Here is a 72,089-nt window from a genome sequence, read left to right as displayed (position 1 = left end):
GAGAAAGCGCACGAGCGCGCACTCGACCGCTATCATTTCCAGACAATTTATGTGAAGGAGCTTTTCCTGAACTGACCATAGGCCGAAAACCGGAGAGCTCTCGCGAGACCGCGCCCCAACCCGTGTTGGACGCTGCCTGTCGAGATGACTTTTCGGCGAGATACAGCTCCCATTGTCACTCCCCGCTGATACCATTCGGCCACTGTCCAGGGCTGCAGAGCTGAAATACAGGTCTGAGTCACCTTGATGGGCTGGCGCCTGTGGCCCAAGCCCGGCGAGACGCCGGGTGTTTAGCCAATGCTGAAGCGGGCGATGTGCAGTAAACCCAGCTGAAGTACTGCTGCGGCTGAGGCCATGTAACCTAGCACTCTCTGGAATTTCTTCAGAGGCGTGAGGCTGTTCATCTGAAAAGATGCGGCTAGTCGCTGAACACGGCGCCGCTGTGTAGATAAGCAAGCCGTCATTGCCACGGAGTATAGTTCTATTCCAAGGAAGGAAATTGTCTGACTGGGCTGTAGTGAGCTCTTGGTCCAATTGACTGCAAGACCCAAACTGTTCAGATGGCTGAGGAGAACTGACTCTGTGAGACAGAAGCTCCATATGTGACTGTGCCATAATCAGCCAGTCGTCCAAATAGTTCAAAATTCACAAACCCTGACTCACGAGGGGTGCGAGCGCCGCGATCCATGCACTTCGTGAAAGTACGGGTGCTAAGGACAGGCCGAACGGAAGGACGGTGTATTGATAAACCTGGCCGCCGGCTAATCTCAAGAATGGCCTGTGACGGGATTTATCTGAATCTGAAAGTATGCATCTTTCAGATCGAGAGAAATAAACCAGTCCCCTGGCGCACATGCGCGAGGAGTTTCCTGATTGTAAGCATTTTGAACGGTCTTTTGCAAGCACCTTGTTCAAAACCCTGAGATCTAATATGGGTCTGAGGCTGCCGCCTTTCTTGGGAACAAGAAAATAACGGCTGTAAAGCCCCGACTCGCTCAGAGAGGGTGGCACTTCTCTATGGCCCTTTGCACAGAAGGCTTGCTATTTCTGAACGAAGCATGCACGCTAAGCTTCCGTGTTCACAGTGGTTTCGAGTCACGCTCTGAAGCAAGGAGGGCGGCGATCGAACTGTAGCAAATAGCCCTGTTGTATTGTGCTTAACACCCACTTGGATATCCCTGAATAGCTTCCCACGCTTTGAAGCTGTAACGCTAGAGGGTGAATGGCCAATTCGCTCTGATTGCCGCACACAGAGCGCTGAACAAAATGTGTGAGCGCGCTTAGTGTGTTTATGCATGATTGCTCGCAGACAGCATGAACAGGCTGTTTTGTGAGTGACTTCCCGATTGGAATGAATGGGGAAAGAGTCACATCTGTTACGTGATGCGCAAGCATAGTCATGGGCACGGGACTTACACACAGAGGAATGTTTGCTGGCCGTGTAACAGAGCGGGCAGAGAATGGGCCTTTATTGACTCTAGCGCTCGAGCGGTTCGTAACCGCTTTATGTGAGCGTGCTCTGGTGGGGACACGAGACATGCAGTGCTTGTGTGTAGAGGTGAACACTGGATTGTGGGCACATTTTCTACACATAGGGCTGGTCGTGTGACAGAGTGGCCAGAGAATGGGCGCGTGCACGCATTTGTGGGCGCCTTCATTGACTCTGACACTCGAGCGGTTCGTAACCGCTTTATGAGAGCGTGCTCTGATAGGGGCACGGGATGTGTTATGCTTGTGTGTAGGGGTGAACACTGGGTTGTGGGCACATTTTCTACACATAAGACATGTTTGCTCTTTACAAGATTTATTTGGGTCTCCGTGAAAACGGCGTTTGAGTGCAGGCAAGCCGGCAGTGTCACCGCCTGTTGGCTGCTAAATTCACCACTGCAGTAGCCTGAGAGAAGGGGACTGACAGGGGCTAAGCTTTGACGGTGGTCCGCCGCGGCGGACTGAGCCGCCGCTTGTTCAACACAGTTAGGAAGACTTCGGCTGCTTGGTTTCAGCGCTACCTTAGATCGAGGCCCGCTGGGGCGGCGGTCTCGCGGTGGCTGTCTGAGCACGATCGAGGGCGGCTGCCCTGTCGACGCTGAGAAGTCTGGAGTTTGTTGAACTGGGCGCTGTGAAGAGGCTCGTGCAGGAGGCTGATCACGTGAGCTGCCTGCAGAGGAGCTAGCGCGACGCAGCAGGAAGAGGTTCATGGCTTGGGTGGCTTTCTGGACTTCTGAGAAGCGGTCAACAATGCCACTCACTGCGGAGCCGAAGAGACCGGTCGGAGAGAGCGGTGCGTTGAGGACCGTGGAGCTTCTGCTTCTCCCATGTCGGCTAGTGTTAGCCACAAGTGTCTCTCGGTCACAGTCAGCGAGGCCATGCACTTCCCTAGAGCTTGGGCTGCAGCTTTGGTAGCGCGAAGGGCGAGGTCTGTCGTGCTTCAGAGATCAGTAACAGCCTCTGGGTGCCTGCCTTTCTCATTCCACTCCCGAAGAAGGTCTGCTTGTAGGATCTGTAAAACGGCCATTGAGTGCAGAGCAGATGCGCTTGGCCGGGCGGCGGAATAGGCGCGCCAACATAGGCGGAAGTCGCTCTGCAGGCCTTAGACGGGAGCACAGGCTTGGAACGCCATCTCGCGGAGGGCGGCCAAAGGTGTGCTGCTACCGAGTCCTCGACCGGGGATGGAGGAGTAGCCTCTCTCAGTGGCGCTGTCCACCGATCGCGAGAGGTGGAGACGTGGGAACGGGACCTGGCTGAAAAGGAGCGCTCCACGCACTTTGCAAGCTCCGTGTGTAATTCCGCAGGAAGGGAGCGCCCGGCCGCGGGTGTAGAGCGGCGATGGCTTTGAAGAAAGCAGCCATCGAGTCTGTTGGGTGCCTGCTCAGGGGCGGTGACCACTGAGCCCGAGGGGGTCGACGGCCTGTGTGAGGAGACGTGTTAACTCCCTTCGACTCGGGCGCGGGTCCTGCTGGATTCCTGGGCCGAGGAGGAGGCTTGGGAGCCTGACCACTCCTGCTGTCCGAGCCATGATGGAACAGCGGCCCTTATCCTCCGCCTCGCCATCCGAGATGGCAGCAGTGCGGCCGCCGGCGGCAATTGCACGTCCCGGGGGTGGGGAGGGTGAAAGCGATGCTCGAGGGAGAGGCTCCGGCGAGGCAGTCGCTTCAACCACAGTTTCCGGCAGCCTTTGTGAGCTGGCGCTTCTTCCTGCGCGGCTGAAGGTAAGGCGGCGCGGCGGTTTCTGCTTTGAGCGCTTCGAGTCGAGCCCGCAGGGTCGACATCGGTAGCTCCTCGCAGAATCGCATCCGCCCTCAGTGAGGGCGAGCTCTGCGTGCCCCAGTCCCAGGCAGAGAGCGCAGATGATGTGGCGGTCTCCTGTGCTGAGAAGGGCGCGACATTAGGCGCAAGTGGAGCGAGGCATCTTGAAAAAGACGCCAGTACTTTTTGTGAATAGTTCGTGAGAACTAGCTTGCTGAATAAAAGGATACGTCGTCGGATGGCGTAGCTCGCAGGATGGCTGAAGGTGGCTGAGACGGCCGGCTTCTTCTAGCGCTGTCCACGCTTGCTTGATGCCCCTCGAACGGCGACGCAGCTTCCAGGTCAGCGATGCGAAGAGCTTCGCTGAAGAGATGAAAATCAGGGTTCCAGCCTACGAACTACGCTTATATGCACTCAAGTCACGCCCATTTTGGCGGGCTTTGATGCAGTGAGCGTGCGGACGCCTCTCATTGGATGCGAGTTCGCCCAGGCTGCAGCAGTTGCCGCAGAGCAACCTATGAGCTCGCTAGCTAGCCCGCTCAAGGTCTGCAGCTGCCGCACTGCTTTGACAATGGATACAAAAATTAAGGATAATTTTTTGGCTTCAATATCTCAGAAAAGATGAATCTTTCCCGTAGCGTAAGCTAGCTTACGCAATACGAGAGAACCTCTCGTAAGAGAACTATTTTTGTTTAAATAATCTGTTTTATTAAATGTACTGTTTCAAGGTTATTTGCCAATGCTGTTTTAAGATGCTGTAAACATATTTTGATATATGTACTCACTTTGAAGGTTAACTCAGGTATTTTAGTAATAGGGAGTTATAACTGACCAGCTGATATTTTTCCTAATTGTGTAGTTTCTTAGAGGGACATTATTATGTTGTGAAAAAGGAAAATTACATGTTTAATTGTGATACTGTGTAAACATGTTATTATGCTGTTCATGGTAAATACATTACAACATTGGACTTGACTGAAGCTACATCGTGTCCGTGTTATACTTTCTATTCCCCCTTTTACAGGGACGTAACACATGCACACACACAAATATAACTTTAACTAATGTTTGAAGCAACTGAAATTCCCTGATTTCCCAGACCAGTCCCTGGGCTCTCCTACCAAGCCTTCTCTCTATGCAGTGAGATGAGTCATTGTACTGTTTAAAATACAAGAAACAGCAGTTTCTAACCCCAAAATGTTTTCCAAAATGTTGCTCACCCACACTGAACGTAAGAGAAACGTAGAGAGAAAAAAGCTTTTTCAAACTAAAATGTATTAGTGTGGACATAGACTAAAAACAATATGCTTGTTGTATTCCATTCATTCATTTACGTTAGCGTCTATCTATGCATACATTTAATATTTGTTACCCTCTTTGCTATACACTAATTATCTGGTTACTGTCTGAATGTTTTTACTACGAGTGTGATGAAATGTTATTTTGTGGGCATGTGAGGAGTTGCATTCGACAGCGATCTAGAGATTGTTAGAATGATAATGATTTGAACAGAATATTTAAAATGCTGGCATAATACTCTGGAATGGAATGGAATAGATAGGAGGAGATGGGGAGGAATGCCGGAAACTCTCAATGCTACATAGAGGTAAGCAGCTGTTTATATATTCTTATTCTGGCTGTGTGATTGGTCAGATTAAATTAACTTGATCCTCCCAAACATTGTTAATAAAACACCATTTCAGTAGTTTTCAAGTTAATGTAATCTTGCAGTGAGGATAGTGAAAACATATGTGGCTTGCTGTCCCTGGTGGAGGGATTGAGACTTGCGACTTCACCTGAGCTTGAATGCCCTCCAAAACAAGCCAAGAAACGGATGCCACGGTTGTGGTGCTTGGACGGTGTGTTGCGTTGTTTTCAGTTTAGTGGGAGTATGTCGCATGACTCGAAATATGCCACATTTGCGGGGCTTGGACAGGGCATTTGCACTGTTTGCAATGTAGTTGGAGGTTTATTCGCATGGCCCAAAGTCGCCATGGTTGCGGTATCTGGATAGCACATTGTGCTCTTTAGAGATGTATGCCAATAGTAAACATGGCAATGTGGTAAACGTAGCATCTGCAGAAGATAACTTCTTGCTAGATTAAGTGTCCGAGAACATATGAGATGCAATGTTGGGAAACAAAATTGCATTTGTATATGTACAATGTAATTTAAGTTGGTTTGTCGTGAAATTAGAAGGCACCTAAAACTACATACCATAGTCTGGTGTTTATTTAATTTAGACGTATGGTTGGAGTTTTGTCAACTGTTTTCCAACGTAATGCAAGTCATTTTGTTAACTCTTAAAAATTTGACGTGGGGTGACTTGTCTTGTTTGACGAGGACGTATGAATCATTTGGAATTTGTACCTGAGGTATGGATTTAATAGATGCTATCTGGGTTCCGTTTGCAGTAGTGCAGTAGGTGAATAAAACAACTTGAACTGAAATAATTTCTACAGAAAACCGAAATTCGAGTCGAATCATCCAGTGTCGATTTAAGCCTGTTATTTTAAACTTGGGTAGATCATAAGATTGAGGAATGCTTCTTAAAATCATGCATCCATTAGGTTCTATGGTTGAGCTTGTGAAGAGTTTGTAATCCGATGATTTGGGCAAAAGTAGAAGACTCTCTGTAAATGAAATGATAGTTGTAGAAGTGCTTGCTTCGTGTATCAGGCTGTGAGGCGAGCTTGAATGCTGTGAGGTGAGATGCGTTGTGGAATGTTTTATGAATGTGTGTGACATGACGTGCGATCCACCTCTTGCTGGCTGAAATCGGTTTGTGACTGTTCGGACATAGGCTGTGTATAGTTATAGTGATCTGTAGAGTGGTCAGAGCGGGAGTTGCTGCAGCAGCGAAATCATGCTAAAATGTCTGTGTTGATTTGAGAAGTTGTTGTAATTAGAGTTATTGTAATTAGAGACTGTTACTGCTTAAAAATGAAGTGAATGACAGCATAGAAAAGTCATTCGAATAGAAGGGCTTTGGCTCTGCACTGCCTAAGGAATGTGGGAGGAATGGACTTGCGATCAATCATTATTGAAGGATTCGCTTATGGCCATTCATTCCTTAGGAGAATTACTGCCACCTGCTGTAATGATGTACATCTTGCATATGTGAAGCGTCGCATGTGAGGAGGGAATTCTCCACTCGACCCTGGAGAATCTGAACCCAGGATACAGCTGGCACTGCATATTCAGCTCCTCCATCATTCACTCTGTGCCCTTCAACCTCCGGTGGGTGAGGAGTTTACTCAGACGAGCTCGGGTGCTGCGAGAAGGTGAAACCTATGTCGGAGCAGGTGCTGCTGTGGCAGTCAGCTTGTGCTAAAAATATCTGCGTTGATTAGAGAAGTTGTAATTAGTGTAGCATAATTTGGAAAGTGTTTGTTTGTTGCATGATTCCCCCTGAGTTTGGATTTGGATAAATCAAAGCTTAAAGGATGCGTTGAAGGGAGAACTCTTGTGATATTTGTGTTGAAGAGGACTTCAAAATGGAATCAATGAATGGCTCACGCCCTAAGCGAGCTGCGTGGCAAGTGAATCACCTGTGCGGGAGAACCAGATTGAAACGCTGGGGAGAGTTGGCATGATGGTTGAATTAAATAGTTCATCTTTGTTTCACTCATTCGAATGGAGCTGTAGTAGAGCTCAGATAGCGTAAAGTTGTAGCAGGTTTAGATAAGAGAACATATGAACAGTCGTAGAGAGCGGTTTCATGTGTACGAGTCACCGAAGTAGATGGTTTGTGGAAGCAGCTTCACGCAAACAGACCACTCCGGGTGGAAAGAATAGATTAGGAGTAAAGACTCCTAATCTAGGAGTAAGACTCCTAGATTAGGGTGGAAAGAATAGATTAGGAGTAAGACTCCTAATCTAGGACTCCTAATATAGGAGTAAAGACTCCTAATCTACTAAAAAGTAGCACTTAAGTGGTAACAGTCGATGCTGCGAAATGAATGAGCTGCTGTGGCAGCTTCTGTAGAAATTTGATGATTTAGTTGGAAGAGCTGTTCTAATGAAGGTGAATGCTTTGCAGAGGAGTTGCATTCCGAAGATCTGAGTCACTTGCATGGGTCTGTTCGTGGGCAATTGAAAATCGAAATGCCGGAAACTCTCAATGCTATGTAAAGGTAAGCAGCTGTTATTCTTACTCTGGCTGTGTGATTGATCATATTAAATGAACTTGCTCCTCCAAATTTTGTTAATAAAACACAATTTAAAGAAATGCTCCAGAACTTTGACAAGCAGTGTGAATTGCCAGGAAAATCATACATTTCCAAAACTACATTCCCCAGTTCATACAGCAAAGTTATGGATAACTTTCTCAAGGACTTGAAAGAAATAGATTTTTATTCAGCAACTACAGACATGTGGTCAAGTGCAAATATGAACCCGTACATAAGCTTAACAATTATTACCTCACATCTGACTGGACTCTAGAGTCAAAATGTTTAGAAACAAGATACACCAGAGAACCACACAGCTGATACACTTGCAGAATGTCTTATGTGCATTTTAACAGACTGGGTGCAATAGGCAAACTTGAAAGGCCATGACTGAATTTCTTTGGCCATAATCTCCATTTGGCAGTCACAAATGCCATAGCAAGTGAGAAGAAACACAGAGCTTTAGCTGTTAGCTATAGGGCTGTGTAAGAAATTGGTAAACACTTTCGATATGAGCTGGACAAAGAAGAGAGTCCTCAAAAAGGCAAAGACTGAAGCCAACATCTCCCAACATAGTTTAGTTCTGGTGAGTGAATAATTTTATTGATGTATTCATATTGTATATATTATAGATAACTTATAAATGTAATTTGATTATTAAAAATAACTTAAACCTTTTACTTCCTTTCTACTTGAAATTAAAATACAATCTCAAATTTGTATCTGTGACAGGATGTCTCTACACGATGGAGAAACCAAGAAAAAACTGATTGACAGAGTTTAAGAACAACTACCTGCAATCAGATGTGACCTGATTGATGATAGAAGTCATAGACACCTAAACCCAGTCTGGCAGGATATATCTGTCCTTGAGTACATCAATGCTGCACTGAAACCCATGGCTGATTTCAAAGATATTTTATCATGGGTTAAAGTATTTAACAGTGTCTTCAGTGAAGCCTGTGCTGGACCTGAAGTAGAATTATTATCCCCTGACCGCAAGGATAAAATTCTTTCAGCAAATAATACATTATTCTGCATTATTCACAAGTAGTTCTCAATGAGGATATATTTCTTTAGTAATAATCAAATACCTACCAAGGAACTACCTTTGTACTAAATTACCTATTACTTACTGCTTAGTTAATATTGCTTCCATATTAGTTAATAGTATTAAGTTCGGTGTTAATGCAGTACTACCTATTACTTCCTGCATAGCTACTTGTTAACTACGGACCATTATTCTAAAGTGTTACCTATAAAAGTTTTAGGCACTTGTGAATAATGTTTTATAGTGAGGATGTCTTCAGAAATAATTACATAAATAGTTTTTATCACTTAATGTCATACAAAGTCCAGTAAACAAAAAAGCTAAATCAATATTCGGTGTGGTGGTCTTAATTTGCTTTCAAAACAGCACCAATTCTCCTAGGTACACCTGGACACATTTTTTCTTGATTGTTGGTGGATTAGATGTTTCAAGCTTCTTGGAGAATGTGCCACAGTTCTTCTATCTGTTTAAGCTGTCTCAATTGCTTCTGTCTCTTTATATAATCTCAGACTGGCACAATGTTCAGTGGGGGGCTTTGGAGGGGCCATGACATCTGTTGCAAGGCTCCCTATTCTTCTGTTATAACCTTTTCTATTTGCAAAAGTAATGTTTGGGAGTCTAACATTTATGTTTCCTATTGACACACTAAAGCTGAAGATATAAATGACTACCAAACTATTATAACATCTTATGTGCTTAAGACTTTTGCACAGTAATGTATGAAAGCCTTAAAATTGATGATTTTCAATCGCTAAAATAGACAGTTAATCATCATTATTGCAATTATTATTTTGACAATTAATTGTCAGCCACATTTGATAATAGTGATTGCATCCACTGTCTCTACGACTGATGATTACATCTGTATGTATGCATATGTGTTTTGGTGTGCAGCGTGTTTGACCAGCCGACACATTAAGTATAAATTATGTAAATAAGTGGATTCTAACTATGAATCACAGGACCATACAAATGATGAAAAAAAAAACTTATTTTTCAGAAAATACATTCTGAATGTCTGTGCAGAATTTGGAAGATGTAGCTCAAAAGGAGGAGTTACAGTACATTTGGTAATTTTAGTCTTGCTTTAAGGATTTCGTAAAAACCTCAAACCAAGTCTGTGTATTTACAGTATGTTGACTTTGTCAAGCCAACATAATAATAAACTTAAATAGTAGAACAGTGTCAACACAATTCCAGTTTTGAACCAACAAAGAAAAAGCACTCTTTAATGCAACAAATATTGCTCTACCACACCAGTGTACAAGCCAATCTGTGTGTCCATTCCTCCTTTCTTCCCTCTTTTTCTTTCTTTCTCCTTGTCCTCTCTACCCTGTTCAAAGTCAGTGCAGGCAGGAACACTGGGGACGGCTCTGTCATCTGTAACATGGCTCAGGATCTGACTGCCCCTGTTACAGAATCAATTTTCCACCGACTAGCATCTCGCTTCAATTTCTGTGCGCATGTTTGTTTTTGTGCGTAGGCGAGTGCGTAAGGTGGTTTTTGTGTGCCCTAATGAACCTCTGGTATGCCACAGAAACGTGTGTACACAAAAGAATGCGTATCCATTATTGTGTGTATGTGGATTCATGCACATAAATTTAGTGCTTTTTCATTTCTTCTCAATGACTTTCCCTTCATAGAATAAATTCCTACAGCAGAAGTGAGGTGGCACCGTGGCTGAGAGAGGAATGCAATTGGTGGGCAGAGCATGTACATTCATTTAGAGAAGAGCGACCAAAAGGGATGGAAGAAAGAAATTAGGTTTGGAGGGGAGGAGGACAGAAATAAGTGATATCCCATAATCTCTCTCTCTTTCCCTGACTCTGAAACAGAGCCCCATTATCCTAAGTGCAAAAACAAATCCAGCAATTATTCAGAATTAGTTATGTTCTCCAACCACAGAGAGAGAGAGAACAAAGAGTGAGTTCAGAAAATGATGAAGGACAGAAAAAAGAAGGAAGAGCAAAAGTACAAACAATGCCACTGGTAAAGATTATAAGGATAAAGAATAGCTGCTTTTCTATTTAAAAAAAAACAGCATGGAATAAGCGTGTTATAAAAAAAAAAAAAAAAAGAGGGCAAAGCAAAAAGCTAAACTGCACTTTTCCACGAATCTTTACATTCACAAAGAAATATTAAAATAACAAAAATTGTTATGTTAGGTCATATAATTTCTTTCTCTTTATTTTTATTACTATTTTCCTCCAATTTTACACAGCACAGAAGCGTTTTGCTGCTGACGTGAAGTAAAATTTGTGGAGCATTTCTCTATAACTGGAGATGAACATAAGTCTGGTGTCATTCTGTAACGATGTGCTGACACTGGCAATGATGAAGACGATGACGTGAAGATGAAGAAGTGCAGTTTATTGAAATACGTGAAATATACATAAACATGAACTAGACTTAACTTTGACTATGATTGGCTTGACTATGACTTGGCAAATAAGGTTACATCAATGATACTTGACAAGAGACAATGGCAAACATGAGGGCTTAAATACACAGACATTGGGTAAAACAATAACAAGATAACCAATAAACAGACAGAACTATAAACAAGATAACAAGTCTAATAATCTTAAACCAATGACAAACTAGAACTGATAAGACAATAAACCAATGAAAACAAGACACATGAATATGGAGGGAAACATGAAATCACATGACATGAAACGGGAACTAGAATTCCAAATTAAAATACATGAAAAAAAAAAAACATGAACAAAAACACATCTTTTGCCAGTGTGTGGGATACAACCCACTGTAGTTGTGGATTAGGACTTTGCAAGCAGTTGGGAAAGTGTAAGCACTGTCATCATTGGGATGCCGTCACGCTGTACAATTGTGGCATTAAATAAAGGGACTACTTATGCTTCGTGACAACTCTATGCACACGGTGTCCGGCTTTTTATTTTTGTTTGTCTGACATTGGGATATTTAGTAGTCAAAACATGGAATTTACCAGCTAATGGAAACTCTCTGATGCACATAAAAAAGGCAAATGCTTTCAAGGATTGCTAGTTTCAATCTGATTGACTAGCTTCTATTTAGATTCCAGGAGTCAGGGTGCAAACATTTTTTTTATTTTGCTTGAACACAGAGTTGTATTTATCAAAAAAGGCTGCTTCCGAAGACGAATTAGTCACTGGACTTGCCAAAGTTTGCCAGGCTGGCTCTTAGTACAAGGGTTTTCTTTTCTTTTTTTGAGGCAAATTAGAAACCCGTAAAAGGTATATCCTCAACCACAAACATACATTTTCTGTTTAGAGTTATATCTGTGAAATTACTATGAAACTTAGGTTGGGTGGAAATTCTGACTTATTTGGTTTTGTGTTTACAATCATTCCCTGAGACTTCTGCACCATTATTTGAATGAGCAACCAATGTGTTGCATGCCACTTATTACAATTACATTTATTCATTTGGCAGACACTTTTATCCAAACTGACTTAGAAAAGATGAATAATACAACATAAGCAATTCATCTAAAGGAGACATTAGTGCAAAAAGTGCTCCATTCTAAAGTTTCAATTGCATCAGAAAAATACTATCCAACACAGAGCAGAGTGCAACAAGATTTAAATATATACAGTATATATATATTTTTTGGAGGGGGGGCTTGTGCTCATGGAAAATATGTGTCTTTAGCAGTTTTTTGAAGACAGAGATGGAATCCGCTTAATCAAAAATGGCTTGTTAACGACAGAGGTCAGAGGAGAATAGCCATACTGGTCCAAGCTGTCAGGAAGGTGACAGTAACCTAAATAACCACATGTTACAACAGTGCTATGCAGAAAAGAATTTCTGAACATACAACATGTCAAAGATTGAAGCGGATGGGATACAGCTGCAGAGGACCCCTCCGGGTACCACTACTGTCAGCTAGGAACAAAAAAGCTGAGGCTGCAGTGGGCACAGGCACACAAAAACTTAACAGTTAAAGACTGGAAAAACATCACCCGATCTGACAAATCTGGATTTCTGATGGTAGGCCAACTGCAGTCTTTTCTGTTCCTGGTTGACAGAATTGAAACCCGACGTGGTCTTCTGCTGCTGTAGACCATTCGCCGCAAGGTTCAACATGTTGTGCATTTTTTCATACCATTCTCTATACACTCTAGAGATTGTTGTGTGTGAAAATACTCAAACCAGCCCGTTTTTCCCCATTCTGATGGTTGATGTGAACATTAACTGAAGCTGCAGTCACTCTGCAGGCTGATCATTACATTAGACCAATCAATAGTGTCAGCTATCATAATAACTTATAAAGCAATAAGTGTGAGTAAACAACACACAACTACTAAATAAATAGCATGGTGACCAGATCACAGACAAGACTTAGAGGTTTATTAAGGACATACTGTAGATTCAATCAGTATAGCATTATTTTATTAAGCGGGATTACTCTCAATGAGAACAATGGGAAGGTGTGTGGCAGCCAACCCACTATTTCTTAGCTATACTCTCTTATTAGACCTCTGTTGGTTTATGGAAAGTGATGGTTGTGTTAGTGTCATGTAACCAGATCAATAACTGATCAGCACAAGGTTGCATTTTATTCTGGTGAAGAACTGTCCACTAAAACAGGAAAAGCCATCTGACTGACACACAACATAGTCAGTCACTGTTTGTTTACATGAGGTTTAGGGGTGGGTTTATCTAAGATAGAATATACTACAATAATATACCCTCTTAATCCACAACCGTCTCCATCACAAATAGTACAAAAAACACTGAAAATGTGTAGGGATTCAAAAATTACAGACAACAAGTATAGATTATTTCACAGACATAACTAGGAACTCAAAGCAGCATATACAGTTCTGCTCATGGATATTTAGTTTATTTGCGACTTAGTGCCTCAAGCGAACCTCTGAATCGATTTGATGTCACTAACCAAGCAATCTTTGGCAAATCCAGTGATTATTCTTGAATAAACACTCGTTTTATCAACTCGATATCTTATAATCACAACTTTGTTTCCAGGTTGACTGATGAAAAAGCTTATGCGCCCCAACTCTCAGAAGTTTCATAAAGCAAGCCAATCAGATTAGATTTTACTAGGTTGAGAAAGTGCCTTCCAGTTTTGTGTGCATTATACTGTATATCCAGACTGATCTCACATTGAAATCGTAAAGAGTAGGTTGACTTTTCTTTAGTTAAAATCGGTCTGTGCTTACCAAAATGCAAAACACTGACCCCAGTAGCTTAAGTGAGCTCCATTTTCAGGGTGCAATATTCACAGAGGGGTGCCAAAAACAAGTTGTGAAACGAGTTGTTTCTGCTGTACAGGCTGTAATACAGGAATTAAAGGAGGAATGCATATTATATAAACTGCACACTGCAACCCAAACCCCAAACCTAACCATCAGTGGAGTAGAGGAATCATATTTTCAGGTCACAATGCCCACATTCCAGTATAAGTATGTCCAGCAATGTAGTCATACTACTGATCATCATACCTAAAGAACACATTTTTTTAACAGCTTCATCAAATGCATTACATACTCTGACATTATGTGAATTTGGACACAGAATTGGTCTTGTCTACAACAAGGGAATAACAACCCTAGTGCCCTGAGGCTTGATTTGTGAAGAGAAATTCAGTAAAACACATTTTATAAGTCAAAACCTGCCCTTGCAACTGACTATTTGAGTTTGAAAGGAATTTTAATTGCAATTAATTTAGATGCCAGTGTCATTCTTTCTGCACAGAGCCAACCTACATTTAGTGCTATACTTCACTGCCTGAGGTCTCTAACAATATGAGAATGAATGTCTGGAAAATGCAGTGCTGTGGTTTACCAACTAATGCAGCATGAAACCTCTTATTTGTAAACACAAAAAGTGTATTTGATGCCCGCAGGGAGCTAGTGTGGTTAGCATTACCATTAGCGTATAGATTGTAACATTATCACGTTTAGTCTTTTAGCAGCTGCTGGTGCAACTGGATTTGCTGGTTCTTAAGCTTTTTCACAGACATGATTAGAAAATAATGACAACTTTCAAAGACTCAAGATGGTGAGACAATAATCCCTGAAGTATCAATGCAAATACTGTTTCTCAGAAGGACAGCGCTTAAATAAATCATCTGAGTGTGTGTATGTGTTATGGTGAGTATGGAACAGTATTCCCTTGTTTTTATCTAGATAGCATAATGCGAATGGTGTGCGTGCATGGTGTGTATTCTCTGTGACTCAGGGGATGAGAGCAACAGAAGGCAGAGGCTAATGCTTCACAGCTGTAACAGCACCTCCTCCTAATGACGTTTTAGGGTGCTTCCACACTAGCACTTTTGGTGCGCACCCGTGTTCGAATGACATCAAAGTTTGGTTCATTTGGATGGTGTGAACGCTGTTTTCCGAACTCGGGTGCGCGCCTGCAAAACCACACCGAGTCCTCTTGAAAAGGAGGTATTATGGTACTGTTCATGTGAACTGCAGTGCAGTTCGCTGCTGATATGAATGCAATTGTACCAAATTGCAGAAGTGAACCCTTATTTATGACGTATAATTTGCATCTTTGCTGGCTCCCGATCACAATTATTATGGTTTAATGAATTTCTCATACCAGCTTGAGTCCAAATAAATCACCTTCAGAGCACAGCTGACAGTCTTCACATCTCTTGCAATGCGTCCGCTGGCTTGCGGCAGACAAACGCTAATATTCTTTACATCATTGCACATTCAATGCATCATCCGTGGCAGACAAGCATAATTGTCATTTTGTGCATGTAAAGTTTTAGTGGTAAATCCAAGGAGATGAATACATCAATAACTTGAGCTGTTGCCTACAGTAGTAAACAGCTGCCGCTTGTACTCACATTGATGACGTAATCAGACCGCGGTTCGGACCCCAAAAAAATTATGTGAACAGAGACAAGCGGGGGGCAGGGAGAGGGGGCAGGAAACGAACATGGTTTCGGTCCAAGCAATTGAACCAAGTGTGAAAGCACCCTTAAACTCACACTAAAACATGCATACTAATGAGCAGTACAGACACACAGCTCTCCTCTGCCCAAAACTTTACATTCATCCCATCATGCCCAAATTCTCTTCAGGGCATCTGTAAATAGATCACAAAGTCCTCTGATAGTCAGTGGCCTTGGTTGAATTTGGTTTGTATGCAAAAATATGTTAATAAAACCCCATGATTCATTATGTTAATGCCACAGATTGTGCTTTGTTAATAAACTTAGTTGTGGGTCTTTATTTTAGTCTCTGGCTTTTGAAGATAATATCTATCATAGCAATATATATAACTAGATACAGTATAAAGCACTAAATGACACAGCTTTATTAACCCTTTGACTCATACGATCACACTGGTTTGATTATTCCAGATTGGTCCCTGGAGCATACAACCACACCGGTGTGATCAGAAAGTTTGTGTATGATGTCATCAACTGGCAAATGTTTTAGTTCAAAGCTGCTATCGTGCTGTTTAGCTGCCGCTGCTACAGAGAGGGATTGGCTAAGCGCTTGTCATTAAGATGTTAAAACAGCTGCTGGAACTGTTTTTTTAACCATACAATATGTTTGTTTTATGTTACGAGCATCAAACAAAAACAGAAGAATACAAGTTTACTGTCCATATCCACACACTGTGTATAATAGTGCCAAAAACAACTGAGAAACTCACCAAATCAGCTGTTGTTCTGCCACTGCTATGTAGAGGGGGACTGGCTGAGCACTCATCATTTATGACTAACACAGTCTTTTCAACCATAGGATGTGTTTATTTTATGTTACGAGTATTCAAACAAACATAGAAGAATACAAGTTTACTGTCCATATACAAACACTGTGTATAATAGGGGAAATCTGCTGTCATGCTGCCACTGCTATTGAGAGAGAGACTGGCTAAGTGCTTGTCATTTGTCTAAAATATCAACAAAAGCCTACATACAGTCATAAAGCCTGACTAAGGCCTGTAGGAACACTCAAAGCCTGATAACACAAAAATGGAGAAAACACAAACATAGGGAGTCCAAACAGACTACTGATTCCATCAAGCCTTGCTCACTTTACACCTAGGTGTGAAATTCTTAAGGATCAAACTCTCAACTCCTATTGGATGAAACGCATGAGAAAACGCATCCCTAAACCATAATGATTAACAGATTATCCATATCTACTGTTTTCTTACTATGTATTCTGCTAATACACTGCATATATCTACATTATTCTGCTACTATTTCAAATGTCACTGCTACTACATTGCACATATATGTACATGTTGTTCATACATTGCTCATATTACATAGCCATATTTATTCTGCTCTTATAACACTGCAATATATTTCTGTACCTGCCTATGCACCACCTGTCTATACTTGATTATCACATTGCACATTTCTGCTTTTTTGCACTTCTGGTTGGATGCTAACTGCATTTCGTTGTCTTTGTAATTGTACTCTGCACAATGACAATAAAGTTGAATCTAATCTAATCTAATCTAATCTAATGGCATCGAGAGTATTACCTGGAGATTCCTCCTAAGCCTTGCTTCCAGCAATAGTATTTGCCAAGTCTAGTTGCAGCCCTGCTGCTCCCAGTTGTAGCCTCGCTGCCCTAGGAAGTAGCGTACATACTCAGAACTTTGGCCATACAATCTCAATCTCGTTGGATGAGCCAAGATTCTCCACGTTCCACCGAGAGTGCTGATGGATCCATAGGAGACCTCTGAGCAATCCGTGTCTCACCCTTTTGCCTACAGAAGTGAAGAAAGTGGTAAATAAGATTTTTTGTATAAAAACAAAGAATAAAAAATAAATGAAATAAAGAATTGACATTAGTAATGCTTCATAGTTTTCGTTCTTTTTTCTTATTTTTTTGTAAAGCTTCTGTTACGTTCCCGTGTTGTCTGCCCCGTGTTTTCTGTTTCACATGTCACTTATCACGCTCCATGTCACGTTTTCCTTGTTGTCCGCCCCGTGTTTCACTGTCTGTGTATAAAACTACATTTCCCATGTTTCCCGGCCCTCACCACCACTGCCACAGCGTTATTGTCCGCACCTGTTTGTGATTTTGTTATTACCGTGTCCGTCTATTTAAACCCGCTTGTTTTCCCTTTCCTTTGTCGTTCGCTGACGTTTCGTGTTTATACCAATGCTCTCTCATTGTTCTCTCTCTCTGTCCCCCTTGTTCGTTCAAGGATTACCCTGCCCTTCGAGGATGTTCGCTGTCTGTCATACCAACCGTGTGTTATTTTGTGTTTGAGTTTGGTTTTCTTCCCATCGTGGACTTTTCTTTTGTTCCTGTGTTTTTTCGTTGTAAATAAAGCCGCACTTAGATCCAACCTCCCATCTGCCTTCTCCTGATTTCCCCACATCCCTAACAGCTTCATTGTCTTCCCTTTCCCCGATCACAAGCGTCACAGAATGTCACTGTTTCCTCAGACTCGCATTGACGCTCATCACAGATTTGACACACACAAATTCTTTAGCTAATTGCATTTATTTACAGTGTTATTTACACAATTACCACAGAAAAAGCTTTTAAAAGAAGACAATTAACAGATGAGGAGTTCAGAATTGTTTTTTTTTTATTCTGAAGATGTCTCAGACACTGCTTCATCACCTGCATATACAACACCAAAGGAGGTGGAGGAGGTAAACTCTTCCTGCTGGAGGGCTACAGCAATTTTACCCCTCCTGGAAATCAGGTTTTTTTTTAACCCTCAAAAGTCAGACCCCACCTACATCTCCTACAGAGGTCTGTCAGAGGAAAATTTTTGTAACAGAGGAGCTTGTTGATAAGATCAGGAAAGTGGGTTCTGACTAATATAATTTAGTTTATATTGTAGTTTTATGTGATGTACTCACTGGTTACACTGACATCCACCACTACGAGGGACTTGGGACCTCTTGGTCCGTTGTCATGTCCTTACTGGCCCCTTACTATTGATAGGGCACACCACTGATTCCCTGCAATTCAGAAACATCCTAATCAGTGCAATCGTGTCTCTGCCTTTGACAATCCTCTACGTCTGACAGCCAGGCATTTCCCCTCTGAAGTTCCTCAAATCACTTCCCAGGGCAGCAGGACCAGGCGGCACTGCAAGGTCTGTCTCTCCAGCACACGTAAGACAAAGGAGAGGCCCCTTAAAAAATACATGTCATTCATTATACCTCTTGATAAAGCAGAGCCAAGTGACATAGTACTTCACATCATGCAGACTCAGGATATTTACAACTTGTAAGTAAATAACACTCCTTTCAGCTTGTTTTTGTTCCATAAAAATAACCCTCCATGGATGAATCAGTGATAAAGTGGAAGGGTAAGCTGGCATTTTATCAATTTACACCTGCAAAAAGAAACAGATTTCACAGTATTTTGTGTGTGTGTGTGCGTGTGTGTGTGTGTGTGTGTGTGTGTGTGTGTGTGTGTGTGTGCGTGTGTGCGTGTATTTATCACTTTGTGGGTACCAAATGTCCCCATAAGGATAGTAAAACCCGAAATTTTTGACCTTGTGGGGACATTTTGTCGGTCCCCATGAGGAAAACAGCTTATAAATCATACTAAATTATGTTTTTTGAAAATGGAAAAATGCAGAAAGTTTTCTGTGAGGGTTAGGTTTAGGGGTAGGGTTAGGATTAGGGGATAGAATATAAAGTTTGTACAGTATAAAAACCATTATGTCTATGGAAAGTCCCCATAAAACATGGAAACACAACATGTGTGTGTGTGTGTGTGTGTGTGTGTGTGTGTGTGTGTGTGTGTGTGTAGACTTAGTATTTGTAGTATTTAGTATTTCGGATCCACCATTGACATTGACCATTATGAGAGGCTTGAGATCTCTGTCTATTGTAATGACCTTATGTGAGGAAGGATACAGTCCCACATTCTCACAGCAATGTTACATGGCTGGTGGTACTGTGGGGGCAAATAGGATGAGAATGACCATGATCACCTGCGAAATGACCAAAGATATAGTAGAGCAGTAAAGTAGTAAGCTACTCACCAAATTCATGAGAGCTGTGCAACACTCCCCTTTGTGTTAGCCCATATGTTTTTGTGGAGTTCCACATCCTGAAGCCTTATTGAGACTGCAAAAGAGAAGACCATATTATTATTTATTCATATTATTTACTTACCAACATAATATTTTATTGTTATTAATACATTTTATTTAAAAAAATGTCATTTAATATACTTCAATTGTTTCTAAAAAATTATTTCCCATTATTTTAATGACACTGAATTGAAACATGTCTCTAACAAAGCAATGCTGTATGATAACACTGAATATGCCTTTGTCTCTAACAAAGAAGCACTGGAGTTTGCGCTTCATGGTTCATGCTATGATATGAGCAGCTAATCCTGAATAAAGGCAAAGTCTGGCTTCATTGCTGTAATATTATGTTCAATACTATTATCAATACCAATGCAATCCTACCATAACTTTAGCTGAAATATATTTCCTTTTAAAAAATCCTAAAACAATAACTTTTCATCAAAGTAAGCATGAGTGTACATAACAAAATAAACAGTAAGAAATGTGCTGAACAGAGCATTGTCAAATAGTTTACAAAGGCAGTGAAAGGGCATGATGGCATTGTAACATACGACAAAACAAATGTCATAACGAATTAAAAGATTGTATATGTAGTGCAAACATCTTAAGTCATGTGTCAATTATAGTCTATGCATGTTTTTGAAGGTTTTGAAGAGAAAATGAAGATTAACATTTACTCAACTATGTGTAGACCTGTGTGTGTCGACGGTAAAACCCAATGAACAAGCGAAATGCAAGGCTCAGTAAAGTGAAAATAATGGCAACATAAAGGGTTAATATGATTATTATAGCTTATAGATATTTAAAATTGTTAGAGGTTTGGAATTTAAAATAAAACTAAATATGTCCTAGTTTACTCACCTACACTCTGTCCTCCTGGTGCGCCAGCTGTGAAGTGTCATGTGACTACAAAATGCCTTGTGATTGTCATGTGACTACAAAATGCCTTGATGTGCCAGAATGGAATTTAGACATTTACATGTTGTTCCATTTAATTTCAAGTGCAAAAAAACTCATACCGGGGGGTGACAATGAAACGTATGAGCAAAATGGATAATGGCAACTCACAGATTGACTAATGGAATATGCGGAGGAAGATACTGAAAACTCTGGAGAGCTGTAGTCAGTCAGTACTGGCTAGATACAGATAAGACAAGGTATCAGTTTATTCAGCAACTGAGTAAATGGACTTAGCAACTACAGATGGACTGACAGTGATAATGATCAAAATGACCAAGCAGTAGAAAAACATGTAAAATGTAATTCAAATAAGTCCTGTTAAGAAAGCGACAGGGCAAAAGCAAGCAATCACTAAGACAAATGATGACAAGAGAGAGAGAGAGAGAGAGAGAGAGAGAGAGAGAGAGAGGGTCCACAGCACACCCAAGAACAGAGAAAGATGGGGCAATGGCACGATCAATAAACTTAAATTGCATTCTTTGGAAGAAATGATCCATGTCACTTTGTACATCACTGATGCCTTCCATCCTTTTCTTATCTTATCTCCATCACATGACCTCTGACCACCAATCAGGGCACACAGTGACTAAGTAAAAATTAATTGAAGAATATAAAAGATGCAAAAGTTTTTCACATTGTAAATAAACACAAACACACACACATAAAGTGTGATAGTATAACAAGGGTGCAAAAAAAGGTAAAGATCCAGAAACAAGACACACTCACAAACACACAAACACACACACACACATAAAAAAGTAATACTTGCACAATATTCCATGGGGAGCCTGGCTGTAAGACAGTGATAAATATCACCTACAACCTTCCTTTAAAAAATAAATAAACACATAAAAAATTCAGATTTGCTAAACCACACATCCCACAAAATATAAGGACATTTCTGAAATTATGTTTACAAATTCAAGCAGAGAACCACTGATTTCACTGAGAGAAAGCAGGAGCAAGTGAGGTGAGACAGCTTAATAAGGCTATGAGGGGAAAATAAGAAAAAATTATAGTAGGAATTAGAAAGTGGGAGGAAAGCCTTTCAGCCTGGTTATGTCTCTCAGTTTGATAGTAAACAGAGAGAGAGAGAGAGAGAGAGAGAGAGAGAGAGAGCAATGAACAATCTCTCTTCCCCTCAGATCTTCACTATTAATACATGTGCATCTCTAATGGAGATTAATGTTCACTAGTAAAAGAGCAGGGGGGTAATACAGAGAGAGAGACAGTGAGAAAAAGAGATAGAGGGAGGGAGAGAGAGTGGTACTAGAAAAGTGGCTGGATATACAGAAGGATGAAAGATAGATGGAGGGAATTAGCAAAAATTGTTGTGGGAGTGAAAGAGAGGGAACATTGCTGCGGAGGATGAAAAGCACAAGTATTTCTATCTAACGTGATGAAAGACAAACGACAAACCAGCACCAAAAATGGATGCACTCTATATCATACAAGACATTTTGAAGGGCAGGTGCTCTAAACCTTTTTGAGGGGCAGTCACTTCAAAAATGTGTGTGTGTGTCTGTTGGGGTGGTTTTTTTACAACATCTGGTTTACATTCACTGGTTCAAAGAACTTAATTGTGGGTAAGAAATAAACCCGTAATACAGTTGTGCATTCTTCTGTTCAACACAATACTGTCATGCTTCCAATGGGCTCTTCCTTTCCATCCACATTCAAATCGCTCTTCCCGATGTTCTAAACACCTGCACAAAATTTCACCAGCAATCAAGGACAGGTTAAATGCTCGCCACAGCCACACAGTCGGTGTCTATTCTCCATTAGGATTACACAGACTGCTCCTCTAAAGTGGTGTTATATTATCCTCATGCTCTCACCACCCATGTAAATCTTTCATAAGCGATTGTCTTCAACTAACTTCATTACTCTGTGCCAGTTAAGTTCGTATTCTACTCACCTGTTTAATTACCTGTATTTCAGTAAAGTTCCTGCATCTGGGTTTCACCATCCATCTGTGTGTGTTGCCTTCCTATCAGAAGTCTAGACCGCTATCATGGACCAAGAGGGAGCAGATTTTCATCTCACCTCTGATGATACAGATATGCTGGTTAATCAGTTTTGTCGAGCCCTCACCACAACTTCATCTGCATCCACTTCAATCTCCCATACTACTAACCCACGAGACTCTGCTGGTGCACAGCCTTCAGCCACTGCTCCGCTTCCTACTTCCTCTTTTCAGCTGGTCCCTTGGTCTCTCCAGCGACCTACTCTGGTTTGGAGGAGGAATGCAATGGCTTTCAACTCCAGTGCGCACTCATGATGGAGATGCAGCCCCACAGATTCCCTACTGAGAGAAATAAAATAGCGTTTATCATCTCCCTCCTCACCGGGCGATCTTTGCAATGGGCCACCAGCATATGGGAGCAGGATGGATCTGTCACTCAATCCCTCAAAGCATTCATCACGTATTTCAAAGAGGTCTTTGGACATGCCAATGGAGATTCCCATGCCAACAAACAGCTCTATCGCCTTCGACAGTGTAAGTGGTCAATATCCGATTATGCCAACTAGTTCAGAACCTTAGCGGCAGCTAGTGAGTGGAATGAACCAGCCCTCCTTACCACTTATCATCTGGGACTCGAACCGTCTTTGAGGCTGCAACTCTCGGCTTATGACGACACAATGGGGTTAGAATGATTTATTCAAATTTCCATAAGAGTGGCCAATCTCATGAAATGTCCATCAGACCCACCATCCTGAATCCTCAGAGGAACCCATGCAGATCGACTTGTTCAGTTTAACTACTTCAGAATGCCAATGCCGCATTCAATCCATCTTTGCCTGTACTGTGGAGCTGCTGGTCATGCTATCCCTGAGTGTCCAGTATGTCTGCCACATTTAACCGTGAGCTCCATAACATGTTCCCCAGTCATCCACTCACCATTGAGCATTGAGATATCTTCTACCTCTGTTTCCCTCATAGTTAATGCCCTCATCGGGAACTTTGTCTCAAGGGCATTCTGTCGTCAACACCACCTCCACGCAATTGTTTGCCTGTCTCTCTCCTGTTCCACCCAGTGGTGGGCCAAACATTGGGTAAAGGTCTCATCACTCACTAAACTGCCCTAGTAACAATCCGCATTGGCTTCAGCCATTATGAAGGCATCACTTTTCTGGTGTTGGATGGATCCACTTCAAATATAATCCTCAGCAGGCCATGGTTGATGCAACATTCTCCTGTGATGTTCTGGGCCTCTGGAGAGGTCCTGTCCTGGGGTGAGTCCTGCTTCCGGAGCAGCCTGGCTCAGATCCACCATATCCTGCATTTCTCTTCGCCACCTCCATAGAAACCCCCTGAGTGATTGCAAACTTGGTATCCCTCCAGTCTATCTGAACTACAGAGAAGTCTTCGGCCCTCATAGAGCTTCACAGCTACCACCTCATCGACCATGGGACTGTGCCATTGACCTGCTGCCGGGAGCTCCGTTACCACAAGGCTGCATTTATCCCCTATCACTTCCTGAACAGAAGGCCATGAAGGAGTATGTGGAGGAATATCAGTATATGGATATAGCCAAACATGGATATATCCATCCCTCAACATCACTTCCACTTCATGTTTTTTCTTTGTGACCAAGAGTAACGGAGGTTTGCGGCCCTGCATAGACTGTCGTGCTCTGAATGAGGTCAGTGTAGTGTAAAGTATTGATACCCCTTCCCTTGGTTCCTGCTGCTCTAGAAACTCTACAGGGAGCAACGGTGTTCACCAATCTCGACCTTCGCAGTGTTTACAACTGCATCCGAATACACAAGGGAGACGAATGGAAGACCCCCTTTATTACACCTACTGGCTACTTCAAGTACTGGGTGATGCCATATGGACTGGCCAATGCACCCTCCATATTCCAAATGAGATCTTCCAGGAATACCTTCATCGGTTTTCCTTGTTTACATTGACGACATCCTCATCTTCTCCCGAACCCTATCCAAATATACCCAATGTAGGCGGCAAACTGAAGCTCAATTTTTGCAGCTGAGAGGCTGAGTAGGGGAATAACTTGCCAGACACGCTTAATGATCACGGATTCCAGATTTATTTGCACTAATACAAAAAAGGTCCAATACATCGCATAATTGTGTTGCTGGCATACGAAAGTGTATCAAAAGGCATAAAAAGCATTTAGAAAAGAGTAAAACAAGCGTGAAAAACAGCGGTCAGCGGTCACTTCCCCCTTTCACCCCCTCTCTCAGTACCCAAACCAGAACAGGTGAACAGATTATATTACTTGCTTCCTCCGCCCCCACCAGGTGCCTTGATTACCGTAAATGTCCTTTCAAAATAACAGAACTACACCTGGCTCTTACACCCAACATGTCACATTTGTCCTGGAAAAGCTCCATGAACATCAGTTGTTCCTCAAGCAGAGAAGTGCACATTCCATCAGCTCTTGTCCAATTCCTGGGACATCACATTAGTCCTGTGAGTGTGCAGATGGACCCAGGGAAGATCCAAGCAGTACAGACATGACCAAAACCTACAACAGTGAAAGACTTACAATGCTTCCTCAGATTTTCAAACTTTCATCGCCGATTTATCAGGAACTAAATTACCATTTTTAGTACCACCTTTCACTTCCCTCCTTCATGCCAAACCCAAATCTCTGTCCTGATCACCCAAGTCTGTTGCTTCTTCCAGCTACTCAAAGAGTATTTTACAACTGCTCCACTCCTCCAACATCCTGATCCTGCAAGACCTTTCATTGTCGAATTGGATGCCTCCACCACCAGTGTCGGAGCCATCCTTTCTCACCGGCAGGGGAATCTTCCCAAGCTTCACCCATGTGCCTTCTTATCCAGAGTCCAGTGCTTCGTCCAAGACTTCCCTGAGTGTGCCATGTCGAAGTCTCTTTGTCACCTTCCAGCTGGCAAACTCCTTCCACTGCCCATACCCCATCATCCCTGGTCACACCTAGGAGTGGACTTCAAAACCGATTTACCACCCTCCAATGGTTACACCTGTGATCTGGTGCCAGTCGATCGATTTTCCAAAGCCTGTTGATTGGTACCTCTGAAGGGCCTACCTACAGCTCTAGAGACCGTGGAAGCACAATTCCATCATATTTTCCCAAACTTTGGTCACCCGGAAGACATAGTTTCTGACCGCGGTCCTCCGTTCATTTCCCAGGTCTAGAAGGCATTCTTCTCCCTCCTAGGTGTGTCAGTCAGCCCCTCGTCTGGTTACCACACTCAGACTAATGGATAGGCGGAATGGAAGATTTAGCTTTTAATTATATCATCACCGTTAATACTGAAGAAGAACGCAGAAGAAACATTACCAGTTCTTAAGCAGGTGTTTCCATTTTGTTTAAATTGTGAGTATAATAAGTGGCAATCAGGAGCTGGAATGTGTTATTTTGAAGACGAGTGCACGTTTCGGTTAGATCCCTTTAAAATGTTATATATTTTGATTGGCTGTCAATGTTTTTAGCATTCATAATCTGAAAAAACTAAATCGCTTTGAAAGTGATCCCAATGATATTGTTTCTCTGTGTTGATATCGTTATAGTTGTGGTGTGGACTTCGCTATTCTCTTACAGTTAAAATTATTTTTAAATCTTTATGGTTATAGACCATTTCAAGGGCTATTCGTTGATATAAGAAAGTGATATCTATCTTTATGCCTTGAACATTTCCTTCTACTTTTTCAAAACAACAGTGGGAGGCGCTTCATTCATAGTGACTTTAACATGATTAACTTTATTAACACTAGTTTCATAAAATATCATAATTAAAATGTGGACCATGTTGTTCAGTGGCTGGATTCTCCCTGGTTGACTGGAACTAACGGAAATCAAAGAGGATAGATCTCCGAAAGAACAACCACAAATGGATGCATAAACTGCAGCAGTAAAGCAAGATGGCTGGATATGTACTGAACTAGAATCTTTTTATCAGGTATTATTACATTTTTAGTAAATAATATTTTTTTAATATTGATATATTTCTTTCACACGCCAATCTTTTCGCTTCAGTAGACATTATTTAATCCACTGGAGTCATATGGATTACTTTTATGATGGTTATATGTACGAGTACGAGGGAGACAGGCGTAGGTTCTAAGTAGGCAGGTGGCAAACAAGCGTGGTCGGGCAGGCAGAACTAGGTTCGGTAAACAGGAGATCAAGGTAGGTTATAGTGACTGGAAACGCTCAGAAATGTAGCCGGGGCAAACAAGACTTCGCAGTGTTTCAATGACTGAGCGTGGTATAAATAGAGAGGGACTACATGGAGAACAGCTGTATGCTAATCAAACCAGATAGTAGCACTGCGGGAAATTGTTAGAACTCAGGTGAGTCAGATCTCCGGTGGCCGATCGGGGAGGCGCCTTCACCGGCGTTCGTGACACATGTGTACATACTAATGTTAGTCAATATAATGTTGTAGCAATGTTACAGGAAGGATGGTCAAGGAGGACACAGGAAACGGGGTTCAAATCACTGAAGGTAGGCTTTTTAATTGCTGTCTTACAAATAGCACAGACTCAAACATATGGCACACTGAGTTGCTTTTTGGGCTCTCTCTCTCGACTGGAGGCTCGGAGTCTGCTTTTATGCCGCTCTCCTCGTGCTCACTGGAATTAGAGACAGGTGTTAGGCATAATTTAGCTCAGGTGTAAGCGCCCTTACCACTTTCCTCTCCCCGGACGGGCGCTTGACCACGCCCCCCGCTGCCACATACCCCCACCGCCCGACTCAGGCCGGGGCGCCATCCGGCCTGTCTACCACTCCCCCCATTTCTGGAGAGAAAGTCGGCGACAGCCATCTGCACCCCCGGTCTGTGGACCACCTTGAATTTAAAGGGCTGGAGGGCCAGATACCAACGGGTGATCCGGGCGTTAGTATCTTTCATGCGATGGAGCCACTGCATCCGAGCAGAGGGTGAAGGCCCGCCCCAGCAGGTAGTAACGGAGGGTGAGGACCGCCCACTTGATGGCCAAACACTCCTTTTCCACGGTGCTGTACTTAGTCTCCCTTAAGGAGAGCTTACGGCTAATGTACAGCACCGGGCGCTCCTCCCCCTCCACCACCTGCGAGAGTACGGCCCCCAGCCCTCTGTCTGAAGCGTCCGTCTGTAATACAAAAGGGAGAGAGAAATCAGGTGCATGAAGAAGCGGCCCCCCACAAAGTGCGGCTTTAATCTGCATAAACGCCTGTTGGCACTGCTCCGACCATTGGACCGGATCTGGAGCCCCCTTTTTAGTGAGGTCAGTCAGCGGGCTGGTGACGTCCGAATAATTAGGCACAAACCTCCTATAATAGCCAGCCAGCCCCAGGAATTGCCTCACCCCCTTTTTGGTCTTGGGTCTAGGGCAAGTCGCAATCGCCGCGGTTTTGTCAATTTGGGGACGCAGCTGGCCATGCCCCAAGTGGAACCCCAGATACCGTACCTCCACACGCCCAATCGCGCACTTCTTAGGGTTTGCCTTGAGCCCCGCCCGCCGCAGCGATCTCAGGACGGCCCTCAGATGTTGCATGTGCCACTGCCAATCATTGCTATAAATGATAATATCATCTAAATAGGCAGCGGCGTACGCGGTGTGAGGTCTGAGGATCCGATCCATGAGTCGTTGAAACGTGGCTGGTGTTCCAAACAAACCGAAAGGAAGCGTCACAAATTGGTGTAAATGGTAAATGGTCTGCACTTATATAGCGCTTTTTTATTAAGCGCTATATATACCAAAGCGCTTTACACTGTGTCCCAATCACCCATCCACACTCACATTCACACACCAATGGTGTAATCCAAACGGCGTAGTGAAGGCTGTTTTCTCACGGGACATTGGTGTCAAGGGGATCTGCCAATAACCCTTTGTTAAATCCAAGGTCGAATAAAATCGAGCAGTACCTAACCGATCGAGCAGTTCATCAACACGGGGCATTGGGTACGCGTCAAATTTAGACACCGCGTTGACTTTTCTGTAATCCACACAGAATCAAACAGACCCATCACTCTTGGGAACAAGAAAAACTTTGCTGGACCAATCACTGTGGGATTCCTCTATTACGCCCATATCAAGCATCACATCTAATTCCTCCCGTACTATTTTCTTTTTATGTTCGGGTAAGCGATAGGGGCGGCAACGCACCACCGCGCCTGGCTCGGTCTCGATGTGGTGCTGTATGATGTCTGTACGGCCCGGTAGAGGGGAAAACACATCCGCAAATTCCTTTTGTAATTCGGAAACCTCTGTGAGTTGACGCGGTGAGAGGTGGTCTCCACAAGTAACCGTGAGTGTTAAGATTTCAGTTTTTGTTTACCTCCGGTCCGAGCTCCGCCCTCTCCGGAACTACCGTGCCCAACGTCACAGAGGCCGCCTCCTCCCTCCACAATTTCAGGAGGTTGAGGAGATAAATTTCGGTACGTTTAACTTCATAATCGAGATCCCCCACTCGTCGTGTGACCTCAAAGGGTCCTTGCCACTTGGCGAGTCATTTAGAGCTCGATGTTGGGAGTAATACGAGTACCTTATCTCCCGGTGCAAATTCCCGTAGCTGAGCACCCCTGTCATACAGCCGGCATTGGCGTTCTTGAGCTTGGAGCAAATTCTCCTGTGTTAGTCACCCCAGTGTGTGGAGTTTTGCTCTAAGATCGAGAACGAACTGAATTTCATTTTTGCTATTAGAAGGTCCCTCCTCCCAAGCTTCGTGGATGACGTCAAGGACACCGCATGGGAGTCGACCGTACAGCAGCTCAAACGGGGAGAACCCTGTGGAGGCTTGTGGGACCTCTCGTACTGCAAATAACAGGGGGTCTAGCCACTTATCCCAATTTCTAGCGTCATCGGTAATGCAATTTACTGAATCATGTTCTTGAGCGTTTTATTAAACCGTTCCACTAGGCCATCAGTCTGCGGATGGTAAACGCTAGTGCGAATTGATTTAATGCCCAAGAGCTCGTAAAGTTCGCAAAGTGTTTGTGACATAAAAGTCGTGCCTTGATCGGTGAGGATTTCTTTCGGAATCCCCACCCGGGAGATTATCTTGAAGAGTGCCCCTGCAACACTACGTGCGGAGATGTTGCTCAGAGGCACTGCTTCCGGATATCGCGTCGCCTAATCCACTAGGACTAACGCAAAGCGTTGTCCGCGTGCTGACCGTTCTAATGGCTCGACGAGGTCCATCCCAATTCTTTCGAAGGGGACCTCGATTAATGGTAGAGGGCGCAATGGTGCTTTTGGGGTGGCCGGTGGGTTTACCAGCTGACATTCACGGCACGCCGCACATCACCTGCGGACGTCACCGCCAATGCCCGGCCAATAGAAACGGGCTATTAGACGGAGAAGTGTTTTCCGTTCCCCCAGGTGACCGGCCATAGGATTATAGTGAGCCGCCTGGAAAACCATTTCCCGGCGGCTCCGTGGGATCAATAATTGTGTCACTTCCTCCTTTGTTTGAGCGTCCTGCGTCACTCTATATAACCGATCTCTAATCATGGCAAAATATGGGTATGCAATGGCGATGCCTGGCCGGAGCTGTTGACCATCAATTACTCTCACTTGGTCAAGAGCATGTTTAAGGGTTTCATCCCGCGACTGCTCTAGAGGGAAGTCCCCCTCAGGGAATTCCCTGAGAGGAGGGGTGGCCACCTCGCCCCGTCCCTCGTCATTCCGAGCAGCCGAGGACGGCCCCGGGCTCCGCCTCCCCTGCCAAAGCATCGCACACCGCAAACCTCTTTATGCAGGACCCATCCGCACAAATACCCTCTAAAATATCTTTAAAATTCGGCCAATCAGTACCCAAGATTAGCGGATGGGTGAGGCGGGAACTAACCGCTGCCTCCACACTATGGTTTCTTCCCCTGAATTTAATCGCCAAAGTCACCATGGGATACTTGTGAACATCCCCATGCACACACCTCACCCTCACCAGTTTAGCTAAACCCAAAGCCCCAGGTTGAACCAAGCGTTGGTGGATGGTGGTCTGATTGCAGCCGGTATCCAGCAAAGCTTGGTAAATACCCCCCCTGATCCTTACCGGAATCCGGTATGCTCCAGCCCGATAGGGGCAGCCTGCGGGATGTCGGAGACCCGCACCACCGTCCCAACCTCCATCAGCGGACACTGATCCCGGAAGTGGTCCGGGTCCCCGCACCTCCAACAGACCGGCCCAGGCGTTACGCCCGCACTTGTGCTGGCGGGCACCCCCACCTAAGGAGGAGAGCGGCTGAAGGACGGGGAAGGGGAAGGAGCATTCTCCCAAGGCTGGGAAGAAGGTCGCACATACCCTCCATGCCTGCGCGGGGCAGGAACGGGCCCTGGGGAGAAAACAGAATGAGAAAACACAGGGGAGGGGGAGGAGGGGGGTGGAGACACAAGGGAAGGGGTGAGAGAGAGAGAAGGCGGCGGCTCATCCGCCCTCAGGATCGCCGCCAAATGGTCCTCCGCCAGCCGAACAGCTTCCTCCAGCGACGCCGGGCGGTGGCACTGGACCCACTCTGCCGTTCTCCTGGGCAGCCGTTGCGCAAATTGTTCCAGCACCACCTGATCGATGACGCCCTCAACGTCGCGGTCCCCCGCGAGCAGCCACCGCCGACAGGCGTCCCGGAGCCGTTGAGCAAATGCGAACGGGCGATCGGACTTCTCTAACTTCATGCCCCGGAAGAGCTGGCGATTCTCTTCTGGGCTCCGACCGACCCGTTGCAGAATGGCCCTCTTCAGGTCAGAGTAAGCCAGGAGATTTGTCGCCGGCAGTTGTTGTGCCACGAGTTGAGCTTCCCCGGACAGGAGAGGAATTAGGCGGGCTGCCCACTGTTCGGGCGGCCAGCCCCAGATTTCTGCCGTCCACTCAAACAAGTCGAGGAAGGCCTTAGGATCATCTGCTGCCCCCATCTTCTGTAACGTGGGCGGAGGTAGCGTAGCGCGGATGTCCGGGGTCGCGGCTGTGGCCGGCTCCGTCTCCTGGCTGAGGAGGCTCCAGATGGCGAGCCGGTCCTCTGCCTGAGCCAGCATGATCTCGAAAAACCGGCGATCTTGGTCCTGCCGGAGCTCAAGCAGGGATTGCTGGTGGCCTTGATGCAGCGTTGCGAGGGACTGGAGGACTTCTGCCAGCTGGGAGGACTCTATGGGGCGACTTTGCTCCATGCTTGGAAAGTAAAAATTCCTGGGTTTCGGCACCAGTGTAGCAACGTTACAGGAAGGATGGTCAAGGAGGACACAGGAAACGGGGTTCAAATCACTGAAGGTAGGCTTTTTAATTGCTGTCTTACAAATAGCACAGACTCAAACATATGGCACACTGAGTTGCTTTTTGGGCTCTCTCTCTCGACTGGAGGCTCGGAGTCTGATTTTATGCCGCTCTCCTCGTGCTCACTGGAATTAGAGACAGGTGTTAGGCATAATTTAGCTCAGGTGTAAGCCCTTACCGCTTTCCTCTCCCGGACGGGCGCTTGACCACGCCCCTGCTGCCACAAATATATATGGCAATACAGTCTCAAACACTACACTTTTAGATTAAAAAGGGCAGGCTTTAATAGTGGCATCAGCAAGTGAGACAAGTTGATATGGAAAATATATAACCAGTGTTAAATGAATTACAAATCACAATTACCCTTTTTGTTCCTACATTTAAAAAAACGTGTGATAGCTAAAACTTAATTAGAAAAGGAGAAAACATAATAAATAGTGACCAGTCTTGTTGCCTAAAATTTAGCCCACACCTTGTAACGATGTGATGGCACTGGAAATGACGAAGACGATGACGTGAAGATGAAAAACCCAAGTGCGGTTTATTTACATACGTGGTATTCAGAAATCCTGATCCTAAACGATTACAAAACATAAATATGAACTCGACTAAATGAGTTAAGATTATGAAACAAAACATAAAAGTAAACATGACTTGGCTTGGCTGTAGATAACATTTTAAAAATAATTATTTGGATTATATGCATCTTAAGTGTATTTTAAGATGCCAATATAATAAGACAATTTGGAAAAGACTTTATCTACAGTTGCAATTGAGTAAGAACAGTCTATTGCTTTTGCTATGGAGTGCCATGAGTAATTGACATAAACCGTCACTGGTAACTACCATTACCAACATAACTGGCATTTGGGTGGCAAGTGTGGTAAATTCCTCTGTAAAACTCATGAGAAAAGTATTAAAGAGCAAATCTATGTAATGTTCGTTTTCGGGGAGAAGAGTGTTACATACTGAGTGTGGTATAATAGTGCAGTAACAAGCCACTTCTGCTATCCACAATTTGTAACATAGGATGCATATTTAGAAGAAAAAAAATCTCTATATATGCATGTACATGTATGTATGCATATATGTGTGTGTATGTGTATGTATATTTACTTATGTGTGTATACAGGATTGTTTTTGGGGAGGTGGGTTGTGGGTTAAATGTTTAAAGAGCAACATGCAGGTTGAATTTATAACTGAATTAATACTTTATATTGTCTGCAGAGGTCTTTTAAAAACACATATGTAGAAATTACTAATGAAATCTCATTTGATGTAGAGATTTTGATGAAAATGTGCTAGGCTCTGGAATACGCCTTTCCCGCTATAGCAACGTGTCATATGACGTAGGGCGAGGCAAATAAAAGAGCTCGCGGTCAGCTCTCTCATTGTTGGGTGTTGATGTAGTTAGAGCAGTAGTGAGAGACAGAAAGTTTTAGATCGAGTTTTAGGGAAGCCATAATGGTAAATTATTGTGTTTGTGCTGGTTGCACGAATTCCAGCCTGTCAGGACATCGTGTCCATCATTTTCCTTCTAGGAAAAACAAGGCTTTTCGGTCTTGGGTGCGTTTTGTGCAGGTGAAGAGAGCAGACACACTCGGTCGTTTGTGGTGCACATTTCACTCCGGAGAATTATCGACCTGGAGATTTGTTGGAGTCTCGGATGGGATTTCGGAGTAAGGACCACGTGAGGATGATTACTGATGCTGTTCCCTCGGTGCACTCGATGGAATCAAGTCCACCGTCAAAGTTTACACCGGATTTTGGCGCAGGCGGGACTGGAGGACCAAGTGCTAACGTTAGCAGACATTCTGTGCAACGAAAACGAGCACTTAGCAGAGTAAGTCTTACTTTTAATTATTTTAACTCTTAATTTGTGTAATTTCATAATAATAATAGTATAATATTTTTATATAATATATTTTTTATAATATTAAATATTTTATATTTATTTAGTATAATAATAGAGAGAGGGAGAGAGACTGAGCTTTAGGACAGGTTGTCGTAACGTAATTGTCTGGCTTCTGAAATGAATTTAGTAGTTTGCACAATGCTATAGCTATTGGCAGGAAGCTAGCCCAACTCTCCCGTTTCCCCCGCATTTCAATTCAAACTGTTCTCCCGCCGCCCTCCCGTCTTATTTTGTATCCCCGTAGGCTAACGTTATACTCTCCAGTAAATTGCAAGGTCCAAATGTATTACTCAATATGTAGAAATTTATTGCATAACACCAAGGTACTAGCCCTACAGTAGATGAACCAGCGTTAGCCACGGTGCTAACTTACATTAACTCACCAAGTCACTTGCCCTATTCGCCACTGGTTTTCTTGACACCACAGCTCTACTTCTCTCCTCTGCCCATTGTTCCTCCCCCTGGCTTCTATCTCGCCTAGGAGGCTCATAATTATAGGCCTGGGGGCCATCATAGGCATGTTCGTCCACACCGGAGAACTCGGTTTCTTCATTCGCATCCATTGTAACCTGAGCTTAGTGCTTTATAGACGCGGAAGTTATTTTATCACAATTTATCTCAAAATATCGTTAATGGCTAAATATATATTACTCCAGTTCAGAAAATCTAGTTGTTTTATCATCAACATACACTATGCTATATAGGGGTGTCCAACCTGCATGTTGCTCTTTAATGTTTATATATATGTGTGTGTTTTGCTTTTTGTTATTATAAGATTTAATAAAAAAATTTAATTACAAAATATGGGAATCTATATGAATAACTTCATAGGTCTGTACAATATATAATTCAAAGTATAATTGTACATTTCAGATGAATCTCTTTGACTGAGATTCTGTTGTATGATTTGTCTGTCATTATTTAGTTATTTTATACATAGAATCATTCATTTAGTACTTTACATTAAATGACGCTGACGCGGGTTAAACAGTGGCATGTGGTGTACAGTATATACTGCAGGAGAAGTACAGTTAGAACTGCTTCAATACAACATTGTCCAGAAGAATACAAGCCTGTATTCAGAGATGTAATTGCAAACAGTAAGAAAAGGGTTTAGAAAGTGAATTATTTTTAATGGCTGATTAGGCGCTCACATAAGAGTTGTTTTTTACAGTACAGATTTTTGATGATTGTTCCATCAGGATATAGGATCAGGATATTAGTGTTAAGGTTCAGGAACATTTTTTGGTTCATAAGTAGATGATGCTCTGAACCTCTAAGCGTAAAGGGTAAAAAGTAAATGTCATTAAACTATTGTACTAAAACAACAGTTTGCCTTCCGATAAACTGTTGGTCTAGAACCAACCTGGTCCTATAGAATCAAGTTACTATAACCACATTTTTGCAATTTGAGATTTACGTGTCTCATTCTACATTTCAATGCAGTTTTATGGTTAAATAAACACAAGAGGAACAACAACAAGTTTAATTCACTTTCACGGGTAACGCTTCATAAACACTTATTTTTCACTCTATCCCTACACAACAGTGGAGGATTTTGGTTTTCTTAAGTTTGTGTAAATTTACTTGGGGCTCAAATTACTTTTCTTTTTTCTTTTGTTATAAATTTAGACTAATTGGTAGAAATGTGTTTCGACTGTGATATGAAAGAGTATTTTTCTGTTGATCAGTGTCAAAAAAGCCAAATTAAGTTCACTATGGGGTGAATACTTTTGATAGGCACTGTAGGTTTCAATGTCAGATTTAGAGTAGGGTCATTTTTATTTAAACATATGACATTTTTAAGGTTAATTATCTAATATTCACTTTTTATGACATTATTGGTTAGGTTTCATTTAAAGGTTTAGGTTAGGGAGGTATTACCCTTAAATCCCTAATCTTCTAAGGAGAACATTTTACTCTGCTTTTAGTGCCCCTCAATGGATCATTCCAGTAACACGGCATGCAAAGAATACTGAAAAGAATTACAGAAGGAGAAAAAGAGAGAGAGAAGTCTCATGTCCTAAAGGAGATCAAATCTCATATCTGCCCCCTGTTCAACCTTGAACATGAGTGAAGTTGGTGGTTCAAGTGAAGTAATGTCCTTGCAATAGCAAGGTTACCATGGCAGCAACTGAATGATTGACAGATGACAGATGACAGACAGGAATGTGCCATTCCAGAAAATCCCCTCATGCCTGATTTGTAATCCTCCTAATGAAACAGAACAGACCGCTGAAGTATAAGTGAGACTATGTATCCAGTATTTGTTAACGAATGAGGTTGCAACATCATCTTGCACAGAAGTGTCTGAAGCTCTTCAGTATTCATTTTACACCACCCCCTCATCCATCAATCAGTCATTGCCAAAGTTCCCTTATCCCACTGCTGTGCTTACGACCTAAACAGCTTAAAATTATTAAACACGAGGCAGAACCTAAGCATAGAATAATACTTTCTTGGTATAAGTGGCCGCTTAGGGCTCCTAAGCCACCAGGGGATCGATACCCAAGGAGAACCTCTTCCCCAGTCTGCCCCCAGTATTTCGGATTGCACTTTTTTAATCTTGGTGTGGTTGATCCATTAAAATATCAGTAATTAAGCTCAGACATGCACATCTGGACAAGAGATCACAGATTAGCCAGCAGGAGTGTGCGAGTCAGTAGCTGAAGTGGAACATGTCCATAGTGAATGTGCCGAACTCCACCTGTACTGTAGGTCTAGCACCATAAGTTTGCAGATGCAAATTTGATATTTTTATATTTGATCTAATTCAGAGGTTTTAAGCATGGCTAAGGCATCTAAATATATTTTGAAGCCACTGTGTGTATTTTGAAGTAGTGTATGTAGGCACAAAGTGGAATATATAAAGTGCGTGTTTGGTCTGTATGAGGTTGAGCAGAATATCACAGACTGGTGCAGCAACACTCTCTTCTGGTCTGGAATGTGTGGTCTTATCAGTGCACTAGAAAATGCTGCGGATCAGGCTAACACTTTGCAGTCAAACAGCGTCCTCTGTTGGACTCACAGTGCATTGCATACAGAGAAGCCAAATTTGAGACAAGAATTTAGAAAAAAAACATTTGGCAAATGCATTGTGAGATGATACAGTTTAGATAATGAGCCTACTCTTTTGGGTTTCTTTCAATCTACTGTAAAACCCATTTTGTTCCCCCATACATGAAGTTATATAATTATCTGTCTTTTAAATACAATGGCAGTGGATAGTGCCTCACATTAAAGCTTAAAAAAGGACACAAGGCTTGTGCGTCATAAAATTGAGCACAGAGGCACGCATCTGTGTGAGAACTATAGTTTTATTGAAACGTAACTTTTTAATTACATTTCGGATTGTCTCGCACTAAAACATATTGTAAGCCCTTAGAAAAAAATGAAATATGATCCATGCCTAATTTTTAACTCACATGGACTACTTTTATGATACTATTGGTCCTTTAATAAGATTTAAAGTAAGGCACAATCCATTGCAATTGTATTTAAAAGAAAGAGGGCCATCTTCATTCATCTTTTGTGTTCCGCTTAAAAAAGTCATACGGGTTAAGAATGGCTTGAGGGTAAATACATTGACTGAATTTTCATTTTTAGGTGAACTTTTGTTTTAAAGACTAAAGACTGCACTTAACTTGGGCTTTAGAGTACAGGACTGTCAGGAACGTTTACTTTTGCAATGATTGTTTTTGCTCATGAGGCATGAGCAATATTTACAGCTATCAAACAGTACAAATGCTCAAAGATATCATTTTTATTTCATGTTTGCAACAAAAGAGGACATTACACTCAAAAGAAGGAAAAAGAAAATGCCTTTCGAGGTACATAAGAGTGAAGACATATTTGGTAGCATTTACATACACATTATTCTGTAACCATTCAGGGTATTTGAGATGATGGCTTGATTGATTTGAGAGGTATGCTGTCTACATTCAATTTGTTTGCTTTTAAGCTGGCAAAAAAATTAATAAACTCTTTTATACATATCACCACAACCTGAGGGACTATGCTACCAAATAAAGAAACACTGGGACCACATTAGCCTCATTAAAAAATTGACCCTGTGGCACAAACATTGACTTTTCCCATTAAAATCATCTTCATGAAATGTTTTTGGTAATGATCAGAGACATTTTGAGCCTTAATATCTAATTTACAGATATGAATTTGATAAACCATGAAATTGCATAGTACCACTGTTCATTTGATATCAGGCATTGTGCTAAACAATGGTCATAATATATGCAGAAAACACATTTATGAATATTGATTCAAGAATTTTACTATATTTAAACTCACTAAATAGGTATTTTAAGGTTTACAGTTACAAACCCTGACCATATCAAGTAGAGACAGATCTATTCCATTTCCTTTCATATCAGATTTTATTCAATCAAACAAATCAAGTCCTTTGATCTCTCTTTGGTGTATTTTTCTTGGCTTACAGCACAGAGTAGAACTACCAAAACATTCTATGTATAATACCATGTATAGTAGTAAAAGTCTTCACAAAACTTTTGTCAGTAGCGCAATCTCCTAAATTTGCATAAGAAGCACACATCAAATTCAGCAATATGGGAGTAGGAACCTACTAGAAAAATTAATTTTAGCCTATTACTCATCATTCTCTTGTTACTGATTGTTCTGCTTCTGCACAGCAGCCATGTCAGGAGCATACATGAATATTCTGCCATCTTCCACAGGGTGCTAATGCGATTAATGCTGAATACATATGTAACATCGTTCTATGATCCTTTAACATGCTCCAAGAGGAAGAAATGGATAAAGAGCAATCAGTGATTGAGGTCAGTGAAGTGGGAATTTGGAAGGAGACAGAAGCAGGAAGTGAGCGAGGGAGAGCAGCTGTCTGCAGGAACTCCATTTGTTTGGTCTAGTCTATCCAGTATGTTGTGTTTGACATTCTCTATCATCTCTCCCTCTCACAGCAAATCTGTGGGAGCAAGACAGGGAACTCTATCGCCACAAAATCCCATTCTCTGAATATTCTGACGCAGTTTTTTTGCTGATATACACACAAAACCAGCACACAAATGATCCTTAGAATCACAAAAGCCCTTAGAACAACACTAACACACACTCTTGCTCAAATCTGTTTATGTGCAGATTAGAATGCAATCAGGAACCAAGCTTGATACCCAATCAGCATCAATCACTGTCATCAGCTCAACCAATCAGTATCCAAAACAGTCTCAGGAATCATATACGTCATCATCGGCACATTCCAACCTAGATATCTAATTAGTTAACAAAAAAGCTTGGAACAGTTCATATTTTAAAAAGATTATTTCTACAGGATGTACAGCAGCTTCTTACAAATAAAGTATGGGCCCTGAGTTTCATAGATATTCCTTGTCTCTTTATTCTCTCTTTCTGCTTTTATTTTCTGTAAAACGCCTCCAACTTGCCAGTCAAAAGAATGAAAAAAAGTACCTGAGAAAGGGAGCAAGCAGGGTAACTGACAGACTAGACTAAAGAGAGATTATATAATCAACAGTCCCAAAACATCTCTTCAAAAAAAAAATATTACATTCCATTTCATCAGAGTGCACCTTGGTCTTGTTGTTTTCCTGTTCAATTGCCCTAAGGCCTTGTCGTGGAATACAGCAGAAAATATGTAATCTCTCTTTTCAGTAGTACTGAACTTCGGGGCAACAACCCTCTTAAAACCCTGTAGAATATCATCATTGGAGGAGTCCATCAATGGGAGATGTCTGTAAGATGCCCTTGAATTACCTTTTTAAGATTTCATGAGTTGCATTATAGTATAGAAAATCCATCTGATCTCTTCTAGTCCCTGAAATATGTTACACCTGTTGGTATGTGCAACGCTTAAGGGACTTTCACGTGACTTGCATCAGGTCGCCAATGCACCACTTAATGTCACTTTGACCTTCTGATTAAACACGCTGCAGAAAACATCTTTTGATTTTAGCATTGGCATCGTCAATGTAATGATGCATCATCTCATGATAATCATTAGCATACACTTGGCAGGTCAGCGGCAGCAGGGTCATAGTTGAAATAGTTTGAACATTGAGCCGGGGCATTGCAGAGGTAAAACATGTAAAAGCCTCTTTACAATTCCTCACTGAAGCATCAAACAGGTGCTTTTGATTGTAGTTAGTCTTGTTGATTGACTGACTGTGGAAAAAAGGCAAATAAAATACAAAAACTGGGATTGGTTTAGGATTTGTATTAATAGAGAGCACAGTGAAAGAACTATGTCCTCTTACTATAATCTTTGTTGTATATGTTTGCTGTGCCCTGGGCAGAGTATCATCCTTAAAACTTAGTCCGGTTAGTAAAACTTGTCATCAATCCGAAAATGGGGGCGTGTAACATCATCTGGGTTGAGAAAGACTGAAATAGACTTGCCAGGGTTTTCCGTTACAAGCTGTTGAAGTCGCTGTGCTAAGCGGTCATCTTGTGGCGATCCTGCACCACATCCATGCCCAGGTGCTGATAACCTATGCCCATTGCTTACAGCTCCTGCCGCTTCACGTTTGAGCTGACATGCCTGTCGTGCCTGCTCTAATGCTGCTCTTAAGTGCTCAGCAGGATCGGAGCGTAAATGTGCAAGTTTCCGTGCAACTAATAGTGCTGCACTGTCTGTGAGGTGCTCTAGCATGTTGCACTGAGGAAGAAAATAATTAGGACAGTTTTTGCCCAGAATGCAGTGTGCCAAGTCATCAAGAAGACCAAGGAACAGGCGGGCAGGTGTGTCATGGTCTGGACAGCTAAGAAAGGTGGTAGGTAAGCGATCACATGCCCAGAACAGCAAGGTACGTAGGTGGTAGAGGCTAAGGCCAGTGCGAGGACGAACCAACAGTCTTGACAGTACAGCTTTAGCTGCTTGGAAGGCCTGTGCCATTGGGTAGGCCACACATTTCTTCAGCTGAACCTCACTGCGGGAAAAGGCTAGTCTCCACTCACGGTCAGTTCTGGTATTAGGGCTAGCAGCTGGAGAACAGCAAGGGAGCAAGTAAAACCCACTTATGGCCTCTTCCTCTGTTATTTTACCATCCCAGAAATGATTTGTCGTGAGCCACCCCTGTGCAACCGCTGGCCATCCACGAAATGAAACTACTGGAAGCAAGTCATAGAGGATTCGGCTAGTTCCTGCAGTGAGAATTAGTGTAGTAAGTGGACCATTCCGCTCCACACGATCAGGAACAGGGATCCCTCTTTGAGGATTCTGTCGCAATTCTTCCACCGCCATTCTAACTACACTCCAGAACCAATCAGTCACCAGCAAAGGAGAGAAGTAGCATCCATCTAATGATTGGGCATACCGCAAGGATGGGATTGAGCCTTGCACTGCTCCAATTTCTTCCTCCTCATCCTCCTTGTCTTTTTTCTCCCTCTTATTCTCGTCTTGACAGCAGATACGCCACTGTGATAGCATTGTGGGGTCGCAGAGGCGCAGACTCAGCCATGAATGGCATGGTGGAGAATGCCGCATGTCCAGTGTTACAGGCTGATTTCGGTCATGTAGCTTGAGAGCAGGCACCAAGAGAGTAAAGTCCAAATCAAAGTCAACACCTTTTGCATAGTCACCTAAATCCTCTGGATTAAGGTCAAGAACACCTTCCCTGGCCCCACCTGATAACAGCAGGTACTCATTAGCAACTGGTAGCCGCTTGTCTACCTTTTGCACCAGGCCTGTAAAGCAAGATGAAGAATAAATGGGTCAAAAATCACAGGGGAATTGAATTGTGAAATATTCAGCAAGGTAATGTCATGGTTAGCAATACAAAATTACAGCATGCAAAGACTCCTAATATTTGTATATAGACTTTCTAAGTGGTATATCTTTGCACATTCATTGCTGACTAATTTGCAACATAATTTTAACTATTTTATTGTGTTATTTTAATTATTTTGTTGTGTTTGTGAACATTACGACATACTGCTATGTGATATGGTCATTGTTGTGTAAGTTACACTAAAAAGTAATTACATCTTCTACAGTGTAATTAGACTACTGTACTGAAATGTAATTGCATTACTTATTACTAATTACATTCGAAAACCCTTATGAAAACCCTTATTGACAAGGTGAAAAATACAAGGATAGACATGAAATTGCTCTTTTAATTGTTTCAAATAAATCAAATAAAATCGAATTAATTATTAATGAACTGGCCAAAGAATTTAAGAGGGCTGCGTTATATTAGAAAGCATACATTTGTACATTAGACATTGTTATATTTAAAATTCACTATTGTTTTATATAGAATTGTTCTATAGTCATACATATACAGTATTTAACACAATTACATCAGAAGTAACTGTAGAGTAATCCATTACTTTACTTTTTTCAAAGTAAAAGTAATTACAGTAATTAATTACTTAGTAATGCATTACACCCAACACTGGATAACATGTTAGATGTATAAGCATGATCCACGTGGAAAAGCCGAAACTTTGTGGCCCTTCAAAGTGTGAGAACAAATTTACTATGGTCAGGGTGAAAACAAAATTACAAGAAACTAAACAGAAACACATGCACATCGCTTGTGTTAAAAAAAAGACAAAAGGATGAGTAGGTAGACAAAGGAGGGGAAGGAGAAAGGGAAAAAAGAGTGACCAAATTAATTTAGCTCAAAATACCAAAGAAAAGGTCAGTTGTTTGGAAGACAATTTTATTTTAATCTGTAATAAACTCCTCATTGTTTGTCATTTCTGTCATTTTCAATATGACCAGCAAACTAGGAAGATGCCAAGGCTGTCATGCATTCTTCCATACAAACACAAGCGGCAAACAAAAGATAATGAACTCGGACACTCTCTAATATTTTAAAATGCTTTTCATTATTTACAAATTTTGGATGTATAGCCTTGTCAAGCTGAAAGGGATTCATCATACGGTTAATTATAGCATGGACCTTTCCATCACCATTAAAAGAAACTGAATTCAAATTATTTTCGAAAAAAAAAAAACACTGGGCAATTATGAGCATGAGACTCCAAAGCCACAATCTTGCATTGCAACAAAGAAGAGTAAGGGAAGGAGAATGGATGGTTAGATGGATGGACAGACAAACAAACATTGTTGGTTTCACATTAATGCATGAGGCGGCAGCAAACAATATTAAGAACCAAGGGGTGTGTGAACTTTTAAATTTGGGTAATTTAATGTATTATTTTTTGTCATCAAATATATGTAAATACATGATTTGTCTGTAAAGATAAAAATTAATAGCATCATCGATTTCAGTTTTGTAATTCAATCTAATGCTCTCACTTTGAAATGCATCCCCTCTTTTTAAAAGCATTAGCTGCACATTTGAAAGCTTCTGATATAATCTTATGCAGTCTCTTTTTTTTAGACTGGTAACCATGGAGATATTTAGAATTATTTAGCACACACATTTAAACATATTTTTATCCACTGTAATTAAAAGGATGTTTTCAGTTACTTATATGGCTGCCACATGGATCTGTTACTTGATAGTGCTTTAATGACCTATTCTCTAAAGATGATCCTCCACAGAGTAAATAGGGAGAGAAACTGTTTTCTTGCCGGAGGCATTAAAATCATGTGTCCAACACAAGAAGCAACAGCTCTACTAATTACCAGATTGTTAAATGCAAATTAATTTATCTTCATCAGCCCCAACTGCCAAAGCCATCAGCACCAGCTGGTTTCCACTCATCATTTTATCAAATGTCACCATGATTGAGCACTTGAGGACAAAAACAGAACAACAATGATTTCCAAACAGGTCTGAAGAAACATCAGTCTCCATGACAGGTGCCAAAGGGGATCTGGTTAGCTGTCAATGCATCAGTTATACACAGCACAATCAGAGTTTGAAATCAGTCACATCTAGGGGGCAATTGGTTTATTCTGTTGCTTTTCCCACAGAACTATTATGTCATGATTTACATTAGAGATGCACTAGTGTACTGGCCAAACATCGCTATCGGCAGATTAAAGTATCGACACCAGATATCGGCTGATTGGTCAAAAATATCTGATAATCAGGGCCGATAATTTCCTGTCAAACGGAGAGGGAAACATGCATCAGATAATTAGCCTATGAATAGTGCTGATTGTGAAAGAAAATGTCTTGTGTGGGATTACTTTAAAATGGGTGACAATGAAAGCAGAGTTGGTATTTGTAAGCTTTGCACTGACAGAATTTCATGAGGTGGAACTACCGTTAAAACGTTTAATACAACTTTAATACAATTTGATTGCTCATGTTAAAGCTTGACAGAGCAAGGAATATGACCAGTTCGGTAAAGCTAAAGTAGAGGCTTCTTCAGCAAAAAAGAGACATGCTTCATTCAGAAATCTTATCAATTTAACGTGACGAGGCAATTAAAAATTCTGTTAATAATGTGCCTTTAATTTCAGTGTTTTGTTTACAACTGAGACCAGTTACTCTAAAACATGGAAGACATAGACAGAGTTATTTAGAATAAATGTATTTAAATTTATTTCAAAATATTTATTTATTTATTTATTTTAATGTTGCATAAAAAGCAAAACTACCAAACTATCAGTACTGACCGATGTTGTTCTGAATAATCAGCTATAGGTTCAGCACAAATAATGTGTATTGATGCATCCTAGGGCTGGCCGATATATTGCATATTAACGATATAACCATGAAAGTTTTGCTGACAATGTACAATTTATCAATATCATGAATATTGTAACAATTTTAATGTGCTTTTATTTAGCAATTAAGTTTCATAAAGAGCGCATCAGTAGACTAAGTTCACGATCCTTCAGGGCTGTACAACCAATCAAAATAACATCAAAATGGCGAGTTGGTCATATGTGATTATAAATCCACAAAAGGCTGTGATTTAAAGACAGATAAACATGGTCTGTGTGATTCAGAACAAACCGGTGACATGCCGACCTGTGTGCACATGGCAGCACACTCAGATGAGTTTGCGAGCATTTTGAAATCAAAGTAATGCAGGTTGAAGCATTCGTGCAATTCCAAACATTAGTAACCGCTACAAGATATTATACAAATCTACAAATGTGGCAAAGAATTACAGAAAAGAAGGTGATTACAGCATTTCAGGAAATTGCCTTTGCCTTTTCTGTGTCTAAATAAAAGCTCCTTGTGAAGTGGAAGCAAATACAACATCACTTTCTTTGTCATAATAGAAGCCCCAGGTGAAGGTGAAGTAAACAGGACAGAAATTGATTACTTTTGTATGATGGGGAAAAAATGGAACTGCGCTCTGCTAGCTCAGGGTGCATAGATCTATAAACCTTCAACATTCTCAAAAACAAAATTACCCGCACAATATTTTCTTAATTCATTTACATTTATTTTATATCTCACAGAAAAGGAGAACACAGAAGTTTCGACCTCATAGCCTCCCTTGTTGTCTTTGTCTATAACACAAATCTAATAATCAGAATAATGATAATTCAGCATTATATATAATAATTATATACAATAATAATAAACCTGATGCGTCCCAGTAATAATTTTGTATTATGCAATGCTCAACTGGGTTTCAAAAATAAGTCAGTGAAGTAGCTCTGCACACCATGTTCATTCATAAAAATGTATTAGTAAAAACATATGAAGGGTAAATAATGCTTTTTATTAAATTTATTATGTCGAAATATTGAATATTCTTGGCTACTTGGATGAAATTATGGTTCCTCTGGTTTAAAAAAATAGAAATGTTTTCAGCCATTTTAGGGCAAATACATAATTATTGAGTGATATGCTGAAAATTGTAAATAGGATAAAAAATATCGAGATAAAATTGAAGACATATCACCCAGCCCTCATGCATCCCCAATTTAAAATGCACATACAAGCTACACTGAATGAATGAGGGTTGCATGAGTGTTTTACTTACTAAATTAAAATGAAATTGTTTAAAATTTCATTAAAAAAACTCGAACAATGTGTTTGATTATATTTTCATCCACATTAGAGATTGATACTGCAAAAAATATATAACATGCATTAGTTCTCACTTTTTCTTTTACTTTGGCAAACCGAAATATGCTAACCACCCAAACCTAGTCCCCTGTGGCCCTAACTCCAGGATGACATTGAAGCTGGTAAATATTTATTGTTTTTCAACAATAATAATGATCCCTTTTGTCCTTTTCATTTTTGCCAGCTATAACACTATTTCAATGTAATTAGCTCTGCTGGGATGGAAAGGGTTGCAGTATTGTGGCAGTCTACAGGCTGGCATGCAGATGGTATTTTAATGTTTGCAGGTCATGGAGGTATGAAAAAGGGGAATAATGGTACAAAGATTAATCAAAGAAAAAATGTCATATGAATTCATTTAAGTCAAGGCTTATGCATTTTTTTTAATGAATTCTGGCCTTCAGAGGTGACTTAATGTGTAAAACTTGATGAGCAGGTAGAGACAAGGGTCATCAAAAGTGGATCATCAGTTGTTCAATGATACATTACAGGGCTGAATATTTAAAATCAATGCTAAGAAGCACCCTAACTTGCATACAAATAAAAAGCTGCCTGCCTGTCACTCTCAGTAAGTGTGTGATGGATGCTCGCTTGAAAAAGTCTGCATATTTGTAGTGTATGAGATGGAGACAGTGGCAAGCGGCAAGCTTTTAACTGAACATCAAGAGGTAAAAGAAGAGAGAGAGAGAAAACGGGACACGTAACAACTGAAAGCAGCATGAGGTGGACAAAAAGAGAAACTGCAAAGATTCCAAGTCAGTATGACAGAAAATAAATTCATCCAACCAACCATGTTCGTAAACAGAAGTCCAAACATAAAGGACAAATAAATGAAGTTCAGCATGATTCATGCAACAGATGAGATGAAAAGAGAAAAGCTGGAGGTTTAAAGTTTCCATGAAGAAGGAAAGGCTGTGGGAGTGCGAACATTTCAGAAAGAGGGAAAAAGAGAAACTGTCACCAAAACCAGCATTTGACAGGATTATTGAATGGGGTGATGTTTTCAGAAAATAACACAGTTCTGCAGAATCTGCCTCTTCTTCACTAATGTCATACAAAAGAGGAGAGGGCAAAGGAGACAGGGTGTGATGAGAAAAGGGTATAGAGAGGAGGGCTGATTTGTACTGCTGAGGAACAAAACCAAAGAGAACTAGAGACACCTGCTGGACAAACAGAGTCAGTTGGTTCATGAATATGAAATATATTGTACATTAAATACCTGAGATTTTAGTGATTTTTTTAGTGAGGTTTTTCTGTAAACCCTAATGTTGTTATTACTTACTGTGTGGATGGGGGCTTGGTCATGTAGCTGTCTGTGGGAGAGGGAGAGCGGTAAGGCTCGTGACCTAGGCTGTCATTATCACTAACACCTGTCTCTCATTATAGTGACGGTGGAGGGAGACCCAAAAAGGCAGACAGACAGACACATTAGTTGACAGAAAGAGAGGGACCACAGAGAGACTGTGGATATCGTCGACCTGGTGACACTGGAGCAGTTCATCTCTGACCGAGTGAGTCCAGTGCCACAGCCCGGCATCGCTGGAAGACGCCGTCCAGTTGCCAGAAGACTACATGGTGGCATTTCCAGGAGGCAGGGAAAAAGAGGCTTTTCTTTCTCTCTCTTCTCCGTCCCAATGGGCACTGTAGGGAAGCCTGGGCCGGTCTGTGTGAGCTGCGGGGAAGCCAGGCACTGCCGGGACCAGTGTCCAGTGAGCAAGGTGGGGGACACTGATCCAGATCCCTGATGCTCCACAGGCCGCTCCCGATGGACAGGAACATATCGTATACCGGCAAGTTTAGAAGGGGATACATATCAAGCTTTGGTGGATTTGGGTTATACCCAAACTTCTATCCACCAACGCTTGATGCAAGGTGGAGCATTGGGTACAAATAAAGATACCACTGAGATATTATTTAGGCGGCGGTTAATTCCCGCCTCACCCATCCACTGATTTGGGAACGAATTGACCTGAGTTTAGGATTTTAATAAGGGAAATATGTGTGGATGGTCCTGTAAAATGTTGTCTCTGTGTGTGATTCGCGATGCTATGGCTGGGGAGGCGTGCCCGGGCCATCTACGTCTGCTCCATGTCAAAGGGGAACGCTGCATTACTGGAGCCGGCATCACCGTATCTTGGTCGAGTCGTAGGTGCTTGGTTCGTCATTACTCAATCTGCCAGGGCATTTGTCCTAGTAAACTATGTTATCCTGAAATTCACTCTGACAAGTGTGGTGGGATTACGCGTCTCAGTATTGTAAGACTTTCACACTTTAATACAAGGTCACTGAATCATAAAACATGAATCTCCTCTCTGGCATTATTACAGACAGAAACCTGTTACAGACAGATGTTTTCTGTCTCAGTGAAACGTGGCATAAAGACAATCACTACCTAAATCTCAATATGTGTGCTCCATCCGGTTATACGTTTATTGATATGCAGCGATCCATTGGTAAAGGTGATGGACTTGCTGTTATTAACACATCCGATGTATCAATCACTGAAATCGCTGCTCCCTCTGTTTTGTCATTTGAATGTTTGTTTTTTTAAAATACATGGTGTTTTGTCTGTTCTTGTACTGCTAATTTGCCGTCCTCCTAAACCTATCCCACTCTTCTCTGAACTTACTGAACTGTTGACACTTCTAAGTCCTATTTGTCCAGCTATGGTATTAACTGGAGATATTAACATTCAAGTTGACAATCTGAATTGTGTTAATGCGGTCAAGTTTTTGGAAATTATTGATGGTTTTAATTTTACCCAATGTGTCACCTTTCCAACTCCAACATATTAGATTTGGTTTGCTCCACTGGTGTTGCTATTCAGTCGCTGGAAAGCACTAAAATGAGTATAAGTGACCATAAGCTCATTACTTTTTAACACAACACTTCAACTTCAAATTATTTGATTGAACGTGTTATCATATTTAGAAATATCAAGCACATGGACTATGACCTTTTCTCTAATTCAGTTTCTGTGCTTCCAATTTTTAATTCAATTCTGATTTGTCTACTATGTTGGAGGACTTTGCACCTCTGAGATAGCGTGTTGTCACCTTTAGGAAACCATGTCCCTGGTATACAGATACGTTTACTGAAGGACAGGGGTAGGAAACTTGAGCGGCAATATAAAAAGTCTGGACTAACAGTTCATAGGCATTTGTTTGTTCAACACCAAACTGATTATCATAACTCTCTCAATGCTGCATGTAAGGGTTACTATTCTAAAATCAATAGTGATGGGGTAGATCATAATCAGAATCCGTGTTATTGCCAAGTATGCTTACACATACAAGGAATTTGTCTTGGTGATAGGAGCTTCCAGTGCACAACAATACAAAAAACAATACAGAAACAGAAGCATGACATAGATAAAAAAACTAATATATATATATATATATATATATATATATATATATATATATATACACTCACCTAAAGGATTATTAGGAACACCATACTAATACTGTGTTTGACCCCTTTCAGCTTTCAGAACTGCCTTAATTCTACATGGCATTGATTCAACAAGGTGCTGAAAGCATTCTTTAGAAATGTTGGCCCATATCGATAGGATAGCATCTTGCAGTTGATGGAGATTTGTGGGATGCACATCCAGGGCACGAAGCTCCCGTTCCACCACATCCCAAAGATGCTCTATTGGGTTGAGATCTGGTGACTATGGGGGCCATTTTAGTACAGTGAACTCATTGTCATGTTCAAGAAACCAATTTGAAATGATTCGAGCTTTGTGACATGGTGCATTATCCTGCTGGAAGTAGCCATCAGAGGATGGGTACATGGTGGCCATAAAGGGATGGACATGGTCAGAAACAATGCTCTGGTAGGCCGTGGCATTTAAACGATGCCCAATTGGCACTAAGGGGCCTAAAGTGTGCCAAGAAAACATCCCCCACACCATTACACCACCACCACCAGCCTGCACAGTGGTAACAAGGCATGATGGATCCATGTTCTCATTCTGTTTATGCCAAATTCTGACTCTACCATCTGAATGTCTCAACAGAAATCGAGACTCATCAGACCAGGCAACATTTTTCCAGTCTTCAACTGTCCAATTTTGGTGAGTTCTTGCAAATTGTAGCCTCTTTTTCCTATTTGTAGTGGAGATGAGTGGTACCCGGTGGGGTCTTCTGCTGTTGTAGCCCATCCGCCTCAAGGTTGTGCATGTTGTGGCTTCACAAATGCTTTGCTGCATACCTCGGTTGTAACGAGTGGTTATTTCAGGCAAAGTTGCTCTTCTATCAGCTTGAATCAGTCGGCCCATTCTCCTCTGACCTCTAGCATCAACAAGGCATCTTCGCCCACAGGACTGCCGCATACTGAATGCTTTTCCCTTTTCACACCATTCTTTGTAAACCCTAGAAATGCGTGAAAATCCCAGTAACTGAGCAGATTGTGAAATACTCAGACCGGCCCGTCTGGCACCAACAACCATGCCACGCTCAAAATTGCCTAAATCACCTTTCTTTCCCATTCTGACATTCAGTTTGGATGTCAGACTGCCATGTGACTGGTTGATTAGATAATTGCATTAATGAAAAATTGAACAGGTGTTCCTAATAATCCTTTAGGTGAGTGTATATATATATATATATATATATATATATATATATATATATATATATATATATATATATATAAAATAATAATTATACATATACGTACATACACACAGACAAACACACAAATACATAGTGCAAATCTAAAACAAATCTGTTATATAAAGTATGTTATGTACAGTGCAAAACGTTTTTTTTTTTTTCTTTGTTTGTAATGGCAGAAGTTATTGGTATTGCACATAATTACTGCTCAATGGGGCGGCTTTAACTGTTTATGTTTATGAGAGCCTGAGGGAAAAAAATGTTCCTGTGCCTGACGATTCTGATGCTCAGAGCTCTGAAGCGTCGGCCAGACGGCAACAGTTCAAAAAGGTAATAGGCTGGGTGAGTGGGGCCAGAGTGATTTTATCAGCCTTTTTTCTCACTCTGGAAGTGTATAGTTCTTGAAGGGGGGGGCAGGGGGCAAGCAATAATCCGCTCAGCAGTCCAAACTGTCCTCTGTAGTCTTCTGATGTCTGATTTCATAGCTGCACCAAACCAGACTGTTATTGAAGTGCAGAGGACAGACTCAATGACTGCTGAGTAGAACTGAATCAGCAGCACCTGTGGCAGGTTCAACTTCCTCAGCTGGCGAAGCAAGTACAACCTCTGATGGGCCTTTTTCACAATGGAGTCAATGTGTGTCTCCCAATTCAGGTCCTGTGAGATGGCAGTGCCCAGGAACCTGAATGACTCCACTGCTGCCACAGTGCTGTTTAGAATGGTGAGGGGGGTCAGTGTTGGGGTGTTCCTCCTAAAGTCCACAATTATCTCCAATTATATCCACTGTTTTGAGCATGTTCAGCTCCAGGTTGTGCACCAGTGAGCCAGCCGTTCAACCTCCTTTCTGTATGCAGACTCATCGATATCTCGGATGAGGCAGATGACAGTGGTGTCATCTGCAAACTTCAGGAGCTTGAAAGAGGGGTCCCTGGTGGTGCAGTCATTGGTATAGAGGGAGAAGAGTAGTGAGGAGAGCACACATCCCTGGGGGGCACCAGTGCTGATTGTACAGGTGCTGAAAGTGAATTTCCCTTGTCTCACAAGCTGCTGTCTGTCCGTCAGAAAGCTGGTAATCCACTTACAGATAGACATGGGAACATGGAGTTGGTTTAACTTAGTCCGGAGAATAGCTGGGATGATGGTGTTGAAAGCTGACCTGAAGTCCACAAAAAGGATCCTTACGTATGTCCCCGGTCTGTCCAGATGTTGCATGACATGATGCAATCCCATGTTGACTGCATCATCTACAGACCTGTTTGCAAGATAAGCAAATTGAAGGGGATCTAGAAAGGGTCCAGTGATGTCCTTCAGGTGGGCCAACACCAGTCTCTCAAATGACTTCATGACCACAGACGTCAGGGCGACAGGTCTGTAGTAATTAAGTCCTGTGATTTTTGGTTTCTTAGGGACAGGGATAATAATTGAGCATTTGAAGCAGCATGGGACTTCACACTGCTCCAGTGATCTATTGAATATCTGTCTGAAGATGGGGGCCAGTTGGTTAGCACAGGATTGGAGGCATGCTGGTGAGACGCCATCTGGGCCTCAAGCCTTCCTCGTCTATTGCTTCCGAAAGATGCAACACATATCATCTTCACAGATCTTGAGTGCAGGTTGAGTAGCAGGAGGGGGGAGGAGGGGGGTTGCAGGAGGTGTTGGTGTTTGTGTGTAGTGAAGGTCAGAGTGCGTGTGGGGTGTGAAATTGGGCCTTTCAAATCTACAGTAAAACACATACAGCTCATCAGCCAGTCATTGGTCCACCACAGGGTTGGGGGTAGGATTCCTGTAAATAGGAAGTTGTTTCAGGCCACTCCACACTGATGCAGGGTTGTAAGCTGAAAACATATTTTTCAGCTTCTCAGAGTAGCTTCTTTTAGCCATTATGATTTCCTTATTCAGTTTGTTCCTGGCCTGATTATACAAGACTTTATTCCCACCTCTGTAAGCATCTTCTTTGGCATGATGAAGCTGTCTGAGTCTTCCTGTAAACCATGATTTATCATTGTTGAATGATAAAAATGTCCTAGTAGGGATGCACATGCCCTCACAGAAACTGATGTATGATGTAAAAGTATCTGTGAGCTCATCCAGGTCTGTAGCTGCAGCTTCAAAAAACACTCCAATCAGTGCAGTCAAAGCAGGATTGTAGTTCCCGATCTGCTTCATTGGTCCATTCTTTACAGTCTTGACTACAGGTTTAGCTGATTTTAATATCTGCCTGTAGGTTGAAAGATGATGAACCAGACAGTGATCAGAGAGTCCCAAAGCTGCATGTGGGACAGAGCGATATGCATCCTTTATTGTTGTGTAGCAGTGATCCAGTATCTTCCTGTCTCTGGTTGGGCATGTAATGTGCTGTTTGTATTTGGGCAGTTCACGTGTGAGATTTGCTTTGTTAAAATCCCCAAGAATAATAATAACTGAGTCCGAGTATTGTTGTTCGGTGTCTGTGATTTGATCAGCCAGCTGTTGCAGCGCTATGTTCCCAGACGCGTTTTGAGTGATGTAAACACACACCAGAATAAATGAGGAAAACTCCCATGGCGAGTAGAACGGCTTACAGTTAATAAAGAGCGCTTCAAAATTAAGACAGCACATCCTCTTTAACGTGGTTACATCTGTACACCAGCATTCACTGATGTAAAAGCATGTTCCACCGCCACTCATTTTCCCCGTTAATCCGCTCTGAAAAAGTGAAAGCCTGGCAGATGTAGCACGCTGACCGGAATGGCTTCACTCAGCCAGGTTTCTGTGAGGAACAGTGCAGCAGAGTTTGAAAACTCCCTATTTGAACGTTTGAGGAGATGTAGTTCGTCCATTTTGTTGGGAAGAGAGCGAAGATTCGGTAGATGAATGCCCGGCAGTGCTGTTCGAACGCCGCACTGACGGAGCTTGACCAGTGCGCCGGCTCACGTCCCTCACCTACGTCTCGTAGCGCGTTTAAACAACACAGCTGCGCCTCTTACTAAAATGTCCAGCAAAACGGCAGAACATTCAAAAACCGGGAAAAGATTGTCTGTTATGTGCTGCCAAATGTTCAGCAGTTCGTCCCTGGTCAAACTGACTGGAAAAACATTACTAAACACAGGGCAAACAAACACAGATTGAAAATCTGAATGTGTTAAGATAGTTAATAGACTACTTAAACCAGCCAATGTTCCTACTTGTTCATCTGTTGACCAATGTAATATGTTTCCTCAGTGCTGCATTTGACACTATATCTCACACCTTCTTACTGGATAGGCTGCACAGCTGGCTTGGTCTCTCTGGGACAGTGCTGGACTGGTTTAAATCTAATCTTAAAGATCACTTTCAGTTTGTCATCTTGGGTAATAATAAGTCTGAGACTGTACCAGTGCATCAGGGTGTTCCACAGGGGTGTTTGGCCCCACTCTATTCAGCATTTATATGCTTCCCCTCGGGCAGATTGTTGGGACGCATGGCATTGGTTATCACTGCTATGCTGATGATACACAAATCTACATCAGTACTGGCCCTGATATTAACTGCAATTTAACTGTGCTGATGGAGTGTCAGCATGAAATTATTACCTGGATGCAGCATAATGTTCTGAAGCTGAACTTTACCAAAACTGAGCTCAAGCTCATTGGTACATTGGCTGCTACACGTAAAGTTTACCTAAAACTCAAATTGATGATTGACAACAGCCTTGTTTCCTCCCAGGTGCGGAAACTGGGTGTCATCTTTACGCTCAGTTGACATTTGATGCACACATTAAAAATATTTCCAAAACTGCCTTTTATCACCTTAGAAATATTGCCCGACTTAGACCCTTCCTCTCTCTGGCTGATGCAAAAAGGCTTATCCATGCCTTTATAACCTCTTGGATGGATTACTGCAATGCCCTCCTTTTACTATTAGAAACGCCCCAACCTCGGATTGTTTTAAGTTACTTAAGACTTGTTTATTTAAGGTAGTCTTTTAATATTTATTGATATTAGTTTTATGTGAGGTTGCTGCTGAATGTTAGTAATTTTGTGTTTAGTCTTTTTAACTTTGTGGGTATGGTGGTTGCTGTTGTATGTTATGTGTTTGTTCAATCTTGTAATGCATTGAGTGCAAGAAAAGTGTGTTATAAATAAAAGGTATTATTATTATTAATTGCAACTGAAGTACAGGTATTTCTGTGGAGAATTAAGTTTAATTATTGACTGACCTAGAATCAGCCATATAAATTTTTGATATTGACTGACCTTAATTTAATTAAAATTATTCAGTTGAAACAACAACATTTACATAGCAAATCTACATGCTTCTAGTTACCTTAAATTCATTATATATGAACACCAAGAATAGTAAACTTAACTACATAAGTTTTGGAGATGCTATTACCCAATTGAGGGAATGAGTTTACTCAATCAATTAGTCAATATATTATAGTTTACAGTGTAGGTACTACTTTTTCTAAATGATAATTTTGTAATTATTGTTAACGTTTTTAATACAATTGCTGATTTACATGTCCATACTCTTATCTTACAATTTTGCCTGAACAGAAAATGGCATTTGAAAAATGTAAATGAATTAAATAGCATTTTTGTCAGTTTGCAAAATTCCAGTCAGGAACAAGAATATTGAAGATATTTAGCTTTGAAAAGTAAAATGAAATTTGTTTAACATAACAATTTAAGTGTCTTAAAGTATCAGGTTAGAAAAGACTAAGATAAATATGACAATTTAAAATTTGAAAGAAATGCAAATATTTAAGTTGTAAGTATTATGTATGTATTTATAAATATATACATACACATAATACATTACACACAAAAACACTATTCGTGTTATGTGTGGGACTGTGATATTTCTCACCCAACATGTTGAAGATGAAGTCTTTAGCCATGTGCACCTCGAGCGCGGTCTGGTCTCCAAACTCCTCGTGCTCCAGCTGCACAAACTCCTGCACCTGCTCCGACAGTTGCTCCAGTGTCGTGCCTGAGCGGAAGTCCACTTCGGACACCCGCTTCACTGGCGTCGGCGCACGCGCAGCCACGGCACTCATGATTGTCTCCATTTAGCATTACCTGGACAAACAAAAAAGAACATCACAATTTGGCCAAACCGTTAAAAAAAATAATCACCCTGATAAAATGTCCTGAGTCTTGATTGTATTTCTGTTAATTATGGAAAGTGATTACTTTCATTTCAAATTAAGCAAATTTCTCAAAAATTAAGCAAAACTCCCAATGGCCCTCTGCTGGTAAAGGCATGCAAACTACCCAACTTAACTCAGGTTAAAAAAATATTCCGGGTTCAATACAAATTAAGCTCAATGGACAGCATTTGTGGCATAATGTTGATTACCATACAAATTTATTTTGACTCGTCCCATCTTTTTTTTTCTCCAGGATTTTCTCCCCTTTTCTCACCAATATGGCATGCCCAGTTCCCAATGCACTCTAGGTCCTCGTGGTGCCGTAGTGACGCGCCTCAATCTGGGTGGTGGAGTTCAAACCTGAGTTGCCTCCACGTCTGAGACAGTCAATTTGCACATCTTATTATGTGGCTTGTTGAGCGCGTTACCGCGGAGACCTAGCGCATGTGGAGGCTCATGCTATTCTCTGTGACATTCATGCACAACTCACCACACGCCCCACCGAGAGCGAAAACCACATTATAGCAACCGTGAGGTTACCCCATGTGACTCTACCCTCCCAAGCAACCAGGCCAATTGGTTGCTTAGGAAAAATTACTGGAGTCACTCAGCGTGCCCTGGATCCGGGCAACATGAATGAAGTGAATGCTGTGACTCGAAATCGCTTCATTCGCATGACGCGTTTTTGCGAAAGCCTATCAGCATTGAGATTGTCCTCGGATGTAGTAGCAGAAGAAATCTGGAAAAATGGATGAAAAAATTATTGTAGCGGTGTGTGGGCACCCGGAATTGTATGACACAATGTCGTACATGTACAGAGACTGGACAAAAAAAGACATCGCTTGGAGGGAAGTGAGCGAGGAAGTTGGACTACCTGGTAAGTTCTGAAAATATGCACATCTACTTGATTCCAGCTATTGGTTGTACTTTACTATGAACCAAGTCGTAGAAGCCCCTCCTCCTGTCCTTTTCCAGGAGAAAAGGGGGAACACCTGCAGGTTTGCGCTAAGCTGCGTTCACACTGCCAGCGACACGCAGTGACAAAACGACCTCATCTCATTCATTTTCAATGAGAGCTGGCTACTTCCGGCAACACGAGCGACGGCGACCGTTGGCAACCGGATGTGGGCGTGTCCAGCGACCCGACAATGTTGAGAAATGTTTAACTTTATGCAAATGAAGAGCAACTTTCGGGAGCGACAGCCAATACGAGTGAAGATGGTAGAGCTCACGTGATCCTAATATTTTAATAATAATATTAATTGTAAAGAAACAGTGATGTTTAGACCACTGGCGACATGCAGCGACAAAGTAGCTGGCTGTGTGAACGCGAGTTTAAACAACAAATTATAATTCAGCTGTTAAACTCGCGCAAACAATGAAAGGTGAAATATTTATTTGCGTTGTAAAGCCCCCAACACACCCGCTACCTCTTTTTCTTTAAAAAATAAAATATCAACAATTGAGTTTACGGTGAGGCTCTTACAATTTAAGGGAATAGTGCCATGGGGGGTAAAATGTGAAGCTAATATTCTGCAACTTCCATTGTAAGTGCCTCATTGAAACCCAGAATGTTCCTTTTTTTTTTTAATAAGCAGCAGCGGATAGTCAAAATAAATTTTTGTGTTAATCAGCATTATGCCCCAAATGATGTCGATTAAGCTTAACTTGTATTGAACACGGAATATTCCTTTAAATTTTAATAACACCTACATACTTAAACATACGTAAGTTATTCATAGCGCCTGCAGCGGAATGTAGGTCAGTGGGCAGATTAAGCCGCTAATTAGCCAGTTAATGTATCAAACGCTTGACCGTTCATTATAACAAACACGACACCTCTAAAACCAAGTCATACAGATCATCACAAATTACCCATTACATGTGTTGAGGGAGGGGGCGATAGATGGGATTTATTTATTTATTTATTTTCAGCTGATAAACGAGCGTGTCCACACTTCAAGATCAAGCTGCTCAAATTAGCTGACTAGCAGGTGTGGATCAGTAAATATGAGAGCTAACGTGCTAATTAGCTACAGACCTCAAGCATCAGCGCTGGTATTTCTACTTGAGTTTAAACACACCCTGTTGTCCGCTAGTTCAACGCTCTCTGCCTTTAGACCCGGGTTGTTTGTTTTGATTTCTTTTCTGAAACAGGATTTTCTCCCGTCATTTCCAACAGCTCGGTTCCCCTGCGCGCACCTTCCCAATGCCAACACTTCCCGGAAATCACAAGCATCCTCAGAGAATCTTGGGAATAGTAGTACTTTCAGCGGGACTCAAATCCATCCAATCCCAGAGTTTCACGTTTAATTATAAAGAATGTACTGGCCAGAGTCAGAAATTAACAGGGATAAAAATGATATAGAATGAGACAAAAATGCCACCGAAATTAAAGCTGTTTTGGCAAATAATTATATGCACCAATTTTATGTAATTTTGGAGAGATTGAGTAAGAAATTGCTTCTCATCACATCACAGGGTTGCAAACGCATGAGAGGTGAAAGGGGTGAAAAAGTCATGTAGGGCCTAAGTGTTCTAGGGGTAGGCCTATACATTCATCTGATTTGATTGTTGTATTTCAGTTTGTTTTTTAAGTCCCCTTTTCAAGTTATTTTAATAAGTAAATTAGTTATGTAAACAAAAAGGTGACTTTAGCCAAAAGGTGTGTAGTTTGCATCTCTGACATCAGAAAGGTAATAATTTGATATAATAGTTCTATGCTAAACATAAAAAATATGATTATTTCTACTGTAAATTGAAGTCAAATTTAAGTATGAAATCTGTGTGATAATGAGGCAGACATTTATTGGGTCTCAATCAGAGTCAGAAATTAACTTCTTCATAACTGTAGAGAGCCTTTCCCACTGGGATTTTCAGTGGATTTTATTTATTTTTGTACATATATGAGGGCATTTTTTTTCCTAAACACATCTGAATATTATAATTTTTTTCCTCTTTTTTTTATTTAAATATTTTGTTTAGTTAATTAATTAACATAGGTTCTCAGTCTAAATAATTCGACTGAGAATATGTTTCCTCCCAAATTAAATCAACATCAAATCGTATTTTGTTTGATAATGTTTATAACTAGGCTTTGAAAAGAATATTAGGAACTATATCAGATTTTATATTTAAAAAACAAAAAGTGGGGCATTTTTTGCCCCCACAATTTTTTGTAAATTTTGGGGCATTTTTGCCCTGAGCCCCCTTAATTTTCAGATCCTGCTCAGATTCAAGAGTGAGTTGCACACGCTTGTGACACATGAACTCAATCAAACGCGCCCCTGACAGCTTTTAAACTCTTCCTCTCCTCCACTCACTTTTTTTCCACAGATTGATCAAAAGATTTTCAAAACCCTTTGCCAGCTTTCCCCATCCCATTCCGACCCCCTCTTCTGAGGTGTCACCTTGAAATACTGTCCCTTTGAAGCAGCATCTGAGGCTGACAGCACAGATATTTGATGCAGTGTAAAGGAACGGAGGAGGCCAAGTCAGCAAGGCGCTTTAATACTCTCTGCACTATTCCAAGCAGTTCTTTACCTTGTAATTAACAACTGAATCCTGTCACCTGATATGCATGTAATTATATCTTCATTTCTAATACGAAAGTCTTCTGCATTCAGGTTCTTTAGTCAGGCTTTTGTATGGACACAATCCACTTGTCTATCATACAGACATGCAGTGGCCATGTTTCCATCGAGCTCAGACCATGGTGGTGGAAAGCTGATGGGCTTAATGCCACAAAAGAAGAAGAAAAAAAGAAAAACCCTACACACAGTTTCAAATGAGATTTTAATTTTGAAGAATGTTTTTGACAGCTTTTGAAACAGCACATCTGAAAAGATGGTGATGTTTTTTATGGGCAGAGGGCTGAAAGGAGTCTGATATGTTGAAGGGAAATTGTATTAACACTCTTCTGTGGGATGTGCTGTTATGATTGATGCCTCGAATAGGAAGCGGGAGAGAAGGAATATCTATGAAAGGGGTTTGGGTAATCGTATCAGAGTTTGAGGACATTTCATTCAAAGACGAAAAAACGAATCCTCCAACACCTTCAGACAACATCTCTTTCCAAGTTCTTGCAAAATAGCCCCTGTCTGTGCACAATGACTGACAACCTGAGTCACACTAATTCAGAATGAGCAATGAATTGGGTGCCAAACACTGCCCAAAGAACCAGTGAGGGTAAATGCATAATGTCAGCAGGTCTTCAGGGGAGTGAAGGAAGCCATGTTGGCTATGGTTTGGAGAATTCAACTCCTGTGAGTCACAATTAACAATACCTACCTCAACACCCTGAAATTACACTAACTGTTACTTACCCAACTGAAGAGAAATCAAGTTAAAAGTCTCTTCACAACAGTGATGTCCCTTTGATTTTGGCTGAAACAGAGAGTTCATTCAAGCACAATGACAATTTAACGACTGAATGACTACATGGCCACTGCAATGTACTGGGTGCTTTAAACATTGATTTTTACTGGCAGATGCTCTCCGGACAGAGACAAGGAGGAGACACTTAACATGGCCTTATAAAGCAGAACGTGATACGCCTTGATGGATTTTCATGAAGAGACCCTGATCTGACTTCAGTAATGAATCACTGGTTGAATTCCCAACGCTTTTGATATGTCAGCGTGGAGACAAAGGATACAATGAAAAACCTTTCAAAAAGGCATCAATATAAAGTTGCAGAATCTGAAGACTTACAGCACTTTCCAGCTTATTTTGGGTCTAAAATCATACCTCATTAACATGCACATCAGACAACTGACTTTATATTGTTTAGTTCTTCAAGTATAAGCATTACTGTTTCTTTTTACTAGTACAAAGAATGTCTTATTCTTCCATCAGTACAGCAAAGAGTGGACTAAAGTGGTTTGATTGCCTTGTCCTGATTTGCCCGCCTCTGCTAATAGCCTGAGTTAATGAGGGTTTTACGAGTGGTGTGATCACTTTATCGAGACATGCAGCGTCAATAGAAGCCTCTCGCCTCAGTAGAGTTGGCTTATGAAGCTGCCTTTGCAAATTGACCTGAGGATTTATAAAGCAATTTTCAAAGGTCCCAAACTCAGCGATGTGCCGACAGTCACAGGCCCTGGAATTAGAACCTCAATGGATTTCACTTCCATTTGAATAAAGATAAATTTGGACACTGGAAGCGCTAAAAGTGAGGTCATGGGTAATGAACTGCTTTGCACTGTCATACTTACAGGATCAAAGCCCAAAGGCTATTGAGACATCTTTTAATTGACCGAATTATTCAGAGAGCTATTTCCTCCACAAACCACAATATCAGAAGAAGGTCAAACTGGCAATCAACGTCTCAGACAGCTTTATTTGTTTTCTCCAACAAAGTATACACACACACTCAACATAGAGTACACCTTATCACTCTTAGTAATAAGTCACAAAGGAAAGCTTCTCAAAATGTTTCCCCCCCATGCTGACAAAATAATGATGCATGTGATAATGGACCCTTTTCACAGACCTGTGATGACACGTTTCTGCCTTCTTTAGCATGTAAATCTAGCAAACTTTTTGACTTGGGCTCTGGAGTAGAGCAGATGAGAAGATGTGTATATTGTTTGGGAAATCTTTGATTTGGATGAACACACAAAAAAAAAAATCTGAAATTTGCTTTTGTACCATCATGAAACTTCTAGCTACAGTTCATCTCCTGCGCCAAAGTCATCAATCAACAGGAAAGATATGATAGGCTAATCCCGTTTTGAGAAAGAAATGATAAAATGTCAAATGGAAACTATTTAATAAGACCATAGGTTTATAGTTTATTTCCAAATTTACTGTAAATGCCTTACTGAAAGTGTTCTTTTGAAAAGACATTGAGTAAGTGCACACCCTAAATTAAGAGGTTATTGCATAAAAATATGAAGGAACTGTATAAATCACAACTCAAATACAAGCTTATTTTTTTGTCAGTAAATAAGCTTGTATTTTGAGTTGTGAAGTTATTTTTTTCCTTCACTGAAAGTGGAAAATAAATTGATTTTATAAATAAAAACAGTGTGTTCAATTTACAATACTGTGAAAACCCACACCCCTGTCCCAGTGCCTAATCATCACTTTCCAGATGTTACTGAGAAGGGTTTAGATAAGCCCTTCTCTTTTTCAGCTGCCCCATCTCTATTTATTTCTTGTTCTAGTGACAAAATGTAACATCTCAGGGTCAGGGTGAGCCAAATAGAGATAAAGGTCAAGATTTTAAGTTCAAAGGGCCATGGCAGCCCAGCCGACAATGAGTAGTGTGCCTCCGATCGGTGCCAGCTTACTGAAGCTGGGGTCATTTGTTAAGGCCTGGTGGTACAGGGGACCACAGAAGCAGCCCATGCCAGCAAGGAGAAGTGTGCCCGCCTGAAGTAAAAAGAAAAGTGTGTTACTTTCTGTTATTTTAAATGGTCTCAAGCCAATTTATGGGGGGGCCAGCACGAACATACTGATTGTATATGTATTGTTTGTATCATTTAGAAATGTGTATACGTCATATAATAATGGGTATATCGTGATGTTTCTGTGTTCGTGGTAACAGTCTTCTTTTGCATGTTGGGAAGATATAAAAAAACTGGCAAATAAAAGTGATTCTCATTCTGATTATCTGCTTCATGTAATTCTGAAACAAAATCTGTTTAGGTTTATCTGCTAATTCAATTTAATTCATCTCATGTTGATCAGTCAATGCAAATGGATTCTGTGGTTTCAGTTTACAGATAAAATTTATGAAATTTCATTTGAATGTTTAAAAATGATGATGAGAGATGTGTTTACCAGCGCAGGTTTCCTGCAGCGAGCAGCTCCTAATAAAGCCAGACTGTGGTAGATATGGTACTTGTTTGCAGTATCAAACAACTGATGACACAAAAAGTACACATAAACAAAGAATGGACTAATGCATCACATTCACAAGATTGGCTCCGTTTTAACTTCTTACAATTTGTCATTATACCCCAATAATTCCAAAACCCCCGCTGTGTCCACAATATTACTTGACAATAATTAGACATGAACGGAAAACTCACCTCTCTCTGGTAATCACTCGCTTCACTGTGTCTGAAGCCTGCCCAAGAGAGAGAAAGGCACGAAAGAGTAAGTTGCAAGACAGCTTGATTAAACTTTGAGGAAATGCCTCCCATATGTATTGGCTATGCGCTCAGGCACGTACGACATGTCCAGTGTCCAGGCTGACTTTCAATATTTTGACTTGTCTTGACTTGATAAGATCTGCCTGTCAAATAAAACAATCATTCAGAGATCATTCTTACCGTGCGCTCCATATGCACCTGCAGCAACTGCAAGAGCCCCCGAAACACCAGCTAACCTCTGGACCAGCGAAGCAGCGCTCATGACTCTCGAAGTGCACACGGTCAAACTGTAAACACTATGCAGGAAACTGCTGTCATTACGGATCTAACAGGAAGGATGACGCTATCCACCCATAAGTGCAAGCACTGAGCCAAGATGGCGTCCAACTATACAGTTTCATATCACGTGACTGTTTTAATATCTAACCGAAAGTTCGATTATCTGGTTCAGTAATGACAGGGAACGTCTCTCAGACTGTGACAGAGGTTTTACAATAATTATACGTAAAAAAAATAATAATAATAATAATACAAAAGGTCAAACAACCAGTTACAATGGGTTATTTGTGTAAAATATAAGCTTTTTCAGTCAAGGTCAGAGAAAAATGTAAATAAATAACCTTGTGCTTGTAAATTTCCCATCTACGGAATAAACTAGATTGTTTTAAATCCGGTGTGACCCCAATTCAACGCTTATATCAAACTCTACCTTGAACGCTGAAAGACCTATCCCTGCACAATTAATCATGCGGTTAAATGTGGTTCGTATGAATCATTAATCTGCTAGTGCGCTCCTATAAGTTATTAAATAAAATTCCTGGTTTGGTTTTGCACATATCGGTAGAAAAAAAGAAAATAATAAAAAAAACTCCCAGGCTTGATTGAATGTGCAATTTTTATTATTGTGCCTTAAAACCAATTATAGGCTACTTGCATACATAAGATGTAAATACATAAATACAAATAAAACACAAATACACAACGATTTAATTTCCATCTGCTCGTGATAGTGTGATAAAATAAGATCACCACGTTTATTTACTGTTCAATGCCTTGGTCGGCAGTGCAATTTATAGACATGCAGGGTTTCAATGTCCAGTAAAGGGCGCCATTTTGCTTTGCATGTTTAAATACTTAAGACTAGCAAAATTCCCTTGACATTTCAAGGGGCGTACAAACTAAGCCCTTACTAGCCTGAAAAAAAAAGAAATCCTGTCCTGAGGCAAAAACAAGGTTTCAGATCCAGTAAGTAATTAATATAATATAATTACTATAATAAAAAACAAGAGTGTGAGCCCTCCATTTGTATGTCTTTCCTGAGGTGAAGTAGTCAGTCAAGCCATTGTCTCTCTCTCTCTCTCTCTCTCTCTCTCTCTCTCTCTCTCTCTCTCTCTCTCTCTCTCACACACACACACACACACACACACACACACACACACACACACACACATATTTGAGCCTTTTTGGCTCTACTGGTTTTTAAGGTGTACATTCTTGTGTGATTGTATCTTTTCTGCGAATCTGTAAGTTCTTTTGATAGGCTATATCATATTCTTTGTGTATGTACACGTATGTGTGGGGAAAAAGGCAGAGTGTGCACGTGTTGTCAAATACAACACCTGACAGTTTGTTCCCAAGAAAAATAAATAAATAATAATTCTTTGTTTTCTCAGCAGCTAAGTTTTCTTAGCCCCTAACACTAGGCAGAATGAGCCCAACAGCACAAAAATGAAACATTCTAGTATTAAAAAAAACCACATATGCATTGAGTCACTTTCCAAAAAACTTTCCAAACCAAACACCAGTTTTCACCAAAGCAATAGCTCCTACAGCATCTCCCTGTGGAGAAATCCTCACCTGACAAGGTCATTTAATTATATGTCTGTTTGGTATTATAGGAAAAGTTCACCCAAAAATCTAAATTTACTCATTATTTACACTCCATCATGCCATTCCAGATGTGTATGACTTTCTATCATGACTTATGAATGTATTTTTTAGACGAATATCTCTTCTGAAGTGATCAAATCGATTTTGAGTGAGAACAGACCAAAATATAACTCCTTTTTCACTATAAATCTTGATATCAGCAGTCTCCTTGACTAATCTAAAAGGATGGTCTGTTTTCACCCAAAACCGACTGGTTTGCTTCAGAAGATGTGACTTAAACCACAGGAGTCAGAGAGATTACTTTTGTTCTGCCTTTGTGTGATTTTTGGAGCTTTAAAGTTTTGGTCACCATTCACTTGCATTATGTGGACCTACAGACCTGAGATATTCTTTTAAAAATCTTTGTTTGAGTTCTGCAGAAGAAGAAAAAATTATATACATGGCTAGAAGGTGAGTAAATAATGAGAGAATTTTATTTGGGTGAACTGTCACTTTAAGAATCCACAACAAAAAAACGGCACCTCTGTATAAAACAAGTTTGAAGAGCACAAGAAAGTCCAACACACAATAGCAACAAACTGGATAAAATATATGTAATACTTGTCATCACATTCTATTCTATTCTATTCTATTCTATTCTATTATATTATATTATATTATATTATATTATATTATATTATATTATATTATATTATATTATATTATTGTCACAGTCTGTCTTCACCACATTCAAGGGCTCTTATTTTGAAGTTCTCTCCTGCACTACGTTTCTCAGAAGTCACTGCCCTGATCACGCCCTCCTTATCCCCACCTGTATATCATTCCCTCATTAAGTTCCAAGTGTATATATACCCTCTAGTTTTGTCAGTAGTTGTCAGTTCTTGAATTGTTATGTTTGTTTCACACCTGTTATTGTGGTTAATGGATTTAAAGTTTCTACTCCTGCATCTCATCTTGACTCCAGTACACCAAACGTTACAATTATATTGTTGATTCCACTGAAGCGTTTATATCGTTTGAACAAATTGTCACTGTGCACAAAATATGGGATGTATATTTTTAGATCCCATGATTTTTCTGAATTCCACAATGCATGCTTACATCTTCGTCCTTGGCAGCTTTCTCAAATACAGAGCTTCCATAATTGATCAAAAATAAGGCTGTCTCACTCTTTGTGTGCTAGTGCAGCAGGTGTCTGGATGCAACCCCCTGTTTGCCGTTAAATTAATGAGCCCTTGCAGAGTCAACCCTGACCTCCTGTAACAGCCGGTTTGAGAGAGCGCCACAAGGTTTCTGCACCAGAAAAATGTGTGTCAAGTGCTGATTTTTGATCAGTGAATATTTTTTTGCACACCGTCGGTGGCTTTAATAGATTTGAGCAACTCAGTTCTGAGATCAGCTTTCTTTTATGTAGTAAATAAAGCTCAAAGATGAACTGTAAGTTTCTCTACCTCGTACTTTTGCTAAGTCATGCAGTGTCAAAGCAAGAGAAGACATCAGTTATCAGCAGGGCTCAAGCTGTTGATAGTTACTTGGTTGTCTGCCAGGCCTTGAGCTTAATACCACAACAAACTTCTGTCTGTCTGGAAAATGAAAATGATGAATCCATAGACTGCCTCTATGGATAGATGCCTCTTAGCTCTATATAATGGTATAATGCCAGATCTCGAAAGAGCTCCTTTAAAAGAATATTGAGGGTAGTAGAATAAAACAGTGGTTCTCAGGGGGACGGGACCCACCAGGGGGCCTCAGCACACTTCTAGAGGGGCCTCAAGATCTCTTAAATGTATTAAGTGTGATAGATTTTTATAATTTTTTATAATTATTATAATTCAAATTACAACAGCTTTCTTTTTATGAAGAATATACAGTTCTAGACATTTCTGGAAGCACAAGTTTTAAGGAAAAATCTTTTAATAGGTTTATCTTATAATATAAATATCTAATAGCCTACATGGGGGGCCTTCGGAAATTTTCTCAGACATTTGGGGCCATGGAGTCAAAAAGGTCGAGAACCACAGGAATAAAACATGGAAAGGTGAAAAGTTAAATTTCTGCACCATTATCGGAACCAAATTCAATTAGAAAATAATTATTGACTTCAAACAGTTTTCCTGAAAAATCTCCCTGTCAACCATTATCTGGATCACAATCCTGTCCCAAACTAACCATTGGTTGGGCCAGTGTTGAAATATTGGTCAGGATGCAAACTGCAATATTTTGATAGTGCTACAGAGTATATTCACTGCTGAAAAGACTGGCAAATAGGGTTGCCACATTGGCCCTGGAAAATGCCTCTAAGTATAGGTTTCTGTGAAACAATAATGGCCGTTTCCCAATCTGTGGGTGCAATCAAACTGGGATGGGTATTTTACAAATATCAAATCAGGGAATCTCAATGTAGAAGGCAAGTCATTTAAAGCAGCTGAAAAACACCCATCCTGGTTTGAAAACGCCCACTGATTGGGAAAAATGAACGCCCACTTTTGCTCTGCAAAGACACAAGTCTTAACTCCTAGACACCTGATCAATGACCAAAAAACATATTGCTGGCCATCGTACAGGAATAAAACATTAATTATGATTGTTTACTCTTTGTTTGATATGGCAATATATCATGTATAGCAAATACTTAAATTAAACAATAACAAACTAAACAAATTCCCACCCACACTTATCATTTTGCTTCTGAAGATCTGGAATCAACCACTGGAGTCAGTATGGATTACTTTAATGCTGCATTTATATGCTTTTTGGAGCTTCAAAGTACTGGTCAACATTCACTTGCATTGTATGGACCAACAGAGCTGAAATATTAATCTAAAATTCTTCATTTGTGCTCTGCAGAATGATTTCAGTTTTACACGTCTGCGATGGCACAAGGATAAGTAAATGATGAGAGAATTTTCTTTTTTGTGTGAACTATTCCTTTAACCAGCAAGAATGCCTTGGTCCAACAGTTAGACCATCAACAAACCAGCACTAACCAGCATAAACCAGCCTGTATCACAATGAAATGCATGCTGTCCAAAGCTGGTCTGTTCAGCTGGGTTTACACTTTTCAAGGGAATCGACATATGAATGTTTTCCTTATATTTGTATATCTATCTCTGCATATTACGCTGGGATAGGATAAGTTAAAAATGACGCACAATCCCTTTAAAAAAAAACATATTCCATTTTAGTGCTTAAAGGCATCTTGTAGACGGCACTATAGCTTGCAAAATGGTGTTCATAATTGACCGAGTAACATTAAGCGCATTCCATTCAGGGGCCATACATGCATGTGTGTTCCACAGCTTGGGCTGGGGCTGTCAGATTGTGCCCTGCATTTGATAGAGGAGATCCCTCCTCAGCTGTATTTCCCATAGAGGGCAACCAGGACTGATTGGGCAACTTCGGCACAACCAATAGAACCGTTTCCTTGTCTGCTCAGACTTTGCATATGACAAAGTGAAGGAGGCACACCAGGGGAAATGCATTTTTGCATTTCACAGGCCATTTGTGAGTCATTGCATCCACTCCTAATGTAGATTGGGACTTGGAGTACCAAATGGGACAGTGGGTGTTCTCCATGGAGGCAAATAGAAAATACTTGAAAAGGTAGTGTCCATCCAAGTATGTTTATTTCTACAGAGAAATAGAATATATGAACATTTTCTGTCAGGATTTTGGCCCCATCATAGTACAGAGACTGGACTTATCAGAGTTACAAAAGACTTGCTATTATCATCTGATTACAGCTGCATTTCACTTCTTGTGCTTTTAGATCTTAGTGCTGCATTTTACACGATAGATCACGACATTCTCTTGAATAGGCTGGATAATTATGTTGGGATTTGTGGACTTGCAATTAGCATTGTTCAGGTCCTATTTAGCAGGCCGCTACTACTTTGTCTATGTAAATGAGGAATGGTCAAACCAAACAAAAGTTAAGTATGGAGTGCCACAAGGATTAGTTTTAGTGCCTCTGCTTTTCTCTTTGTATATGCTTCCCCTGGGAGAATTATCAGGAATCGTGGAATACGTTTCCACTGTTATGCAGACATTAACCAACTTTGTATTTCTTCATAACCTGACAAAATTTCACAATTCTCCAAATTAGCAGAGTGTATCAATGAAAGATTGGATCATACCTGTCAACACTCCCGTTTTTCCTGGGAGTCTCCCGTATTTCACACCCATCTCCCGCCCCCTCCCATTTTATTATTTCTCCCTGGAAAATCCTGTAATTTGTATGGCCCAAACCTCGTTAAATGAACAATTATATCAATATATTATTCAAAGGTTGTGCAGTTGCCAGATCTTGTATAAAACGCATCCTACTCACACAATCGACACATCATGCAAATTTCAAACCATTTGTGATCTCAACCTGGAAACCTACAACCCAGTTGTGCTGTTGATATCTGCGCTGGTAGTAGACACGGGAAGTTGAATCAAGCATCACTGGTAGATGGGAAGAGAATACTTAGGTAGTGCTCTGGCAAAAAAAACTAAATATACATGTAAATATAACAACAGCTGGACGGAATAATTGAATTTCATATCTCGAAAAAATATCGACAATGACCACGCCTTTTGCAAAGTGTGTCACACTGATTTTAAATAATGGACACGGTGGGAAAGATTACTCAGGACATTAAATCACAGCGGCACAATTTGTATGTATTTAGCCTGCATCTGCCATTCAGCACAAACCCCTTTGAAAATCAACAGCATTGTAGAACAGCATTCATCCACCTAAGAAATATTGCTAAATTAAGGCATATGCTCTCTGTTGCTGATGCCGAAAACAAATTAATGTGTTCATGACCTTAAGACTAGATTATTGTAATGCATTACTGGGAGGATGTACTGCAAGGTCAATAAATAAACTTCAATTGGTTCAAAATGTAGCAGTCAGAGTGCTGACTAGAACCAAGAAATATGATCATATTAGCCCCATTTTATCATCATTACATTGGCTACCTGTTCAATTTCATATTAATAAAAAAATTCTCTTAACTACATACAAAGCTTTGAATAGTCTATCTCTCACAAAATTCTGTCCTGTTAATAGTCCTAGAATATCAAAATCCACAAAAGGAGGTACATACTTTTCATATTTGGCTCCTAAACTATGGAATAGTCTCCCAAACAATGTTCGAGATGCAGACACACTCTCTCAGTTTAAGTCTAGACTAAAGACTCATCTATTTAGCCATGCATACACCTATCCTTCAACGCACAAATAGGCTGTTTTAGTTAGGTCTGTCAGAACCAGAAACCAGAAACATTGATCATGATCTATAACTGTGCAATAATTTGAATGGCATCTATGCTAATATTATCAGGACTCCTATCCTGAGGTCACCAGAACCAGATGGATTCAGCTCCATTTCTGCTTCGTGTTGGACTCCACTGCTACTTCTCTAGCAGTGGAGTCAGAGTGTTGACGACTAAATGCAGCCAGTGCCAGCCATACATCACTTCAGTTTATTATGATGGACTTCAAAGGATGAACTGATGCTAACTCCAACCAGAAGACATGGGATACATCATATGCCATTGCCTGAAACTTGGATTTAGGATAGACCTCACCAAACTTACCGGCCGGTTGAACTGCGATGCAACTCACTGATCTCTGCCTGCATCACCTCGGTCTAATGATGGACTACACTCTTGAAATGGATTACATAGACTATCAATTAATTGCCAACAAAACTCTTCATCAGCCAACTAACAAAGGACAATTGCATCTATGTGAACTTCTGCAGTTAATCCAGGATGAACTTCAAAGACATTAGTCATTAATCTTACAGTTCTTACAAAATCAATGTTTAAACACTGACCCTTAACACTTACTTAGTTAAATAGTCTTAAACCATGACTTGCACATAATTAAGTAATATTTGCATTATATTCATGATGTTAGTCAGTGTGGAACTGGCCCCACAGTGAGTCTGGTTCCTCCCAAGGTTATTTTTCTCCATTAATAAAAATCTTATGGAGTTTTGTGTTCCTTGCCAAATTCGCCTTCGGCTTGCTCACTGGTTTCTAAATACAATTATAATTAAATTATTTATTTTAAACACAATTCACAATCATATTTGTCAGACTACACAATGATGACTCTAAGACATTATAGATATTACATTTAAATTTTCTGTTAATGCATGGTTTTCTGAAAAGCTGCTTTGAAACAATGTGTGTTGTGAAAGGCACTATACAAATAAAAATTACTTGACTCGACTTGAAATAGACCAATCTCAGGACAGTCTGATAATGAAGTCTCCATTTGCCCGGCATCACTGACAATAGGTCCGCACCATAATTCAGATGGACTGGTACATATGTCCCCCGCATGGAGAGAAGATGATGCTCACTCCACAGGAGAAGGCGATGTGTCAGTCTCATCATTGGCAGGGAATTAATTCTGCCTTGGCTGTTTATGTATGCGACAACAACAATGTTGTCCGAGTGAATCAAAACATGATATTCACTATTTCGGTCTGAAAATCCTTCAAGGCTAAGAAAATAGTCAACAATTCCAGGCGGTTGATGTGCCATGCTCTATTCGCACCTGTCCATGTGCCGAAAGCCGTGTGTCCATCACACACTGCCCCCAATTTGTGTTGGAAGCATCCGTGATCACCACTGATGCCACCGCCATCAGCCCCAATGCTTTTTGAAACAGCTTCAGTGGAAGTGTTCTCCCCAGTTTGAACAGAGACAGACCTCGCCCGTGAGATATGCACGCTCGCAGAATCTAGACTAATTCCCAAAAAGTTGAAATTTGTTGGCATGCTCTTCGTCCAGTTGACATTGAGGCCCAGGCTGTTTAGATGTTGGAGCAATAGGTCCCTGTACTGGCATAATATACTCTCAGAATTGGCCAGTAATAGCCAATCGTCAAGGTAGTTAAAAATGCGCACGCTGCTCAGTTTCATTGGGGGCGAGTGCCGCGTCGATGCACTTTGTGAACGTGTGAGGAGCCGGGGCAATCTGGAGGGCAGGACTTTGAATTGACATGCAGTTCCCTCAAACGCAAATCTCAAAAACATCCTGTGGTGCTGTACAATTTGAACATGAAAGTATGCGTCTTTCAGATCTATCAACGCAAACCTTGTGGGCAGACGTCCGATAAGATCCGCTTCTGATTAATCATTTTGAACAGCTGCTTTGCAACTGCGTGATTTAAATGCCTCTTATCTAAAATTGGGCGAGGCTCGCCATGTTTCTTTGGGACAAGAAAATTGCAGCTGTAAAACCCTTTGTGGGTTTGTCAAACTGGAACAAACTCTTTCGCGTCCTTTGGAAGGAGATCGTGTATTTCGGCTCTTAACACCGCCGTGTCTGCGGACGGAACAATGGAAGACAGAACACCATTGCAAGCGAGGTGGCCGACATGCAAATTGGATTGTATAAACATGTTCGATCATTTTTAGCACACAGTCGGAAAGGCAGTAAGGGCTTGCTACGAGTAATGGGACACCGGGCCATCTGGTTTGTTCATTGTATGACATAATGCTCTGCTCACCACAGGGAAGCAGTTGTGCATAATGTGTGGGCTTTGAAGTGGAAGAGAGCTCTTTATTGAAAAAGTGTGAGCATCACGCACATTCTCATTGAGTTCTGTACACTTTTTTGCATACTTTATGTAAATAAATGTGAGACACAGAAATAACATTTTAAAAAACAATATTCCTTTTCCGACAAAGGGAACAGCATCGAGTGTTGAAAGGAATGGCGAGCTCTGCATTCTGATTCATAGTGCTGTGCCAGTCAGGAGCGCTTTTGCTGCACGGGAGGGTTTTCCCATCGAAGAATGGGGCAGATC

At 41.2% G+C, this 72,089-nt stretch overlaps 1 protein-coding gene and 1 long non-coding RNA gene across 2 annotated transcripts; both read right to left on the bottom strand.

Moving 5' to 3' along the window:
* Positions 1–18,350: 18,350 nt before the first annotated feature.
* LOC127625843 (uncharacterized) lies at positions 18,351–22,432 on the bottom strand. Its single transcript, XR_007968379.1, has 3 exons — positions 22,385–22,432; positions 19,441–19,525; positions 18,351–18,403 (listed from the first exon to the last, which is right to left on the bottom strand). It is a non-coding gene; the product is annotated as an uncharacterized LOC127625843 (long non-coding RNA).
* Positions 22,433–38,586: 16,154 nt separating this feature from the next.
* On the bottom strand, positions 38,587–62,698 carry LOC127645122 (nucleotidyltransferase MB21D2-like). Its single transcript, XM_052128644.1, has 6 exons — positions 62,558–62,698; positions 62,315–62,352; positions 62,064–62,144; positions 61,512–61,652; positions 54,992–55,193; positions 38,587–41,265 (listed from the first exon to the last, which is right to left on the bottom strand). Exons 1-6 carry the CDS (start codon positions 62,637–62,639, stop codon positions 39,902–39,904), a joined length of 1,908 nt encoding a protein of 635 aa, XP_051984604.1. The 5' UTR covers positions 62,640–62,698; the 3' UTR covers positions 38,587–39,901.
* Positions 62,699–72,089: the final 9,391 nt, after the last annotated feature.

The sequence above is a fragment of the Xyrauchen texanus genome, chromosome 1 (genome assembly GCF_025860055.1).
Source record: "Xyrauchen texanus isolate HMW12.3.18 chromosome 1, RBS_HiC_50CHRs, whole genome shotgun sequence".
Taxonomy (NCBI): Eukaryota; Metazoa; Chordata; class Actinopteri; order Cypriniformes; family Catostomidae; genus Xyrauchen; species Xyrauchen texanus.
This window is presented reverse-complemented; position numbering and strand designations above follow the sequence as displayed.

Excerpts from the sequence above, each read along its gene's own strand:
- LOC127645122 (XM_052128644.1), bottom strand. The coding sequence starts at position 62,639 with ATGAGCGCTGCTTCGCTGGTCCAGAGGTTAGCTGGTGTTTCGGGGGCT. Across the intron at positions 55,194-61,511 it reads GCTGGGCTGCCATGGCCCTT|ATGGAGACAATCATGAGTGC; the intron begins TGAACTTAAAAT and ends AGGTAATGCTAA. Across the intron at positions 41,266-54,991 it reads CTTCATCTTCAACATGTTGG|GCCTGGTGCAAAAGGTAGAC; the intron begins GTGAGAAATATC and ends CTTGCTTTACAG.